A 72,089-nucleotide genomic window follows, 5' to 3' on the forward strand; every position below is an offset into this window, starting at 1 on the left:
CTACCAAAAGTGCCTTATTGCAGTGAAACTTGCCAAGGGACATGTAACCAAATATTAACATTGCTGTATGTATACTTTTGACCCAGCAGATTTGCTCACATTTTCAGTAGACCCATAATAAATTCATAAAAGAACCAAACTTCATGTATGTTTTTTGTGACCAACAAGTATGTGCTCCAATCACTCTATCACAAAAAAATAAGAGTTGTAGAAATGATTGGAAACTCAAGACAGCCATGACATTATGTTCTTTACAAGTGTATGTAAACTTTTGACCACGACTGTATATGATCAATGCGATAGTTTTTTGTGATTAATCACATGCGTTAACTCGTCATTCTTGACAGACCTACTATTTATTGTCATGGAATTACTGTATGTGACATTCAAGTTCAACAGACTCGCAATTTAAACAATTAAATTACAGTAGTACCTAAACTTAATAGCTTCATTGGTTCTGTGACAGAGCTCTTAACTCAAAACACATGTATCTCAAATCAATGCTGCCCATTAAAATGAATAGGAATCAATTTATTGGTGCTCGGCCCTCCCAAATCAGCACAATTTTAACATGTAACATGCCTTTTAAAAATAAAAATAAGCCTTTTAGATACCAAATATTGTATAAATTAATACAATGGAATGTATTACGAAAAACTACAGTAGTTTTATAAAATTATGTAATAAAAATGTACAGCATTTACTTTGGAGAGCGGACTTTTATCTCCTTACAGTTGCTTCTCCGTCAAACATACATACCATCGGCAGCTTTTTTATATCTTCATGGATAAATGTCCGCCGTTTGAATATCATTTTAATGTCCTTGGCTGTCATTGGAGTGCAAACATGTTTTATCAATATTTGAGAGGTGTTTCCATTACCTGTTTATTATTGCGATATTTACCTCATTCTACGTCAGTATGGTGCAAACTTCGCCAAGTTGGTGTCATGTTTTTGATTATTTCTTTTTTTTCTTCCAATTCAATAGATATCATCCATCCAGCACTGTCCTTCAAAACTCCCTTTTTTTTCTTCCCATGGTTGGAAAAACAAAGTTACGTCAATCACCAGCAATAAGCTAATGCTAGCGAGTGAGTCAGATGTTTTGGTCCGATCTTTTGGGGCATTTGCTATGTCAACTAATTTGTAGCTCAAATGCTTGTAACTCAAATTTTTGCTTGCAACTTGAAGCATAACAATTGCTTGGATTTTACCAGCTGCGTTTTCATTGCAGTTTTTCCCAAAATAAAAGCGATATTTCTAAAATTTCGATAAAGTATATTTGCGATTTGTAGGTGTTCCCATTAAAGGTTGTTTTGCGTCACGAGCCGTAATTCTCGTAAAATCTCATCCCGCGAGACTCTACTTTGAGATGGCGAGATGGTCCGGTGCAGTGATGCCACCTCGCTCGACCCGTCTGCTCCGGTTGTCCTGCATGGGCTCCCTGTCATAGTAACCATACTACTAAATACAAATATAAGAAGTGGAATAAAATTAAATAGGGCAGGAGTACAGAGTAACAATACTACTAAATAAAAAGATAAGAAGTAGAATACAATCAAATAGGGCAGGAGTACAGAGTAACAATACTACTAAATAAAAACATAAGAAGCGGAATAAAATGAAATAGGGCTGGAGTACATATTAACATTACTACTAAATAAAAAGATAAGAAGTGGAATAAAATCAAATAGGGCAGGAGTACAGAGTAACAATACTACTAAATAAAAAGATAAGAAGTGGAATAAAATCAAATAGGGCTGGAGTACATATTAACATTACTACTAAAAAAACATAGGATGTGGAATAAAATCAAATAGGGCAGGACTGCATAGTAACAATACTTCTAAATAAAAACATAAGAAGTGGAATAAAAGCAAATAGGGCAGGAGAACATAGTAACAATACTACTAAATAAAAAGATAAGAAGTGGAATAAAATCAAATAGTGCAGGAGTACATACAGTCGCGATCAAAAGTTTACATACACTTGTAAATAGAGATGTCCGATAATGGCTTTTTTGCCGATATCCGATATTCCGATATTGTCCAACTCCTAATTACCGATTCCGAAATCAACCGATACCGATATATACAGTCGTGGAATTAACACATTATTATGCCTAATTTTGTTGTGATGCCCCGCTGGATGCATTAAACAATGTAACAAGGTTTTCCAAAATAAATCAACTCACGTTACGGAAAAAAATGCCAACATGGCACTGCCATATTTATTATTGAAGTCACAAAGTGCATTATTTTTTTTAACATGCCTCAAAACAGCAGCTTGGAATTTGGGACATGCTCTCCCTGAGAGAGCATGAGGAGGTTGAGGTGGGCAGGGTTGGGGGGGACGGGGTTTCCGGCTAGGGGGTAGCGGGGGTGTATATTGTAGCGTCCCGGAAGAGTTGGTGCTGCAAGGGGTTCTGGGTATTTGTTCTGTTGTGTTTATGTTGTGTTACGGTGCGGATGTTCTCCCGAAATGTGTTTGTCATTCTTGTTTGGTGTGGGTTCACAGTGTGGCGCATATTTGTAACAGTGTTAAAGTTGTTTATACGTCCATCCTCAGCGTGACCTGTATGGCTGTTGACCAAGTATGCCTTGCATTTACTTGTGTGTGTGAAAAGCCGTAGATATTATATGACTGGGCCGGCACGCAAAGGAAGTGCCTTTAAGGTTTATTGGCACTCTGTACTTCTCCCTACGTCCGTGTACACAGCGGCGTTTTCAAAAGTCATACATTTTACTTTTTGAAACCAATACTGATAATTTTGAAACCGATAATTTCCGATATTACATTTTAAAGCATTTATCGGCCGATAATATCGGCAGTCCGATATTATCGAACATTACTACTTGTAAAGAACATAATGTCATGGCTGTCTTGAGTTTCCAATACTTTCTACAATTCTTATTTTTTTGTGATAGAGCAATTGGAGCACATACTTGTTGGTCACAAAAAACATTCATGAAGTTTGGTTCTTTTATGAATGTATTATGGGTCTACTGAAAATGTGACCAAATCTGCTGGGTCAAAAGTATACATACAGCAATGTTTATATTTGGTTACATGTCCCTTGGCAAGTTTCACTGCAATAAGGCACTTTTGGTAGCCATCCACAAGCTTCTGGTTGAATTTTTGACCACTCCTCTTGACGAAATTGGTGCAGTTCAGCTCAATTTGTTGGTTCTCTGACATTGACTTGTTTCTTCAGCATTGTCCACACGTTTAAGTCAGGACTTTGGGAAGGCCATTCTAAAACCTTAATTCCAGCCTGATTTAGCCATTCCTTTACCACTTTTGACCTGTGTTTGGGGTCATTGCCTTGTTGGAACACCCAACTGCGCCCCAGACCCAACCTCCGGGCTGACGATGTTAGCTTGTCCTGAAGAATTTGGAGGTAAACCTCCTTTTCATTGTTCCATTTAAAGCACCAGTTCCATTGGCAGCAAAACAGGCCCAGAGCATGATACTACCACCACCATGCTTGACGGTAGGGTTGGTGTTCCTGGGATTAAAGGCCTCACCTTTTCTCCTCCAAACATATTGCTGGGTATTGTGGCCAAACAGCTCAATTTTTGTTTCATCTGACCACAGAACTTTCCTCCAGAAGGGCTTATCCTTATCCATGTGATTGGTACTCCTATCGGTGCTGTACGTAATTTGGTGTAAATAAAGATGTGAAACGATAAAAATTTGTATTACCTCAAAAGGTTGTAATGCCGGTAACATCATGGAACATCTCGCAGCAGGGAAGTCTTATTTCAACACCTGATTTGTTTGGTTTTTTAACCCTCGAGCAAGTCAATTAGGTTTATAGTACAAAGTACAAGACAGTTGTTACGTCATCATCCTGTAATGATCATACATATCCATCACTGAGTATTTTTTAATAGTCATAAGTATACTCAGCTGGGAATACGATTTATGTATGGCATTTATTTGCAGGACATGGACCTTTTCCATAATACATCATATCAAACATATATCATAAATATCATCAGTATTTAAACCAGGGAGTATGTTATGGGACCAATGGACTTGATGCAGGTTGCTGAGTCTGCATTCATTTAGCACTGCAATGAGTTATTTTTTCTGCTCATCACAGGTGCCACTATGGAACTGGGTATCGATGCCTAATCGCAACACTTTGTTTCCCTCACTTATGTACCATGTGGAAAATCAGAATACGAATAGAATACGTTACAGCCCTTATACACTGCAAAAAGTCAGTGTTCAAAAACAATAAAAAAAAAATAGGGGTATTTTATTTGAACTAAGCAAAATTATCAAAATTTGGCTTGTCAAGACTTTCCAAAATAAGTAAAATTAGCTAACCTCAATGGACCAAAAAATACCTTAAAATAAGTATATTCTCACGAATAACAAGTGCACTTTTCTTGGTAGAAAAAAAAGAGACCTTTTTGCTCAATATGTTGAAAAATATTCTTAAATTAAGTAAATGCTCGTGCCATTATCTTGACACAATGATATGCGCTCGGCATTACATTTCTTGAAACCAGCAAACTTATACTAAAAACTAATTTATTGTTCTTAATGGAAAGGCAACAAGGCAACCGCTTGTTACTCTCGGGGTCTCCTGGCCGCTCAGGCAAACCATATGGTCTAAAAAGGCATTTTTCCATCGACAACATGACATCATCGCGCCAACTGCGTGCTCTTCCAGTCAATTAGTGCGTATATATATGCAGCCCGGCCCCCGGCCAAACTTATTTTAATTGTAATTTTGAAGAATTTATCTGAATGTGCATGAACTATTTCTGTTCAAAATTGTTTGAAATGTCACATGTTAAATGTTTAAATATTAACTGTCAGTTTACTGTACTGTGCCAACTGTACTACTATATGAGTGCATATTTTCTCTTGTTTCATTGAAAATAAAACAGCAAAGTCCATTTGGCTGTCATCTGTTTTAATTATGAGACAAATATGTGTCAAAGTCATGATTTTTTTTTTCATGCTTGAAATAAGAAATTATTACTTTAAAAAAGTAGTTTTATACTTGTGAGTGTTGATGACACAGCTTTGCAACAGTTGATATTCTAGTTTCAAGCATGTTTTACTCAATATAGGTCATAAAATCTTAGCAACCTGCTGTAATATCTTACTGAGATCATTTAGGACCAAAACACTTAAAACAAGTAAAACACTCTAACATAAAATCTGCTTAGTGAGAAGAATTATCTTATTAGACAGAAAATAAGCAAACATCACCCTTATTTGAGATATTTCATCTTACTTAGATTTCAGTTTTTGCAGTGTATAATAATAATAATAATAATAATCATAATAATGGATTACATTTATATATCGCTTTAGACACTCAAGTTACATTACAGTTAGAACTGAGAACCCAGCATTCATTCCATTCAGTCCACATTCACACACGGTGGTAAGATACATTTGTAGAAATTCGCTGCCCTTAGGTAGACTGAGTGAAACATGGCTGCCAATTTGCACCACCAAACATTATTTCACATTGGCACTGGGAGCAAGGTGCAAGGTGGATGAAGTGTCTTGCTCCAGGACACAACGGCAGTGACTAGGATGATCAGCTGGATTCGTTAGTTTTTGGACGGCCACTCTACCATCTGAGCCGTGCCACCTTGTTATTGGTTTTACTGTTTATTGGACTTAGCGTTAAATTGTATCCACTGTTGCCATAAATTGTAGGAACAAAACAAAAAGTTTTGTGTAAATCCTCCTGTATATTTACCATCAGAGCGAGGCTGGTCTCTCAGACAAACTCTGTGTTTCCTGTATAGCTGCAGTCTTGCTGCTCCATAACCGAATAGGTACATTCTCACAAAACACACAAGTCAAGTAAGCACTTCTTTTTTTAAATATACAGTACAGGCCAAAAGTTTGGACACACCTTCTCATTTCAATACATTTTCTTTATTTTCATGACTATTTACATAGTAGATTGTCACTGAAGGCTTTAAAACTATGACACCTGTGAAGTGAAAACCATTTCAGGTGACTACCTCTTGAAGCTCGTCGAGAGAATGCCAAGAGTTTGCAAAGCAGTAATCAGAGCAAAGGGTGGCTCTTTTGAAGAAACTAGAATATAAAATATGTTTTCAGTTATTTGACCTTTTTTTGTTAAGTACATAACTCCACATGTGTTCATTCATAGTTTTGATGCCTTCAGTGACAACCTACAATGTAAATAGTCATGAAAACAAAGAAAATGCACTGAATGAGAAGGTGTGTCCAAACTTTTGGCCTGTACTGTATTTTTATAATTTATTTTCTTTTTAGTTATTTTTTATTTTTTTGTAACTTTTTTTTTTTTTAAGCAGACATTTTTACTTCTTTTTTGAAATGACGTTGGAGGTTTATATTTTGGACTGTGCTGCTTAACACTAGAGATCGCAATATCAGATCTGTATGCTTTAATATCGATTTTTCAATCAATATATCGATACTTTTGATACTTTAGTTCAAGAGTGTCCAAACTTTTTCCAACAAGGGCCACATACTGGAAACTCAAAAGTATGCAGGGGCCATTTTGATATTTTTTTATTTGATAAATGCTAAAAACAGATATTGCGTCAGCTTTGTATTATTGGTGACTAAGTATATTATTATTATTAATAGTTACAACATTTTTTTCTCATAACATACCAACTTTTTTGCTCCTTTAATTCCTTGTTTTTTCCCCATGTAAGAATAGAATAAAAACAATACTAATATTATTCCAATTGTGTAACTGCATAACCAAGTTTGTCAAAAATTCTGCCTGTACAAAAATGTTAATGTTCAGTTCCATATTTAACAGAATATATTAATGTTGTTGTAAATTTAAAAATTAATTAATTCATAAGTTAGTATTGTTTTATTTTTTAGTTAAATAACTGAACTTTGTTTATATTTTGAATATATTTTTAGATATATTTTTATTTAAAATACACAACTTTTTAAATTTCAGCAGACACATTGGGTGTATTTGCACAAAGTACCAGAATCAAATCGGTATCGCCGATAAGAGCCTGGATTTTACTCGGTATCGGATCGCAATGGAAATAAGTGGTATCCCACATCACTACTTAACACAGAAAATAACTGAGCATTTTACCATTTACCATCGACATATTTTCATTTGGAAAGTCCCCCGGAAAAACCTCTACTATGTATGAGAATATTCGTTGACATCACATATAGGTAAACGTCACAAGTCGGGGAAATCTCCCAGCGTCTCGTTTGGAACAAGACAAAATTGTATTTTGAATATCTCAACTGTCTTTGAATTCACATTTTTAGGCACTTATGGGGATCGCAAATGCACGTAGGTGTCAAAGTCAAGGCCCGCGGGTCAGATCCCGCCCGCGAATGAACTATCTATGGCCCCCCAGGATGATATTTGATTAGTATTAGAACCGGCCCGCAGGCCACAGCCGCCTGCTGCTGTTTTGCACGCACCGATACTCCATTCCCCACAGTGCAACGGTAGCCCGCGAACTCACTGCAGCGCCGCAAGTGGGTCTCGGCTTCATTATTCATCAGCATTCAGGGCAGATATCAACTTTCAGCAACCTCCTCCCCAATAATAGCTAAACGGAAGATGGACGGTGAGAACAGGGGGTTTAAAGCCAGTTGGGAGGCAGAGTAAATGTTCACAGAGGTAAACAGAAAGACTGTGTGTCTTTTGTGTGGAGAAAGTGTGGCTGTAATGAAAGAATATAACCTAAGAAGGCACTATGAAACATCTAAGAAAGACAAAGACAAGAATATGGACACGGAACAAAGGCTACAGAAGGTGGAAGAATTAAAACGAGGTCTTAAGTCCCGGCAGGCTGTGTTCACAAAAGCCACATCACAAAGCTATGGTGTCGTTTTGATAATTGACACCATGTTTAATTATAATTGTAATATTCGAATGATGATAAATGAATGTGTTGTGGCAGTATGCGGATTTTACCAACGCGACGGCTTGTGGAAACAATCGGTTGCTTTTCCAAACATTTTTTAATAAACTGCCAACGTTGGAATGCTAAACAGGAAGTGCATAACGTTTAAAGGCCTACTGAAATTATTATTTTTTTATTTAAACGGGGATAGCAGATCCATTCTATGTGTCATACTTGATCATTTCGCGATATTGCCATATTTTTGCTGAAAGGATTTAGTAGAGAACATCGACGATAAAGTTTGCAACTTTTGGTCGCTGATAAAAAAAGCTTTGCCTGTACCAGAAGTAGCGTGACGTCGCAGGTTGAAAGGCTCCTCACATTTCCCCATTGTTTACACCAGCAGGGAGAGCGATTCGGACCGAGAAAGCGACGATTACCCCATTCATTTGAGCGAGGATGAAAGATTCGTGGATGAGGCACGTGAGAGTGAAGGACTAGAGTGCAGTGCAGGACGCATCTTTTTTCGCTCTGACCGTAACTTAGGTACAGGCTGGATCATTGGATTTCACACTCTCTCCTTTTTCTATTGTGGATCACGGATTTGTATTTTAAACCACCTCGGATACTATATCCTCTTGAAAATGAGAGTCGAGAACGCGAAATGGACATTCACAGTGACTTTTATCTCCACGACAATACATCGGCGAAGCACTTTAGCTACGGAGCTAACGTGATAGCATCGGGCTTAACTGTAGATAGAAAAAAAATAAATAAACCTTTGACTGGAAGGATAGACAGAAAATCAACAATACTATTAAACCATGGACATGTAACTACACGGTTAATGCTTTCCAGGCTGGCGAAGCTTAACAATGCTGTTGCTAACGACGCCATTGAAGCTAACTTAGCAACGGGACCTCACAGAGCTATGCTAAAAACATTAGCTATCCACCTATGCCAGCCAGCCCTCATCTGCTCATCAACACCCGTGCTCACCTGCGTTCCAGCGATCGACGGAGCGACGAAGGACTTCACCCGATCATCAATCCGGTCGGCGGCTATCCAAGTCAAAGTCCTCCTGGTTGTGTTGCTGCAGCCAGCCGCTAATACACCGATCCCACCTAAAGCTTTCTTCTTTGCGGTCTTCATTGTTCATTAAACAAATTGCAAAAGATTCACCAACACAGATGTCCAGAATACTGTGGAATTTTGCGATAAAAACCGAGCTTTTTGTATTGGATACAATGTGTCAGAATACTTCAGTTTCAACGATTGACGTCACGCGCATACGTCATCATACATAGACGTTTTCAACCGGAAGTTTAGCGGGGAATTTAAAATTGCACTTTATAAGTTAACCCGGCCGTATTGGCATGTGTTGCAATGTTAAGATTTCATCATTGATATATAAACTATCAGACTGCGTCGTCGGTAGTAGTGGGTTTCAGTAGGCCTTTAATGGCTTTGTCAAAAAAACCCGCTGAGACAAAGTCTAATTTCATTGTGTTCTTCATGGTGTTTTTGAAACTGCACCAATTTTTTCCTCAGCGTTTTCAACTTACGTCAAGTGTTTTGCCAAAAAGATTATTTGTAGTATGTACATTTTCAGAATGTACTTGTTCTATTTTTGGCCAAAGTAAGACAAAGAAAAGAATCTGAAGTTGTCTTTAATTTTAAGTTATTATCCCATTATTTTACCAGTCCAGCCCGCGTGGGAATAGATTTTCCTTCATGCGGCCCTTGAGCTAAAATGAGTTTGACACCCCTGCTTTAGCAAGAAAAGTGTGTTTTGCATTATATGACCCTTATAATGTAATATTTACTCAACATCTAACTAAAGATATCATCGTGTCATGAATGGAAGCACGACCCTGACCAGAAATAGAAGAAGAAATTGACAGGAAGGATGTCGGAAATACGCATGAAGTGATCTCTGTAGGCAGATTTGGTTGGCAAAACCAAGCAAAAGCCGTCCGCGACATCTGTGCACAAAGAATGTTCTGTAATCCAGAATCCAGCCGAGGTTGATGTGGTCGGTGTGCTGCACCACGGCGTTGCCAAATGTAGCATGAGGTCCGGAGGAATTCAGCGTCATTACCCACCTATCCCTGCCGTCTGTCTGTAATGAATGGCATGCTTGAAAAGGAAAATGACTGAACGAATATGTAAAGAGAAGAATGTGCAAGGTTTACTGTAAAGACGATTTTACAAACTACGCGTTTCTATTTCCATCCCCTATTTAGACACACGGGATGACATGATTACCACACTTTTAAACAATTGTGAATAGAAACTACAGCCCCCGTTTCTGTTGTGTCCGAGTGAATCTAAGTGGTTTTTGTAGGGAAAAAGCTGTTATGACTTACCTCTGTTTGTTTCTAATAAGTAATGCATTGTCTGCTGAAGATGATAAAAGGTCATAAATGATAATAGTGCAATAATATACAATTGTGTGTGGGCGATACTATACTGAATTAATTCAATGCCAATACTGATAGCGACATTTTTACTTGAAATGTTTCAAGATAATTGAGTGATTTTGCCATACATTTTTCGATCCAATCCAATTCAATCCACTTTATTTATATAGCACATTTCAAAAAACAGAAGGAGTTTCACAAAGTGCTGCACAGAAGTTAAGACATAAATGCTAGAAGAGTCAGTAATATAAAACATTTAACTATAAAAAGAATAAATACATAAAATACATCAGAGAAAATTAAATAGACTAAAATCACACAACTCTCATAGTGGTTTAAAGGCCTACTGAAATGATTTTTTTTTATTTAAACGGGGATAGCAGATCTATTGTATGTGTCATACTTGATCATTTCGCGATATTGCCATATTTTTGCTGAAAGGATTTAGTATAGAATCGCAACTTTTGGTATCTGACAAAAAAACAGCCTTGCCCCTACCGGAAGGAGCGTGACGTAGTCAGCTGAACATTTCCGCAAAGTTCCCTATTGTTTACAGTGGTGGCGGCCAGAAGTGAGAGCGATTCGGACCGAGAAAGCGACGGTTTCTCCATTAATTTGAGCGAGGATGAAAGATTCGTGGATGAGGAACGTTAGAGTGCAGTTCAAGACATATCTTTTTTCGCTCTGACCGTAACTTAGGTACAAGCTGGCTCATTGGATTCCACACTCTCTCCTTTTTCTATTGTGGATCACGGATTTGTATTTTAAACCACCTCGGATACTATATCCTCTTGAAAATGAGAGTCGAGAACGCGAAATGGACATTCACAGTGACTTTTATCTCTATGACAATACATCGTTGACGCACTTTAGCTACGGAGTTAACGTAATAGCATCGGGCTCAAATACAGATAGAAACAAAATAAAAAAAAACCCTGACTGGAAGGATAGACAGAACATCAACAATACTATTAAACCATGAACATGTAAATACACGGTTAATAATTTCCAGCTTGGCGAAGCTTAACAATTGAAGCTAAGCTAACTAACATAGCTACGTAGCTAACGGGATAGTATCAGGCTCAAATGCAGATAGAAACAAAATTAAAAAAAACCCTGACTGGAAGGATAGAGAGAAGATCAACAATACTATTAAAGCATGAACATGTAAATACACGGTTAATAATTTCCAGCTTGGCGAAGCTTAACAATTGAAGCTAAGCTAACTATCTTAGCTACGTAGCTAACGTGATAGTATCAGGCTCAAATGCAGATAGAACCAAAATTTAAAAAAACCCTGACTGGAAGGATAGACAGAAGATCAACAATACTATTAAACCATGAACATGTAAATACACGGTTAATAATTTCCAGCTTGGCGAAGCTTAACAATTGAAGCTAAGCTAACTAACTTAGCTACGTAGCTAACGGGATAGTATCAGGCTCAAATGCAGATAGAAACAAAATTAAAAAAAACCCTGACTGGAAGGATAGAGAGAAGATCAACAATACTATTAAAGCATGAACATGTAAATACACGGTTAATAATTTCCAGCTTGGCGAAGCTTAACAATTGAAGCTAAGCTAACTAACTTAGCTACGTAGCTAACGGGATAGTATCAGGCTCAAATGCAGATAGAAACAAAATTAAAAAAAACCCTGACTGGAAGGATAGACAGAAGATCAACAATACTATTAAACCATGAACATGTAAATACACGGTTAATAATTTCCAGCTTGGCAAAGCTTAACAATTGAAGCTAAGCTAACTAACTTAGCTACGTAGCTAACGGGATAGTATCAGGCTCAAATGCAGATAGAAACAAAATAAAAAAAAACCCTGACTGGAAGGATAGAGAGAAGATCAACAATACTATTAAAGCATGAACATGTAAATACACGGTTAATAATTTCCATCTTAGCGAAGCTTAACAATTGAAGCTAACTAACTTAGCTACGTAGCTAACGTGATAGTATCAGGCTCAAATGCAGATAGAAACAAAATTAAAAAAAACCCTGACTGGAAGGATAGACAGAAGATCAACAATACTATTAAAGCATGAACATGTAAATACACGGTTAATAATTTCCAGCTTGGCAAAGCTAAACAATTGAAGCTAACTACGGAGCGGCGGCGGGCGTTGTAGCTTTCGACGACACCCCGGCCGCCATCAGAGTCGGCAAGAAACATATATTTCCCCAAAGTTACGTACGTGACATGCACATAGCGACACGCACGTACGGGCAAGCGATCAAATGTTTGGAAGCCAAAGCTGTACTCACGGTAGTGCGTCTGCTATCCAGCTCAAACACAACACAATCTCCTGATTGTGTTGCTGTAGTCCGCTGCTAATACACCGATCGCACCTACAACTTTCTTATTTGCAGTCTCCATTGTCCATTAAACAAATTGCAAAAGATTCGCCAACACAGATGTCCAGAATACTGTGGAATTGTTCGATGAAAACAGAGCAGTTTGTACGGTGACACATTGGGTACGAATACTTCCGTTGCCGTCGTGACGTCACGCGCATATATGTCATATCCAAAGGAGTTTTTCAACCGGAAGTTTAGCGGGAAATTAAAAATTGCACTTTATAAGTTAACCCGGCCGTATTGGCATTTGTTGCAATGTTAAGATTTCATCATTGATATATAAACTATCAGACTGCGTGGTCGGTAGTAGTGGGTTTCAGTAGGCCTTTAACATCTAAATGTCTTACAATAAGCACACAATGTTGGTCTTTTCTTGTATTTTAGTCAAGCCATGAACGAAAGGTAAATGGTAAAGGCTACTCGGGGCTCGAAGCTACACAACAGCTAAGCACACAATAGCACACAAGCTAGGGATACATAATAAGTAATGTCCTTCATTGAACAATATTGCAGTCTAAAACAGCACATTTGTTAAGATAAACAAAAGTTAAAATAGTTAGCTTCATATTACTTACACATACAAAGTCTCCAAGGCAAAAACGTATTAGAAAGTATCCAATAACAAATGTGTCCGCATCACTCAACTTATTACGCTTGACTGAATGAATGATTGTGACTACTTGGTGTCACCAAGAACAATCATCGTATTTTCTGGACTATAGAGCGCACTGGGATATAAGCCGCACCCACTAAATTTAAGAAGAAAAAAATATTGTTACATATATTAGCCACACACAAATAAGCCACAGATATATATGTTGTGGAATGAGTTATTTACATATAAATATTTTCTGTTAATGTTATTATACATATATTAATTGTTTCCAAATGTTGTCTGTAACACGGCAGTAAAACGGTGCTCAAACAAAACAGAAGTCATCCTCATGGACCCACTAGCTGCGGAAGCTAGCTCTGCAATCAGCTAAACAGATTCAATAACTCCACGGTGACGTTTTGGTCAATTTACTGAAGGAATTTGTGAAACTGAAACAATACAAAAAGAATCCCATTGTAAGTTAATAATAATAACACAGACATTCTTAAATATGTTAGCATATTAGCTCATGCTAACGTCATTAGCACGTACAAATATGCATGAAAACACTCCTATGGGACGGTTTAGTAAGTATACACCGTTGTAGTTATATTGTAAAACTTACAAAGTTGCTTGGAGTGATAAATGAAGAAACCATATGAGTCGAAACGCTATGCACGAACACGGCCCTACGGCTGAAAAAATAAAAATACAAAATGCACTACGGGTAAATGGAAGGACAATTGCAGTGAGCGAACTTGTCACAATAAAACACTTTCTAGGTGTATTTGTTTTGTTTTTAACACTTTTTATTAAGGCTGTTAGCGTATAAAAATCCATAAATTAGCCGCACCGTTTTATAAGCTGCAGGGTTCAAAGTGTAAGAAATAAGTAGCGGCTTATAGTCCGTAATTTACTGTACCACTTTACTTCAATTTAAAGACAGCATAAGTCCATTCCAGATAGTTAATAATAAATAGGTTAGTGTTTTTCAAACCTAACATTGTTCTTTGTTTTACTAATTTCACTTGATCAAGCCTTTTCTAACATTCTACATTACATTACAATATATACAGTCGTGGTCAAAAGTTTACATACACTTGTAAAGAACATGATGTCATGGCTGTCTTGAGTTTCCAATAATTTCAACAACTCTTAATTTTTTGTGATAGAGCGATTGGAGCACATACTTGTTGGTCACTAAAAACATTCATGAAGTTTGGTTCTTTTATGAATTTATTATGGGTCTACTGAAAATGTGACCAAATCTGCTGGGTCAAAAGTATACATACAGCAATGTGAATATTTGCTGACATGTCCCTTGGCAAGTTTCATTGCAATAAGGCGCTTTTGGTAGCCATCCACAAGCTTCTAGCAAGCTTCTGGTTGAATTTTTGACCACTCCTCTTGACAAAATTGGTGCAGTTCAGCTAAGTGTGTTGGTTTTCTGACATGGACTTGTTTCTTCAGCATTGTCCACATGTTTAAGTCAGGACTTTGGGAAGGCCATTCTAAAACCTTAATTCTAGCCTGATCTAGCCATTCCTTTACCACTTTTGACATGTGTTTGGGGTCAGTGTCCTGTTGGAACACCCAACTGCGCCCAAGACCCAACCTCCGGGCTGATGATTTTAGGTTGTCCTGAAGAATTTAGAGGTAATCCTCCTTTTTCATTGTCCCATTTACTCTCTGTAAAGCACCAGTTCCATTGGCAGTAAAACAGGCCCAGAGCATAATACTACCACCACCATGCTTGACAGTAGGATGGTGTTCCTGGGATTAAAGGCCTGACCTTGTCTCCTCCAAACATATTGCTGGGTATTGTGGCCAAACAGCTCAATTTTTGTTTCATCTGACATCACATGGACAAAGATAAGACCTTCTGGAGGAAAGTTCTGTGGTCAGATGAAACAAACATTGTCAATATCATTACAATGGCAGGTCTATGGAGGCCAATACTAAAATTAAATAATAAATAATAAAATCTACAGTCATGCTCTGGTCAAACAGTAAATATATACAAAATGTAATAAAGTCAAATATAATTGAGGCAACAAGAGAAATATCACACACTTCTCTTTTGTAAAGTAAATCTGTACAGCAGTTTTGGGCATCTACATCAAAAATATGATTTGCCTGAGAAGCTGGACAAGACAGATGAATAAAAAAAAATACAGTAATGTGAACAATAAAGCATTGTGTGCTCCTTGCGCCAGAAGCATTAACATCAACATTCATGTCAAAAGTTGTGTGCAGAAGACTTGGTTTCCACTCTTTTACATGAACATTGGTTATGAAAGGGGAAATACTTTATTGTGTGGTGCCTTGCACAAGTGCACTTTGGCAGCGCTCAACAACTGGAAACTCACCAGCCTCTTCAAACTTCCAAATTGTAGACTATAGTGGTCCTCAGACTTGGGCTGTGTCTCAAAGAGAATACTTCCGTCAGTACACTTCAATTAGTATGCTGTGTAAACTAAGGGTCTGATATACTAACATTCCAAACAATTCGTACTAAATAGTGTGTGCAAACTATAAAATTACTAGGTGTGTACAAGTGTACAAAAATGGAGCAGACTGCCATATTTAAATGAGTACTACTTGCCTGTCACCATGGAAACACTCATTTACTGCACTTTCATGACATGTTGCAACTTGTGTGGTTTTGTTATGTTACACAAATATAAGCTGTACCACTTTTTCTGCACTCTCAGAAAACTCCTCCAACACGATCTACAACAGAACATAATTTTAGCAAATACATCAGCCGTAACTGCGGTGGTGCGCTGCAATCAAGAAAATGCACGTTGCAAGTTTTGTCAAATGGGAGCTATGTTAATAATACAGAATCTCCCCTGTATGACAAAACAAACACCACTACAAAAATCAGTGGACATTAAAAAAGTCACTTGAAATTGTTTTAGTGTATGCTGGCTCCAAATCGGTCTCTTAAAGGGGAACTGCACTCATTTTGGAATTCTGCCTATCGTTGACAATCATTATGAAAGACATGATGACGGATAGATTGTTTTGTAATATGCGTTCTAACTTGTAAATAAAAGTAAGTAAAAGTCCGCTTACAGCGGGGCCAATGAGAGCTCCTCTACTTCGCCCATTAAATCCGATAAATAACCATTCAAAAACCGCCAACAATACATTTGGGGACTTCAATATTAACCAAGTATAAGTGATATTGTTATTTTAAGCGCTAACACAGACAAACTATTTATAGTGGCGCTGTGATGACTACCGGGTGTCCCTATGTTTACATCATCAAGTGATCTGCTGTTTGCTTACTTGCTCCCAGTTTTTTAATTCAGATCATAAATCATGCCTCTCACCTGGACAGAAAAAGTCTGAGTAGGTATTCCGACAAGTTGGTACACTTTTGACAGCCATTTAGGACCCGGACTGGCAAGGACGACACAAAAAGACGCTTGGCATGTCTAATATTTTTGTTTCTGACAGTCTAAATACAAACCCCGTTTCCATATGAGTTGGGAAATTGAATTAGATGTAAATATAAACGGAATACAATGATTTGCAAATCCTTTTCAACCCATATTCAATTGAATGCACTACGAAGACAAGATAGCAAGATACCACAGAACACTTTTCCACTTTGTATCAGTCCATCTTAGATGAGCTCAGGCCCAGCGAAGCCGACGGCGTTTCTGGGTGTTGTTGATAAACTGTTTTCGCCTTGCATAGGAGAGTTTTAACTTGCACTTACAGATGTAGCGACCAACTGTAGTTACTGACAGTGGGTTTCTGAAGTGTTCCTGAGCCTATGTGGTGATATCCTTTACACACTAATGTCACTTGTTGATGCAGTACAGCCTGAGGGACCGAAGGTCATGGGCTTAGCCGCTTACGTGCAGTGATTTCTCCAGATTCCCTGAACCCTTTGATGATGTTACGGACCGTAGATGGTGAAATCCCTAAATTCCTTGCAATAGCTGGTTGAGAAAGGTTTTTCTTAAACTGTTCAACAATTTGCTCACGCATTTGTTAACAAAGTGGTGACCCTCGCCCCATCCTTGTTTGTGAATGACTGAGCATTTCATGGAATCTAATTTTATACCCAATCATGGCACCCACCTGTTCCCAATTTGCTTGTTCACCTGTGGGATGTTCCAAATAAGTGTTTGATGAGCATTCCTCAACTTTATCAGTATTTATTGCCACCCTTCCCAACTTCTTTGTCACGTGTTGCTGGCATCAAATTCTAAAGTTAATGATTATTTGCACAAAAAAAAAGTTTATCAGTTTGAACATCAAATATGTTGTCTTTGTAGCATATTAAACTGAATATGGGTTGAAAATGATTTGCAAATCATTGTATTCCGTTTATATTTACATCTAACACAATTTCCCAACTCATATGGAAACAGGGTTTGTACGTAGACACGTGCACTGACTGATGATTTTCTCTTCATTGTCTGTCATTGCAATGCAATAACCTCCTTTCACACAGCCATTTGTGCGCAACTGTGCCAGTTTGCACATACATTCCAAATGTGCTAAATATAGACACAAAAGAGGAGCCCCGTTAGGTCTGATAAAGCACAATGTGCGCGACAAATGATAATATTTGCATCACCTCCTCCCGGTATTGTGTGTTCTAAGAATCAACATGTATTCTGCATGTCCTGTACATGAAGACAAACAAGCAAAAAATATTGTGTGAATTATTTTGCTCATTTAAAAGACAGTTTTCCATTCTGTCATGGGATGATTTATGTACAAAATGATGCATAATTGTACAATAGCAAATTCCATCATAGGTGCCAAGAGTGAAAAAAGGGTAACAGGTCCTGGGAGGAGACGTTGTGGTGGCGCTGTCCGCTCTTCAGCTGACTGATCCTCCCACGTCTTCAAAACTACTGCCAGCATACTGCAGTCCACTCTGCCATGTTTATGCTGCACTTTTTTCCCTTGCCTGCGTAGTGTGCACGTTGCTGTTTAGTCCAGCCCGACATTGTGGTCTGCGGGGCCATGCTTGGGCAGGACAAGCTCACATCATCTCTCAGAGATGACTCCATCGTATGTTACGAGCTGCAACGTCAACATACAACCTGCTGCTCATTTATTTTTTTTAAATCCCTGAGCATGTTGTATGCATTTTGAATGAGATCATTAGCTCAAAGTATTCACACATATGCAGTCCTCGAATTTTAACTTTTTAAGGTCAAGGCAAGTGCTGCCTTAAAGGAGGGCTCATATTTTAGGGCACCAAGGCAAGTTGGAAGGGCACCAAGGCAAATATTATTTTCTTTCAAGGCAGGGGCTCCAAAGCATGTATATATATATTTGTATGTATATACACCGTATTTTTCGGAGTATAAGTCGCACCGGAGTATAGGTCGCAACTGCCGAAAATGCATAATAAAGAAGGAAAAAAACATATATAAGTCGCACAGGAGGATAAGTCGCATTTTTGGGGGAAATTTATTTGATAAAACCCAACACCAAGAATAGACATTTGAAAGGCAATTTAAAATAAATAAAGAATATTGAACAACAGGCTGAATAAGTGTACGTTATATGACGCATAAATAACCGACTGAGAACGTGCCTGGTATGTTAACGTAACATATTATGGTAAGAGTCATTCAAAAAACTATAACATATAGAACACGCTATACGTTTACCCAACAATCTGTCACTCCTAATCGCTAAATCCCATGAAATCTTATACGTCTAGTCTCTTACGTGAATGAGCTAAATAATATTATTTGATATTTTACGGTAATGTGTTAATAATTTCACACATAAGTCGCTCCTGAGTATAAGTCGCACCCCCGGCCAAACTATGAAAACAACTGCGACTTATAGTCCGAAAAATACGGTATATCATTTTGAAAGATGGCACCTGATGGCCATAAGACGGAACTGCACTTTTTGTCCATATAGATAAAAATAGTGTTCATGTATGAGATCTAGAGCTGCCAAAAATGGCCAAAGTAATTATTAACATTATTGTTATCAATATTGAAATCATGATTGTTAGGTAAAACAGTGTTGGGGTGTAAACGTAATACCATCATATAATTTGTAATGTATAATAAAAATGCTATAGATAAACGTTATCCATATATCTATGGACAAATATTAGTTTTTTAAATTCATTAATAATATTAACTTGTCAGCATTTTGTCATTACATGATGCCTTTATCTCTATTTTTACATTTTGATAGAGGGAGGTATTTCTTTTCTTATTAATTTTTTGAAGTTATGTACATTCATATGTACATGTAGCTGCTGTATCGGGACAGATCCATTAAAATATGTCTTATATAACAATTATATATACACAATAAAACATTAACCAAATGCTGTGTCACATGAATGGTTTTTGAAGCAATACTTTTGTGACATGAAAAAAAAAACACAAGTAATGTAAAAAACATGGTGTTTACTTTTTGATATCGAAATAAAACACAAAGCAGTTTGGCTAATGAAGATAAAGTCTAATAAACAAGCTTTGTTCTTCTCCAATGCCTCCCAGTGGTTCAATACAACAGTTTGGCCACCAAAAATAAAGAGGAGTTATGCATTGAATACACAATCTTCACAGCCTTTGTTCAGTTCGATGAGATGACAAAACATTTTAGCCAGTATTGATGTTATTTGAACGCTGATACAGTTTGCAGTTAAATGCAGGAGGAATGAGCATCCAAGTAAACAAACTAAAGACTTTATAAACAAGTTGTGACAACGTTCACGACATATCCCCTGCTACATGTTTCCTTACGTCATTAACTCTTAGTCACAGCAGCTGATGGATGTTGTATTGAGAAAATGAAAGCAACATCAAATAGTTTTCTCCTTCGCTGTATACTTTTAGTTTGGGGACGTGTGCGTCTGTCTCCAATATTGTCCACACCTGTCTCCATCTAAACACAGCAGTGCGCTCTTAAACGCACCGCGTGAAGCGAGGGGAAATGACGTTAAACCAAGCGCTTGGCTCCGTTTACTCAAAGGGGAAATCTCCGGAGCAAAGTCTGTGTAGCTTGTCCGTCATGATAATCAAGCCAAACGACGCTAGTGCGCATGCGCCTGACTTCGTGTTGCCTAAAATGCATTAATAAATGACAGTTTTCCGGTAATTAAAAAATTTGACGGAATTACTAACCGTTGGGAATTTTATCGCGAATTGTCATTATACCGTTAACCGTTACATCCCTAGTCCATTAACAAGTAAAAAGTCAAGAGCGGTCATGGCATGTTCTTGCCACCGATGCAGGTACATTTTTTAGGGCACTACGGCAAGAGAGAAGGTCGGTCGCGGATTTTGCTGCGATTGCCGTGGTTACATTCGAGCCCTGCATATGCATTTAGCTCAAATTGAAAGGTTATGCTTTCAATTTAGCTTGTTTTGTTGGTATAAACCAAACCAGGCTTATTCAACTGGCGGCCACATCCGGCCCGCCAAAGCTTTTAATTTGGCCCGCCGAACACCCAAATAGGCTTGACAGCCGAGTCATACCAAAGACTATAAAAATGGGACCCGTTTCCCTCCCTGCTTGGCACTCAGCATCAAGGGTTGGAGTTGGGGGTTAAATCACCAAAATGATTCCCGGGCGCGGCGCCGCTGCTGCCCACTGCTCCCCAAGGGGATGGGTCAAATGCAGAGGACAAATTTCACCACATCTAGTGTGTGTGTGACAATCATTGGTACTTTAATCTTAATCTTTAATGAAGCCATTCAAAACAAAAACAGGGTTGCTCATGAATGCAGTAGTCCCGCCACCCCGCAGGGGGCAACAGCGAAGCATATGTGTCACAATGAAGCAGCAGTGGGCGACGAGAAGAAGATGGCACTATCGTTCCTGAAAAAGTTTAAAATAAATTGCGAAAATCGACTTTTAGAAGCGGCTGGACAACAAAAGTATGAATGTATTGAAATTGCTGACTTTGTGATGTATTTTGTATTTGTGGTCGTGTTGTTTTTGGCTATTTAAAGGCCTACTGAAATGAAATGTTCTTATTGAAACGGGGATAGCAGGTCCATTCTATGTGTCATACGTGATCATTTTGCGATATTGCCATATTTTTGCTGAAAGGATTTAGTAGAGAACATCGACGATAAAGTTTGCAACATTTGGTCGCTGATAAAAAAGCCTTGCCTGTACCGGAAGTAGCGTGACGTCACAGGTTGTGGAGCTCCTCACAGCTGCACATTGTTTACAATAATTCCCACCAGCAGCGAGAGCGATTCGGACCGAGAAAGCGACGATGACCCCATTAATTTGAGCGAGGATGAAAGATTCGTGGATGAGGAAAGTGAGAGTCAAGGATTAGAGTGCAGTGCAGGACGCCAGGATGTATCTTTTTTCGCTCTGACCGTAACTTAGGTACAAGGGCTCATTGGATTCCACACTTTCTCCTTTTTCTATTGTGGATCACGGATTTGTATTTTAAACCACCTCGGATACTATATCCTCTTGAAAATGAGAGTCGAGAACGCGAAATGGACATTCACAGTGACTTTTATCTCCACGACAATACATCGGCAAAGCACTTTAGCTTCGGAGCTAACATGATAGCATCGTGCTTAACTGCGGATAGAAACAGAAGAAACATGCCCCTGACTGGAAGGATAGACCGAAGATCAACAATACAACTATTACTTCTACTCTCAGGAGACACTGAACTAAACCCTGGACTTGTAACCACACGGTTAATGCTGTCCCGCCTGGCGAAGCCTAGCAATGCTGTTGCTAACGACGCCATTGAAGCTAACTTAGCTACGGGACCTCGACAGAGCTATGCTAAAAACATTAGCTCTCCACCTACGCCAGCCCTCATCTGCTCATCACCACCCGTGCTCACCTGCGTTCAACGATCGACGCGATCATCGGTGCGGTCAGCGGCCTGGAGACGGAGGAAGTCAACCCAGACACCGGTGAGGACAGCGGCGCGGCGGCGGACGGCGTTGTGTTGCTGTAGCCAGCCGCTAATACACTGATCCCACCTACAGCTTTCTTCTTTGCTGTCTTCATTGTTCATTAAACAAATTGCAAAAGATTCACCAACACAGATGTCCAGAATACTGTGGAATTTTGCGATGAAAACAGACGACTTAAGCTGGCCACCGTGCTGTTCCAAAATGTCTGCTACAATCCGTGACGTCACGCGCAAACGTCATCATACCAAGACGTTTTCAGCCGGATATTTCCCGGGAAATTTAAAATTGCATGTGTTGCAATGTTAAGATTTCATCATTGATATATAAACTATCAGACTGCGTGGTCGGTAGTAGTGGGTTTCAGTAGGCCTTTAACTCTGCCGATCAAAACTTGCCATGTTGCGCTGAATTTGATAAAGCTACACTTAAGTTGAATTGTGTTAAACCACGTGTGCAATGTTTGCTGTGTGTATTAACACTAAACCTTCTGTTTTATTTATGTAACATACACAATGGACATTATTTGTCATAGCGAGGACTGCGTGGGTTGCTTTCCCGTGATGCAAACGAACTGAAGCAAACATGGCGTGGAGGTAAAAACATGATTTTATTCTACACTATCAAAACTCAAAAAAGGTACAAACAAAAGGCGCTCACAGAGGAGGTAACAAACTTGGCTATGACAAAACAAAAAGCGCGCACAAAGGCGGAAGTAAAAAACTAGACTATGAAACAAACAAAAACTTACGTGACAAGGAACTGTGAACATGGCATTATTGTGTGATGTCGCCAGGACGAACAACAGAAACAGAAAAGCCTATATAGTGACATGATAAGTGAAAACAGGTGCGTGACTAACTGTGAACAGGTGCGTGACATGACTGTGAAAACGTGAGACAGGTGTGTGTGAGTCCAAACGTGGAACAGGTGAAACTAATGGTTGCTATGGTGACAAACAAAACCAGGAAGTGAAACAAGGAACTAAGGAAGTGTCCAAAAAACAAAACAGCACATGGCCAAACAAAAACATGAACACAGACATGACAGAACCCCCCCCTTACGGACAGATCCCAGATGTCCAAAAACAAAAAACAGGATCAAGAGTCATGGGAGGGGGGGAGGGGGACATGGCGGTGGGTCGCCAGACCAGGTGTCCCCGAATCCACCGGGGAAGAGTCAGGTGGCGGCGGCGGGTAGACCGCCGCTGAACCTGACGAGGTGGGCGACCTGGGAATGGCCACATTCGTGGCAGACGAGGAGGTCGGCGCACCTGGCGTGGCGGACGCCCATGGAATGGGCACATCCTTGGCCGACGAGGAGGTGGGCGCGTTGTCGTGGCAGGCGGCGAAGCTTGGCGTGGTGCGTCAGGCGGCGAAGCTTGGCGTGGTGCGTCAGGCGGCGAAGCTTGGCGTGGTGCGTCAGGCGGCGAAGCTTGGCGTGGGGGGTCTTTGTCTTGGCCTTGGCGGTCTTGGTCTTGGCAGCGTGGGTCATGGTCTTGGTCCCTTGGCAGGTCTTGGTCTTGGTCACTTGGCGGGTCTTGGTCACTTGGCGGTTCTTGGTCACTTGGCGGTTCTTGGTCACTTGGCGGTTCTTGGTCACTTGGCGGTTCTTGGTCTTGGTCACTTGGCGGGTCTTGGTCTTGGTCACTTGGCGGGTCTTGGTCTTGGTCACTTGGCGGGTCTTGGTCACTTGGCGGTTCTTGGTCTTGGTCACTTGGCGGGTCTTGGTCACTTGGCGGTTCTTGGTCACTTGGCGGTTCTTGGTCACTTGGCGGTTCTTGGTCACTTGGCGGTTCTTGGTCACTTGGCGGTTCTTGGTCACTTGGCGGTTCTTGGTCTTGGTCACTTGGCGGGTCTTGGTCTTGGTCACTTGGCGGGTCTTGGTCACTTGGCGGTTCTTGGTCTTGGTCACTTGGCGGGTCTTGGTCTTGGCTTTGGTCTTGGCGTGGGGCAGCCACAGGCGGCACTTGGCGGCGTGGGGCAGCCACGGGCGGCACTTGGCGGCGTGGGGCAGCCACGGGCGGCACTTGGCGGCGTGGGGCAGCCACGGGCGGCACTTGGCGGCGTGGGGCTGCGACGGGCGGCACTTGGCGGCGTGGGGCTGCGACGGGCGGCACTTGGCGGCGTGGGGCTGCGACGGGCGGCACTTGGCGGCGTGGGGCAGCCACGGGCGGCACTTGGCGGCGTGGGGCAGCCACGGGCGGCACTTGGCGGCGTGGGGCAGCCACGGGCGGCACTTGGCGGCGTGGGGCAGCCACGGGCGGCACTTGGCGGCGTGGGGCAGCCACGGGCGGCACTTGGCGGCGTGGAGCAGGTACTGGCGGCGCTTGCCGTGGAGCAGGTACTGGCGGCGCTTGGCGTGGAGCAGGTACTGGCGGCGCTTGGCGTGGAGCAGGTACTGGTGGCGCTTGGCGTGGAGCAGGTACTGGTGGCGCTTGGCGTGGAGCAGGTACTGGTGGCGCTTGGCGTGGAGCAGGTGGATCTTGGCATGGTCGAAAAACTGGTGGTGGTGGTCGTGCTGGTGGCTGTGGCTTGGCAGGTCGAAAGACAGGTGGTGGGGGTCGTGCTGGTGGCTGTGGCTTGGCAGGTCGAAAGACAGGTGGTGGGGGTCGTGCTGGTGGCTGTGGCTTGGCAGGTCGAAAGACAGGTGGTGGGGGTCGTGCTGGAGGCTGTGGCTTGGCGTGACGAAAGACAGGTGGTGGTGGTGGCCGAGCTGGAGGCTGTGGCTTGGCATGGCGATGCTGACCCACCCCACCTGAACAATTCCCAGCCCTAGCCCCCCCCTCAAGGAGCGGATCCCAGACGCGCTCCCCGCGGTCTGGAACCGTCTTTTGGGGTGGGCGGAGGGGGTTCAGGAGGAGGGCAGAATCCTCCCCTCTAAATTGTCCAAAATGTCTTTCTTCTTGTACCTGGGATCTTGTGGGTGAAAAAAAAAAGTGTGACTTGGGCGTGGCTTGAGTCCTGGGGGGCGGGGCATGGAATTTGGGTGACTGTGAGGGACTTGCTCTAATGTCCAAAATCATGTTCTGATAATGTTTGATCATAGAAACAGAGTCCTTTGTTGAGGGCAGGTGATCGAAAGTAAAAGAGTTCAAAGAAAAAAAATCTTTAGCTGTGATGTCATCCTCTGGTGATGGCGTGACGTCATCCTGGAGCAGCGGGGCTGGCAGCAGCCTGCTTCCGCCCGGAGTGGAAGGAGCTTGCGGGAGTGACGCGTCCTGCCGGCTCGGAGAAGCTCTTCCTGATGGCTTCCGCTTTTGCCGGCGCTTCCGGGAATGGAGCGACGCGCCAACGTCGTCGGGCCACACGGAGCTTATCGGAATAAGTTTTCCGCTTGGACCCCACATGAGGTCTTGATCCGCCATGGCTCCTAGTGCCTCCCACTTTCCTTCCTCCATCGATTGCCAATCGTTTGCGGGATAGCTTTTTGCTGGCGACATACTGTCATAGCGAGGACTGCGTGGGTTGCTTTCCCGTGATGCAAACGAACTGAAGCAAACATGGCGTGGAGGTAAAAACATGATTTTATTCTACACTATCAAAACTCAAAAAAGGTACAAACAAAAGGCGCTCACAGAGGAGGTAACAAACTTGGCTATGACAAAACAAAAAGCGCGCACAAAGGCGGAAGTAAAAAACTAGACTATGAAACAAACAAAAACTTACGTGACAAGGAACTGTGAACATGGCATTATTGTGTGATGTCGCCAGGACGAACAACAGAAACAGAAAAGCCTATATAGTGACATGATAAGTGAAAACAGGTGCGTGACTAACTGTGAACAGGTGCGTGACATGACTGTGAAAACGTGAGACAGGTGTGTGTGAGTCCAAACGTGGAACAGGTGAAACTAATGGTTGCTATGGTGACAAACAAAACCAGGAAGTGAAACAAGGAACTAAGGAAGTGTCCAAAAAACAAAACAGCACATGGCCAAACAAAAACATGAACACAGACATGACATTATTTAAGTAAAATACACAATGGACGTTATACTTTTGTATTGTTTAGATTTTCAATCTTACAAACCTAAATAAAGGAAGATGTGTAAAGAAATAAAATGGAGGAAGAAAAACAATTCAAAAGAAGGAACATCAATCATCAATCAAAACTTAGTTTCTGTTTCTTCATGCTGTTAACTGTCTGTCGAGCTGCACACGCAGGAAACGAGTAGCGAGGGCAGAATAATGAAGTTATTGACAGTGTGGTGTGAAAACTGATGTGTTTACTTTGTAAATAAGTAAACGCAATCTCAAAGGAATATAAGCTACGGAGACATTTTCTAAAAAAAAGTCTACGTTTTGATGTCTGGCACCTGAGACCTTAGGCTATTGAAACTGCAGCCCTCTTCATTATACAGTTGAATAGCCCTGGTATAAACCAACATTTTTGATTTAATGATTGTCCGCTATTTTGCTGCTAATTATTTTCATGTTAGCATGCTTAGGTTTTATGCTACAATTTTAACGAATATTAATTATTGTTTTTAAACTGTACATGCCAACATAAATATGTGAGCATCAATCAATCAATCAATCAATCAATCAATCAATGTTTACTTATATAGCCCTAAATCACAAGTGTCTCAAAGGGCTGCACAAGCCACAACGACATCCTCGGCTCAGATCCCACATCAGGCCAAGAAAAAACTCAACCCAATGGGATAACAATGAGAAACCTTGGAGGGGACCGCAGATGTGGGCACCCCCCCCCCCCCCCACCCCCCACCGGTTCAATGGACGTCGAGTGGATCTAGCATAATATTGTGAGAGTCTAGTCCATAGTGGGGCCAGCAGGAGACCATCCCGAGCGGAGACAGGTCAGCAGCGCAGAGACGTCCCCAGCCGATGCACAGACGTGGTCCACCCTTGGTCCCGACCCTGGACAGTCAGAACATGTGCCCCCCCCTCCACGAAGGAGAGGGGGCAGAGCAGAAAAGAAACGGCAGATCAACTGGTCTAAAAGGGGGGTCTATTTAAAGGCTAGAGTATACAAATGAGTTTTAAGATGGGACTTAAATGCTTCTACTGAGGTAGCATCTCTAACTGTTATCGGGAGGGCATTCCAGAGTACTGGAGCCCGAATAGAAAACGCTCTATAGCCCGCAGACTTTTTTTTGGCTCTGGGAATCACTAACAAAGCGGAGTTCTTTGAACGCAGATTTCTTGCTGGTACATATGGTACAATACAATCAGCAAGATAGGCTGGAGCTAGACCGTGTAGTATTTTATATGTAAGTAGTAAAACCTTAAAGCATGCACTATATATATTCACTGTGATAACTTTTTTCTATCTGTATTATATGCATTAGTTGCATTACTTATTCTAGTTTTATTTTGATGCAATTAATTGTTGGCATCTTATACCTTGCCCATGGACTACCGTTGAACATTACCACCATGGCTAACACCGACAAAAATGTTCATTAGTGTGATGTCTCTATATTCAATAAATAGGTGGAAATTGAATTTTCGTACGTATAAACCAGGGGTCGGCAACCCAAAACGTTGAAAGAGCCATATTGGACCAAAAATACAAAAAAACAAATCTGTCTGGAGCCGCAGAAAATTAAAAGCTGTATATAAGTCTTATAACGAAGGCAACACATTACGTAAGTGTCTATATTAGCTATAGTAGCCTACTATCAAAATGACTATGTGTCGCAGGCTGAAGCAAATCTTCGTTGACAGAAATTTTGAAATGTTATATTTATTCTACACATTTTTACAACATTAGAAACCATTAATAAATCAGAGGCTATACAGAAGGTGAGATCATTCCTGGAAATTAGTGGCTTTTAATGGCCAAAGGTATAGATGTGTGTGTCCAAGTCTTCTTTTAATAGATTTATTACAATCTTTGGCAAGCTAGGTAATGTTTGCTTTGGTCTTGAACAACACGGCACACAAATCTGAAATGCTTGCAGTCATGCTCTGACCAAATATGCCTGATTAGCACTCCAACAAGTCAATAACATTAACAAAGTTCACCTTTGTGCATTAACGCACAGCATAAAACTGTTGGTGGACAAAATGAGACAAAGAAGCAGTGGAGGATTTTACATGGAAACAAACTGTTGCGTTTGTTTGTATTTTCCCCCCATATTTTTCCTCTCGAGAGCCGCGGGTTGCTGACCCCCGGTCTAAACCTAAAAATGGATTTCGGTAATTGCCGCTATCTTCGAAGTGAGCTCACAGTTCCCATATAACATGCTAATGGTGTATGCTAACATTTCAGCTAATTTCAGCTATCTTGCAGGTATGCTAACTGCTCCCACGTTAGCCTGCTCACTTTTTCGATAGCATTACAGAAAATTTAGTATGTTTAAATATACAAACATAGGTATATTTTCTTTCATATTTAGCGTTCTACATTCAGTTGACTTACCAGCATTCAGTACAGCTTCAGCTCTTCAACATTGAAACCATTCCTACATTCATTGTACGTTTCACCTGCATTTCTGTTCAGCTTTTAAGCATTTACACGCAATTTCCGTCCCTGGTTAGAAAATGCATTTTTGAATGACAACATGGACAATTTTTTATGGTACAAACCAGCAGATTGGGGTATTTTAAATATGTTCAGTGAGGAGAGGGGCCGCTTCATGCAGGACAAGCGGTACTGTATAGAAAATTGATGAATAGACAATAATTACCGACTCGGCTGTGATTTTGGAACCATCCACTAACACCAAGCATGTGTTACTATTATGAATATATGTTTATTTCACTCTCATGTTGTTTTTATGGAAGGTTGGACTGGAGTAAGGAAACCAACATACTGACAGCCATGTTGCTGTGGCCTGTGTGGAGTTTGATTTTGTTGCTGATTCCGGTGGACGCTGCAGATAAGGGCGATGACGTGCGAGCAGGTAAAGATGACGCAACTCTCAACGATATATAAACTGTAATTGTGTGTGAATGCTGAAATGCATTTTAACTAATGACCCACCATTTTTTTTTTTTTTTTAATAAAAATTCCACATTTCCATGAATTCCACATTTTTGGGGGATAATTTTTCCCATTCAAAATGAATGGACACATTTTTTTCAAATGTCCACATTTCTTAAACGATTCAAACAATACATTCATAAACACATTCAACTCATTCTGGACATTTAAATGAACAATTTTGGCAGTTCCAAAAATTCCTGGTTTTCCTGGAATTCCCACTTTTTCATAGTATTAATTCTATCAAAACATTGAACTTATTCCATACATTAATTAATAAATCAATCAATCAAAGTTTACTTTGTATAGCCCTTAATCGCAGCTGGCTCAAAGTGCTTCACAAACTCACAATGAAGTCCCATGATCTAAATCCACATCCAGGCAAGAAAAAAAATTCCAAAAACCCAAAGTAGGAAAAAGAAGAAAATAGGTCCCGATACCAATATTTTGGTACTTTGATACTTTTCAAAATAAAGGGGATCACAAAAAAAGTTCCTGTTTGGCTTTATCTTAATAAAAAAATCTTACAATACATTAAACATATGGTCCTCAAAATAAAAGGCATTAAACACATTTGGCTTTTCTTGTTGCACTCAAACAATTTACAATTTTATATATTACATATAGTCTGCCATAATCTAGGACAGGGGTCTGCAACCCAACATGTTGAAAGGATCAAAAATACAAAAAACTAATTTGTCTGGAGCCGCAAAGAGTTAAAAGCCTTATGTGTTATAATGAAGGCAACACATTAAAGGCCTACTGAAATGATTTTTGTTTATTTAAACGGGGATAGCAGATCCATTCTATGTATCATACTTGATCATTTCGCGATATTGCCATATTTTTGCTGAAAGGATTTAGTAGAGAACATCGACGATAAAGTTCGCAACTTTTGGTCGCTGATAAAAAAAGCCTTGCCTGTACCGGAAGTAGCGTGACGTCACAGGTTGAAAGGCTCCTCACATTTCCCCATTGTTTACACCAGCAGCGAGAGCGATTCGGACCGAGAAAGCGACGATTACCCCATTAATTTGAGCCAGGATGAACGATTCGTGGATGAGGAATGTGAGAGTGAAGGACTAGAGTGCAGTGCAGGATGTATCTTTTTTCGCTCTGACCGTAACTTAGGTACAAGCTGGCTCATTGGATTCCACACTCTCTCCTTTTTCTATTGTGGATCACGGATTTGTATTTGAAACCACCTCGGATACTATATCCTCTTGAAAATGAGAGTCCAGAACGCGAAATGGACATTCACAGTGACTTTTATCTCCACGACAATACATCGGCGAAGCACTTTAGCTACGGAGCTAACGTGATAGCATCGTGTTTAACTGCAACTACGCCAGCTCTCATCTGCTCATCAACACCCGTGCTCACCTGCGTTCCAGCGATCGACGGCGCGACGAAGGATTTCACCCAAACATCAATGCGGTCGCCGGCCCGGAGACGGAGGAAGTCAAGGTGAGGACAGCGGCGCACGTTGTAGCTTTCGACGACACCCCGGCCGCCGTCAGAGTCGGCAAGAAACATATATTTCCCCAAAGTTACGTACGTGACATGCACATAGCGACACGCACGTACGGGCAAGCGATCAAATGTTTGGAAGCCAAAGCTGTAGTCACGGTAGCGCGTCTGCTATCCAAGTCAAAGTCCTCCTGGTTGTGTTGCTGCAGCCAGCTGCAAATACACCGATCCCACCTACAGCTTTCTTCTTTGCAGTCTCCATTGTTAATTGAACAAATTGCAAAAGATTCACCAACACAGATGTCCAGAATACTGTGGAATTTTGCGATGAAAACAGAGCTATTTGTATTGGATACAATGGTGTCCGAATACTTCCTTTTCAACCATTGACGTCACGCGCATACGTCATCATACATAGACGTTTTCAACCGGAAGTTTCCCGGGAAATTTAAAATTGCACTTTATAAGTTAACCCGGCCGTATTGGCATGTGTTGCAATGTTAAGATTTCATCATTGATATATAAACTATCAGACTGCGTGGTCGGTAGTAGTGGGTTTCAGTAGGCCTTTAAGTAAGTGTCTCAGAGGGTGAGATAACTTAAAACTGCCAAAGGTATAGATGTGTGTGTCCAAGTTAAAGGAAAGGACAGGCTGTCTTCTTCTAATGGATTTATTACAATCTTTGCAAGCTGGGTAACATTTGCTGTGGTCTGGAACAACATGGCACACAATCAGAAATGCAGCCAATATTACATACAGATCATGTGTCATGAGACATGCAAATATAAATTAAATACACAGAGGACATACAGTAAGTAAAGGAAATTAAATTAAATATACCTACAAACGAGGCATAATGATGCAATATGTACATACAGCTAGCCTAAATAGCATGTTAGCATGGATTATTAGCACTCCACGCAAGTCAATAACATCAACAAAACTCACCTTTGTGCATTCCCGCACAGCATAAAATGTTTGGTGGACAAAATGAGACACAGAAAGAGTGGCATGAAACACTGTGGCAGCGACGGGGAAAGTTGTACACGTAAACCAACTACGGTGAGTTCAAGGACCGCCATAATTAGTAGGACAAAACGACGCTGGCCAAATATTGTTATCAGTGAAGCATAAGCACAATCATATTAAACAGTGGGCTTTTCTAACATTTAGGAAGGTTTGTGTTATTTTTGTCCTCCTACAGAAACATTATTAAAACAACAAATATATTTCCCCCCATCTTTTTCCATTTTTTAAAAAAGCTCCAGGGAGCCACTAGGGCGGTGCTAAAGAGCGGCTGGCGGCTCGAGAGCCGCGGGTTGCTGACCCCCGATCAAGGATTAGGTTGGAGTAGAATAAAAAGCTTTACTGACATTATATTAAATGCTTCATGATTTATGGTTGCCACTCTTGGTCTGTGATTTAAGACAAAAACAAAACTATAGCTAAAAGTACACAGATAAGACATGTAGCAGGTACAACACACAACGTTAAAGATACAACACAAATTCTAGCAATTTGCTACAAAATTCAGTCATTTCACTTGCATTAGTTTACACTACGTGGGCGTTTTGGGTTACGCTAATATATGGCATCCAGCAGCTGTGTGCGCGTCTACGTGTCTATATGTGCACAGCAGGAGAGCTAGTTAACTAAATAACCTTTAAAGCTATTGTGCGTGCAGGTCTGGATTATTGTTATTTAAATGTTTACCTAAGTTTGAAGCACAGGTGGTCAACGCACAAGTGTTTCCGTGTTTAAAGCGTCACCTTGATTGATAGTTTTTGAAGCCCAAATACTTCCATATTATTTATTAACCAGTAGAATTGCCTTTATTTGCCAGCTTTCCTCTCCTCACCGTTTCTGCTTTTGCACTTTGTGAGTGTGTGCGTGCTGACACACTCAACCAAACACAAAAATGCACTTCTGCCTTGGAAACTTTGTATGTGTGAGTAATATGTAAGTGTAAGTAAGTAACACTATAATTATTTGCTTGAAATGACAAGTGTGATGCGACTTGTCCAGGGTGTACCCCGCCTTCCACCCGTGTGCAGCTGGGATAGGCTCCAGCACCCCCCGCAACCACGTAAGGGACAAGCGGTATAAAATGGATGGATGGATGGACAAATGCGGTGTTTTAGACTGAAATATTGTTCAATAAATAACTCTTATTACACAAGTCCAGCTTGTGTGCTATTGTGTGCTTAGCTGTTGAGTAGCCACTTGTAGCCAAAAACTTACCATGTTTACCTTTTGTAAACAATTTGACTAAAATACTAGAAAATACTGACCTTGTTTATTGGAAGACATTTAGATGTGCACTCTGCTTGCATCAGAGATTTTAAAAGGAAATCGATACAATCTGAGACTTTGTTTTTTAAAATCGGACCAACATCTGATATAAATTGTGGATTGGGACAACCCTATTTTTCAGTATTCTAATTGTTCTTAGTTGTTGTGTCATTTCCCCCACACATTTACCAACCCATTCAAATCATTCCAGCATCAAAACATTCAGGCTAACAAGCTTCCACATCCCAAAAAGTGCCGCTTTTCCTGTAATTTCACGTTTTCCGTACAGTTTTTACAAACTTCCAAAACCAGTGAAGTTGGCACGTTGTATAAATCGTAAATAAAAACAGAATACAATGATTTGCAAATCCTTTTCAACCTATAATCAATTGAATAGACTGCGAAGACTTCACGTTTGAACTGGAAATTTTATTTTTTGCAAATATTCGCTTATTTGGAATTTGATGCCTGCAACAGGTTTTAAAAAAAGCTGGCGCATGTGGCAAAAAAGACTGTGAAAGTTGAGGAATGCTCATCAAACACTTATTTGGAACATCCCACAGGTGAACAGGCTAATTGGGAGCAGGTGGGTCCCATGATTGGGTATAAAAGCAGCTTCCATGAAATGCTCAGTCATTCACAAACAAGGATGGGGCGAGGGTCACCACTTTGTCAACAAATGCGTGAGCAAATTGTCGAACAGTTTAAGAACAACATTTCTCAACCAGCTATTGCAAGGAATTTGAGGGATTTCACCATCTATGGCACGGGTCTCAAACACGCGGCCCGCAGCCCGCGGGCCAATTGCGGCCCGTGAGACGTTATTTTGCGGCCCGCACCTTACAGTAATATGAAAATTTAATGTTAGTGCGTCCCGCAAGTTTTATATGAATGCCGCTTGACAGCGTCATACTTGCCAACCCTCCCGATGTTTCCAGGAGACTCCCGAATTTCAGGGCAACCATTCCCTCGAATGTCTTCACCCAAACAACAATATTAAGGGCGTGCCGTGATGTCACTGACTTCAGCGCCCTCTACAACCTGTACAAACAGCGTGCCAGCCCAGTCACATGTTGTATTTGGCTTCTGTACACACACGTAAGTGACTTTGATCAAAAGCCACACAGGTCACACTGAGGGTGGCGGTATAAACAAGTTTAACACTGTTACAAATGTGCGCCACACTGTGAACCCACACCAAACAAGATATACAAACACATTTCGGGAGAACATCCGCACCGTAACACAACATAAACACAACAGAACAAATACCCAGAATCCCATGCAGCCCTAACTCTTCCGGGCTACAATATACACCCCCACTACCACCAAACCCCGCCCCCCAACCCTGCGCTCCCACATATCAACCCCGCCGACCCCCTCACCCCCCCTCTCCCCCGTGCGTCGGTTGAGGTGGGGGCGGGGCGGGGTTTGGTGGTAGCGGGGGTGTATATTGCAGCCCGGAAGAGTTAGGGCTGCAAGCTGTTCTGGGTATTTGTTCTGTTGTGTTTATGTTGTCTTACGGTGCGGATATTCTCCCGAAATGTGTTTGTCATTCTTGTTTGGTGTGAGTTCACAGTGTGGCGCATATTTGTAACAGTGATAAAGTTGTTTACACGGGCACCCTCAGTGTGACCTGTATGGCTGTTGATCAAGTATGTCTTGCAGTCACTTACGTGTGTAAGCAGAGGCCGCATACAACATGTGACTGGCACGCTCTTTTGTATGGTGAAAAAGCGGACGCGACGACAGGTTGTAGAGGACGTTAAAGGCAGTGCTATCACGGCACGCCCTTAATATTATTGTCTGAGTGAAAATCAGGACAAATTCGGGGGAATGGTTGCCGCGGGAGATTGTCGGGAGGGGCACTGAAATTCGGGAGTCTCCCGGAAAAATCGGGAGGGTTGGCAAGTATGTTGCTAGGGTGGGATAGCCATTCAAAGAAGATGAATTCACTAAAAAGTGCATGTTAGATTTTTTTAAGAAATATTTTCTTGCGGCCCAGCCTCACCCAGTTTCTGCATCCAGTGGCCCCCAGGTAAATTGAGTTTGAGACCCCTGATCTATGGTTTGTAATATCATCAAAAGGTTCAGAGAATCTGGAGAAATCCCTGCATGTAAACGATGATATTACAGATCTTCGATCCCTCAGGCGGTACTGCATCAAAAAGCGACATCAGTGTGTAAAGGATATCACCACATGGGCTCAGGAACACTTCAGAAAACCACTGTCAGTAACTACAGTTCGTCGCTACATCTGTAAGTGCAAGTTAAAACTCTATAATGCAAAGCGAAAGCCATTTATCAACAACACCCAGAAACGCTGCCGGCTTCACTGGGCCCCGAGCTCGTCTAAGATGGACTGATGCCACATTTCAAATTGTATTTGGAAACTGTGGATGTCGTGTCCTCCGGACCAAAGAGGAAAAGAACCATCCGGATTGTTACAGGCACAAAGTTGAAAAGCCAGCATGTGTGATGGTATGGGGGTGTATTAGTGCCCAAGACATGGGTAACTTACACATCTGTGAAGGCAGTCACACGCAATGATGACACAATTGGCCTACTGCAGTTTACATGGAATTTAAGTAATACAACACGTGTCTTGACACACTACCTTTTGAAAATTGAACAAGTACATTTGACGTATAAAACACATTTTCTGATTCCTGTGCATGCGCGTGTGTGTTTGTCAGGTTGCAGCACGGCCGTGAATGACTTGGTTTATATCGTTGATGGCTCGTGGAGCGTCGGCTTCGCTGATTTCGAAACAGCCAAGCAATGGCTTATCAACATCACCAGCCAGTTTGACATCAGCTCCCACTACACTCAGGTATGAGAAGAAAGCTGTGCAGTGGGGTGACGCTATTCGTTTGTGTGTGGCGACAACAGAGCACCATTTGTGTCTTTATGTGTGTGCTCCAGGTGGCAGTGATCCAGTACAGTGACAACCCTCGACTGGAGATCCCCCTGGGAAAACAACAAAGTGCTGCAGACCTCATCCGGGCCATAAAAGGCATCACTTACATGGGAGGAAACACACAGGTAGGTACTACAAATATCCATTGTATCGATACCAGGAGCGGTATCGGTATTGGACTTATACTAGTGCAATGAGCTTTATATTTATCTGTTCTGTTGTTCATGTTGTTATATTGTTAAAATTGTATTACCTTAGTAATTGATATAATAAACGGGAGTAAGGGATGAATTGATAGGCACGTCCCAATACAATCTTTTCACTTCCGATACCAAACCGACATTGCAGCCTTTACTATTGGCCGATACTGATATCAATCCAATATGATGTCCTTAGTGTGTGAATGTTGTCTGTCTATCTGTGTTGGCCCTGCCATGAGGTGGCGACTTGTCCAGGGTGTACACTGCCTTCCGCTCGAATGCAGCTGAGATAGGCTCCAGCACTCCCCGCGACCCCGGAAGGGTTAAGCGGTAGAAAATGGATGGATGGATGGATGACATCAGCCTGAATAATACATACTTATTACTTATTTTGTTGTGCAAATTTTTGAAAACTTTAATCAAGTGAAATATTGTTGTGATTAAGTGGGCTCTGCATGGTGGATAAGGTTAGTCTGTATACTATTTAGTTGTTATATTTTGTTTTCTTACACTATCGTCTGCAAGCACGCATTCATTTCAATTTGTACGACGCGTTTGGCGGTTTTCAGGAAGTAGTCTTTGCCTTTAAGTTGGATGTGCTGGTCTTGTGTTTTGCTGAGTCCTACAAAGTGAAAATACTTATTACACACAAGTTGTTTGATTGTAATGTGCATCTTAGTTGTACTGTAGTTTTCATTATCAAATTTGGAGGTGTTGAAATTGTAAAATTGCTAATGCTATTGCAAATATATATGGCAATTTATATGGCCAATATAAATTAGTATTGCGCTCGCACATTTGTTTTTATGCATTTCTTTTTTGTTTGGAATGTCACAGAGAAGTTTGTAATGTATTTGATGTAAGTTATATTGAGATATGTTATTCTGTACGTTCACTTTTACAGTGATAAGCTAGCAGAAAGAGACGTTAGCAGAAGGAGAACAGACTGCTTGTATCGGAGTTGTTGTGTATGTATGTTGTAATTATTATTGCGATTATTATTATTATTACTTGTAGGTAGACTAATTATTGATTATTTTTATAAAGTGCAGAGGTGGAACTGGATAAGTTTTGACATCTTTTCAACATGCAAATGGAAAACTAATTTGGCTCCTTGGTGGTTGTTTGCTTTTGTTGATATTCAATTTGATTTTTGTTTATTATTGTCCAATTAGCCATCAATTTTGTATGCCGCTTATTCTCATTAGGGTCACGGCTGGATAGGCTGGAACCTATTTCAGCGGGGGTACATCTTAGACTGGTCGCCAGCCAATGGCAGGGCACATGTAGACAACCAACCATTTACCCTCACATTCTTACCTATGGACAATTTAACCTGACGTGTATGTTTTTTTGGAATGTGGGAGTCAGTCGCAGTATTTGGAGAAAATCTGATCAAATTAATTATAATTTTTTCTTCATTTACAAAAAAAGAAATGTATGTATATATGTATATATATATATATATATATATATATATATATATATATATATATATATATATATATATATATATATATATATATATATATATATATATATATATATATACATATATTCTACATTATTTTTTCATTGTCTTTATTATAATTTATAATCATGATTAACAAATTAAAGTCAATCAAGGATATTGAAAAATATGAAGTAAAACGTATCAAAACTACAATACTGGTTTTGAAAACATTATACAGAATACAAATTGATACCAACATTTGCAGTATTACCTCCTTAGGCTTTCATAGTCAAGATCAGGCCTCATGTTTTATAAATACAATTTGACAGTGAAATAAAAAAAACCATTATTCTTATTTTGAGTCATTTACTGGAAGATAATGCCAAATGATATACAACATCCAGTTTTCATAAATATTATTGCTGTGCCAGCCTTAACCTAATTTACTTTTTGTGCTACTACATGAGTACTTACCAGCGTTCTTACAGTATATACAATATTTAGACAATCTGGAAGGTTTCTGCTCTGGGAGTGTTTTTTGCCACTGTAATTGCTTACTTCTGTGACTGTGAAGTCTTAAAGCTGCTCTAAAACGTTGTTCTGCAGACGGGGAGAGCCATCAGGTTTGCTGTGGACCACGTTTTCTCCACCTCCCAACGAGCCAGCCCAGTCAAGAACCGCATTGCCGTGGTGGTCACAGATGGCAAATCCCAGGATGACATAGTAAAAACTTACACAATTTACAAAATGTTGGGGATATTTGTTTTTTGGGTGACATTTCAGAAATAAAATCAAAATGTATTATAAACTTGTAGGGCGAGGGCCGCCAACAAATATCTGTTTCTCAGCTGTGGTCCGTAGGGGTCGCAGCGTTACTCAGTTGTAATACACTTTCCCACCACTTGTGGCAGTAATGACAATATCAAACTAACAGAAGAAGTCTGGAGCTAAAGTAACACAGAAGTTTCTTAAGCACGCAAATTATGACTAAAGTGGTGAACCTGTATTATCATTTGCCCTTAAATTTTAGTTTACTTTATTATACATATTTATTATTATTATTAGTTATTAAGTTGAAATGCAATTATTTTAGCACTGCGTAATTTTATGTAGATTTTTTCATCAGTTTTTAATTATTCCATTCTTATGCAGTTTATTTGATTGGTATTTATTTTTGCAATCAGCCTGACCTAAGCCTTGATAATAAACTTTGTGATTACCGTAACACATGGTTTATTATCATTTGTTCAACTGCAAGTAGGTTAGATATAATTATTTAATATGATTAAAAGCAAGAGTAAGATTGCTAATTCGGTGTTAATATTTGAATGGGCACGGGCCCCTCAGTAGTGGAAAAGTTGGGCCCTGAGGTCAAAAAGGTTAGAACCCCTGTTTTAGAGGAATTTAATTCAGACTCCTCTAAACTTTTAAATATACATGTCCAATTGCAAAACAGAAAATAATCTAACTAAGTTTAGTGGCCACTTACTGCTGATCAAATGTGTGGTTTTGCTGTCGTGTGTAATGGTACAGTGGAGAAGGAGACGGCACTGAGACAGGGGCGTCGCTTAGCCTTAGGCGTGTTTATTAGTACAAGAATATGACGTGTGAAACTAACCAAAATGTTTGGTGTGTGACAATGTGCTGTAATTAACTGGAAAGTGTTATCGGCAAGTGTTGAAAGTGCGTGTTGCGAAAGAAGTGGAAGTTCAGAGAGGGCAAGGTAGGCTCGGAAGTCCGTGGGCAGGCGAGAGGTCGAGATCCGGGTAGGCAGCAAGACATCCAGGGGGAACCCGGGGAGACGAGACGCTCAGCTTGAATCCAGGGAATAGAGAGAAGCTGCGGAACATTTTCGCACATCTCTGAAATAGGTCCAGGGAGCCACTAGGGCGGCGCTAAAGAGCCGCATGCGGCTCGAGAGCTGTGGGTTGCTGACCTTCGGGTTAGACCAAGCAGTGTTGTGGGTTCAGTGACACTCTGGAAACAGGAATTAAAGCTTTTACTTGATTGGATTATTACTGTATGCTAAAACCTACTTTAGCTCTATGGGGGCTTCTTTGCAGCCGTACTCAATAAAAAACAGACTGACTCAAGAGTAATCGTTCTAAATCCAAGACAGTCTGTGAAAACCAAGACATATTTTTGGTGGAAAATGTCGCCTTAAAACGAATAAGAATAAAACCAGGGTTTATGAAAACCAAACTATGATTGTATGATGAAATGTTTGTTAATTCCAATGAAAAATACACGTCTTATTTCCTGAGGTGGATTCCAGTATGGAGGCGCGGGCTCAGAGCATTACCGTGTTTGCAGTCGGAGTCGGAGATGAGATCGCCAACTCTGAGCTTGTTTCCATTGCCAACAAACCATCTACCGCATATGTTCTGTATGCTGAAGACTACACCACCATTGACCGCATCCGAGACTCCATGGAACAGAAACTCTGTGAAGGTCAGAATATTTACACATTTTTCTTCATTTATAATTTGTCCTATTGTAAAACCCCTGTTAGCAACACTTTTAATGGCCGAGAAAATAAAATGTTGTGCTTGACTTTAAGGGTGCGTTCAGAAACATCATGTTTGGTCAATGAAACAAACTCTATAGTCCCTTTGCTTCGCTACTACGGTTCGTTTAATCAAGTGTGGATGTCACTTGCATATGACCTAAAACAGGTGATGGTTAGCAAAACAGAACGAAAAGTGAAAATCATCCAAAAACAACAGTTGTATGAATGGAGATTGTTATTTTGAAAAAAGGGGTCGTGTTGCTCATTACAGTTCAGTGAAGTCGTTGGAAACGGCATCTGTGTAGGAGTAACCTCTGTAACATTTTTGCAGTCATTATAAAATGTATATCCTTTTTGTTACGTTCAAGCTGGTAAAATCTCAACTGGTGAAAATTCTATACAAACCATACAAACAAAACAATTATTCAAGCGTATACTGTATGTTATGGACGGGACAAGATTTAATAAATAAATGCATCTTTAAATGATTCCTTAAATGTGTAATTAAAGGCCTACTGAAACCCACTACTACCGACCAAGCAGTCTGATAGTTTATATATCAATGATGAAATCTTAACATTGCAACACATGCCAATACGGCCGGGTTAACCTATAAAGTGCAATTTTAAATTTCCCGCGAAACTTCCGGTTGAAAACGTTTATGTATGATGACGTATGCGCGTGACGTCAATCGTTGAAACGGAAGTATTCAGACACATTGTATCCAATACAAAAAGCTCGGTTTTCATTGCAAAATTCCACAGTATTCTGGACATCTGTGTTGGTGAATCTTTTGCAATTTGAACAATGAAGACTGCAAAGAAGAAAGCTGTAGGTGGGATCGGTGTATTAGCGACTGGCTGTAGCAACACAACCAGGAGGACTTTGACTTGGATACCAGACGCGCTATCCGACGCTAGCCGCCGACCGCATTGATGATCGGGTGAAGTCCTTCGTCGATCGCTGGAACGCAGGTGAGCACGGGTGTTGATGAGCAGATGACGGCTTGCTGGCGTAGGTGGATAGCTAATGTTTTTAGCACAGCTCTGTGAGGTCCCTTTGCTAAGCTAGCTTCAATGGCGTCGTTAGCAACAGCATTGTTAAGCTTCGCCAGGCTGGAAAGCATTAACCGTGTAGTTACATGTCCATGGTTTAATAGTATTGTTGATTTTCTGTCTATCCTTCCAGACAAAGGTTTATTTATTTTGTTTCTATCTACAGTTAAGCCCGATGCTATCACGTTAGCTCCGTAGCTAAAGTGCTTCGCCGATGTATTGTCGTGGAGATAAAAGTCACTGTGAATGTCCATTTCGCGTTCTCGACTCTCATTTTCAAGAGGATATAGTATCCGAGGTGGTTTAAAATACAAATCCGTGATCCACAATAGAAAAAGGAGAGAGTGTGGAATCCAATGAGCCAGCTTGTACTTAAGTTACGGTCAGAGCGAAAAAAGATGCGTCCTGCACTGCACTCTAGTCCTTCATTTTAACGTTCCTCATCCACGAATCTTTCATCCTGGCTCAAATTAATGGGGTAATCGTCGCTTTCTCGGTCCGAATTGCTCTCGCTGCTGGTGTAAACAATGGGGAAATGTGAGGAGCCTTTCAACCTGTGACGTCACGCTACTTCCGGTACAGGCAAGGCTTTTTTTATCAGCGACCAAAAGTTGCGAACTTTATCGTCGATGTTCTCTACTAAATCCTTTCAGCAAAAATATGGCAACATCGCGAAATGATCAAGTATGACACATAGAATGGATCTGCTATCCCCGTTTAAATGAAAACATTTCATTTCAGTAGGCCTTTAAGTACACAGTAATTCAGGACTATTCAACTACATAATGAAGAGGGCCGCAGGTTCAAAAGCTCAAGGGGTCAGGAGCCGTACATCGAAATGTGGATGTTTCGTCAGAACGTGCCTCCGCAGGTTATATTTCTTTGAGACTGCGTTTATTTAATTGCAAAGTAAACACCGCACTGTCAATAAATTCATTATTCTGCCCTCGCTGCTTGTTTACAGCGTGTGCAGCTAGTTAACAGTATGAAGCTCCAGTTTTTGTTGACGAATTTTGAAATTAATTTCCTTTCTTAGTTTTATTTCTTTACACTTCTTCCTTCGTTTAGGCTTGTAAGACTGAAAATATAAACATGAAATAAACATAACAAAATGTATAACGTCCGTTGTGTATTTTACAAAAATAATTACCATTGTGTATTTTACATGTATAAAATAGAATGTTTAGTGTTAATGTATTTACACAATAAACAACGAATGTTTATTACACATAGAGAAATTACACAACTTTCACACGCCAAACATTGTATGTGACTTATCACTGTTAACGTTGTCGCCTCTACTGGACAAATTTAGCACTACATGTATTAAACAAGGTTTGATTGTAAAAACAACACAACCACAAACACAAAAGACATCACAAAGTCAGCAAATTCAATACAGAACAAACCAAATATATTTATGCACAAATTATATCTACTTACAAATGTTTGACCAAGTTTTGTGATGAAGCTTACACGCTGGGACTTGTACCATTGTTGCTGCTTGTCTGGATCAATGTGTCCGTCGCTTAAAAGGTCCACCAGAAAACAATGACTCGAGCATTTGCTCGGGGCAGAACATTCATACTTTGCAAAAATCTGACTTTTAATGCTGCTTCATTGTGACATATATGCCTCACTGTTGCCCCCTGCAGGGTAGCAGGAGTAATGCATACATGATCAACCCTAGTTTTAATGGTTTCATCGAGCCTATTTGGGTGTTGTTTGGTGGGCCAAATGAAAAGTTTAGGTGGGCCGGATGTGGCGCGTGGGCCGGCAGTTGAATAGTCCGGCAGTAATTGGAATTCAATACATTACAGTAACAAGTTATTAAATGTGTCATAAATTTGTTTAACCGAATAGTACAATTTAATTATATAATAACTTAATTTTTTCAATATCTAAATGACTTAATCATTCATTATTGATGTCACTATTTCATGATTCAATTAATTATTTCACGATGTATTCATGTATTTAGTGAAACCGTGTAACAGCACTTCATGTATTTATTTTGTCTGCCAAACTCACCCATCAAAGTCAGTGTTAGAAAACCCGTTGGAGTGGTTGTCATTTGACAGTCAGGTGACGATACCAGAAATTACTTCCCTCAAAATGGCCTAGTGATGTCTAGCTTGTTTGCTATTGTGTGCTCGGCTGTTGTGTAGCTGATAGCTCCTAGTAGCCTATAGCCTACCATGTTTACTTTTTCTAAGTGACTTGTATAAAATACAAGAAAAGACCGACCTTCTGTGCTTATGGAGGGCATTTTACATTCAAACACATATCCCTTTTTTTTTTTTTTTTGCTGATATTGGTCTAATACCCTATATCTATTGGATCAAGACATCTCTTAATGAGGGTCAGTGTTTTTTTTATAGTTCCAATGAAGATTTGATAGACTTATTTACCATAATTTATATTTGTGTTGATGTTGTTGAAGAACAGTAATTCTGACCTCAACCATATTTCTCTTGGTGGACATGTTCCATGATATTTTTGTATCCATATAGGGAAAATAATTTATGGCCTCAGTACTCCGTGTAATTATTTTTGACTATCTAACTCAGGGATGTCCAAAGTGCGGCCCGGGGGCCAATTGCGGCCCGCAGGTAATTTTTTAACGGCCCCACGGCACATTCTAAAAATACGATAAAAAAAAAAAAAAAAACATACAAAGTAGTATAAAAGATTAACAGGTGACAATAAAATGTTGCTATGTTGACTCTAATAACACTAAGCTGTCATTGCAGGCTGTTTCTTTCTTTAAAACATAATAATGAATCAAAAACAATGTTATTATGAATTATTGACCTATTCAAGGCTCCAATTAGGTCACATTAAATATTCCACTTTGAGATATTTTTTGGGGAAAATGTTGCATATTTTGTGTTTGCCATATAAAAAACTATGTTTTTTTTTTTAAAGGACGGCCTAAAATGAACAAACAAGGAACATAATAAACAACAATACAAGTTATAATTGACGGATAGAAGTTGATCTTGAGACTATTGTGTTAACAGTTTTAAAAACAATTACGATTTATTTTTTAACACTTTACTGAGCAGGACCCTTTTGGATCCCCAATTATTTTAGTGGGACTTTTTTTTTTTTTAAGTGTCATTGCTCAAAAAATAATAATACATTAAAATCATTGTTGTTATGAGTTATGTTATGAGCTCCAATTATTATATAATCTGAAAAGTTCCACTTTAAAATTTTATTGGGGAAAAATATTTCATATTTTGTGTTTTTTCCATAAAAAACTGCGTTTTCTTTGACAAAAAGGGCATACAACTTAAATCTAAAAAAAAAAAATGTTATATTGACAGATATACCTAATGTTGATCTAGACATTTAAACTTTGAATATTTTTATTTTTTTGAACCTAAACCCTTTGGAGTCCCCCGGTATCAAGCCTGATGGAGGCCTAAATGTATATTTTTTATACATATATTGTATTGGTTTTTAAAATAAAAAATATCAAAATGGCCCCCGCTTGCTTTGATTTTTCAGTGTGCGGCCCTCAGTGGAAAAAGTTTGGACACCCCTGATCTAACTTCATTAAAAATGTCTTCCCAGAGTCTGTGTGTCCCACAAGAATACCTGTGGCATCTCGAGATGAGAAAGGCTTCGAGCTAATGGTGGGCATGAACATTGAGACAAAAGCAAAGAAAATTCCTGGTTCCCTGGTGTCCCAGACCGCCTTCGCTCTCAACACATCCACTGACATTACTGAGAAAACCAGGTAAGGTGTGAACGTGTGTGCTAATCTCACTTAAGGCTCACGAACACTAGGGGGGAATGTTACGCCGTAATGACGGCTCAGCACATACAGTACCTCAGTTTTAAGGTCACGGTTCTATAACAGTTTGAAAAATGTGAGTTATTTTATTAGTAGTAAAGTTTATTATTGGTTAAAGTACAGTATTAAAAATTCCAGTTTGTTGCCCCTATTAAACAATTTCAACTACTTGTCTACGTTTTTCACCGGGAAGGCAAAGTCTTCCCAAACAGGAAGATTAAGAGGGTTTTCAAGCTCTGGCTATCGCAAATCATGACGTCCGCTAGCCAAAGTCTGTATTGTATTTGTTTGCGAAGTAGACCCGTAACGCAAAGCAAATTAAGGGCCGAGGGCCACATGCTGCCCGTTAAGCTTTTTAATCAGGCCTGCCGGACATTCCCAAATATTTTTTTTAGATCTTTAAGATGGAAACTGTAGCTGCCCTTATGATGTGCAGTGATGTTTTCAAATTACCGTAAGTCTTGTACTATACAAAGTATTTCAATGGTTGGAATATGCCCTTTTGCATGACATACTAGTTACTATAGTAATCTAATTAGTTACTATGGTGATCTAAGTCACGGCAACTCAGACAACGCACCAAGTAGCGTGATGTTCATATGTTGTCAATATTCAGTGTTTTATCGTTCATAGTTAATATTGGTAACCCCACATTCTTTATTCGCATGTACATTCTGGGTGTCTCATTCAGTGAAAAAATACAAAATCCATTCTTTTTTTTAAGGCGGTCTGTCATAACGTTTTTAGCTTTCAATCAGACATTGCTGTGAGGTTTTTGTATTAGTGTTTCTAAAAATCAGATATACCGACCACCAGACACATTTTTTTCTCAAAATTTGGCCCCCAGAGTCAAAATAATTGCCCAGGCCCTACCTAGACACAAGACAATAATGACTGTGCATGTGAGCTGTGTGCTTGGTATTTTGATGTATTTTTATCTATTTATCTATGTTCTTATGTGTTATTATGAATTTGTACTAAAGTAGTTTTGCTTACAATTTTGTTGTACAATGACAATAAAGATACAGTATATTCTATTCTAATGCTTACTGTGTGTAAAATTGATACACTTTTGCGCCGTACAAAATCCATGTCCCATTACAACCCTGATGAACCCAACAAATGTTTTGGTTTACTAGGACTGCAACGATTAGTCGACATAACTGACAATGTTGATTATACAAAATTACTGACAAAGATTTGTTTTTATTGGCAAATCGCTTAATACAATTTTAATTGATAGACCTTCATGATGGTTCATGTTTACACTTCTATTCCTTTTGTTAAATAGTCACAGCTAAATAACCCTGACAGTATCGGATAAAAGCATTCTTTACACTGAATGTCATGTTTACATGCACTTTGTTGTTGATTTATTTTTTCCCAGTGTTTATATACTTTGTGGAATAAAGTAAAAACATTTGTTCCTCAGTAATTTGTTTATTTTGTTACAATTGAATTTACTATAGAGTTAAAATTAAGTCACAGACTCACCATCAAACTCAAATGTGTACAGCAGATCATAGCAATAATTGCTTGAGTCGTTGAGTAATCGAGAAAAATTATCCGACTACCGCAGTCGACTATCAAAATAATCGTGAGTTGCAGCTCTAATATTTACCCACTTGACAGTGTTCTAATACAGTGTACCTTTTTTCACTAGTGAGATTTTCCCTGAGGGCCTTCCTCCATCCTATGTGTTTGTGGCCACCATCCGTTTAAAGGGGATCGCTCCAACATTGAACTTTGACCTGTGGAGGGTGCTATCCAAGAAGAAAGAGATCCAGGCTGCGGTGACTTTGAACGGGAAAGACAAAAGTGTCACATTCACCACGACGAGCGTCAGCAAAAGGGAGCAGAGAATTGTCTTTCAGGGATTTCAGGTAAGGTCAAGTTTGAATAAGAACACGATTGCAGTGAAAAGGTCATTGATAATGTAGTGAGTCACTTGGCTGCACACCCACTCAGTGATGGTGAACCTGCTTCCCGTATAGAAGATGAGGATCAAAAAGGAGTTTTTGTTCACAAAAATTCAACTAAACCTGTGAATTACAAAACCCAAAAACCAGTGAAGTTGGCACGTTGTGTATTTCGGAAATAAAAACCGAATACAATGATTTGCAAATCCTTTTCAACTTATATTCAATTGAATAGACTGCAAAGACAAGATATTCAATGTTCGAACTGAGAAATTTAATTTATTTTTGCAAATAATCATTAACTGAGAATTTAATGGCAGCGACACATTGCAAAAAAGTTGTCACAGAGGCATTTTTACCACTGTGTTACATGGCCTTTCCTTTTAACAACACTCAGTAAACGTTTGGGAACTGGAGACCAATTTTTGAAGCTTTTCAGGTGGAATTCTTTCCCATTCTTGCTTGATGTACAGCTTAAGTTGTTCAACAGTCCGGGGGTCTCCGTTGTGGTATTTTAGGCTTCATAATGCGCCACACATTTTCAATGGGAGACAGGTCTGGACTACAGGCAGGCCAGTCTAGTACCCGCACTATTTTACTATGAAGCCACGTTGTTGTAACACGTGGCTTGGCATTGTCTTGCTGAAATAAGCAGGGGCGTCCATGGTAACGTTGCTTGGATGGCAACATATGTTGCTCCAAAACCTGTATGTACCTTTCAGCATTAATGGCGCCTTCACAGATGTGTAAGTTACCCATTCTTTGGGCACTAATACACCCCCATACCATCACAGGTGCTGGCTTTTGAACTTTGCCCCTATAACAATCCGGATGGTTCTTTTCCTCTTTGTTCCGGAGGACACGACCTCCACAGTTTCGAAAAACAATTTGAAATTTAAACTCGTCAGACCACAGAACACTTTTCCACTTTGTATCAGTCCATCTTAGATGAGCTCAGGCCCAGCGAAACCGACGGCGTTTCTGGGTGTTGTTGATAAACGGTTTTCGCCTTGCATAGGAGAGTTTTAACTTGCACTTACAGATGTAGCGACCAAATGTAGTTACTGATAGTGGGTTTCTGAAGTGTTCCTGAGCCGATGTGGTAATATCCTTTACACACTGATGTCGCTTGTTGATGCAGTACAGCCTGAGGGATCGAAAGTCACGGGCTTAGCTGCTTACGTGCAGTGATTTCTCCAGATTCTCTGAACCCTTTGATGATATTACGGACCGTAGATGGTGAAATCCCTAAATTCCTTGCAATAGCTGGTTGAGAAAGGTTTTTCTTAAACTGTTCAACAATTTGCTCACGCATTTGTTGACAAAGTGGTGACCCTCGCCCCATCCTTGTTTGTGAATGACTGAGCATTTCATGGAATCTACTTTTATACCCAATCATGGCACCCACCTGTTCCCAATTTGCCTGTTCACTTGTGGGATGTTCCAAATAAGTGTTTGATGAGCATTCCTCAACTTTCTCAGTATTTATTGCCACCTTTCCCAACTTCTTTGTCACGTGTTGCTGGCATCAAATTCTAAAGTTAATGATTATTTGCAAAAAAAAAATAAATATCAGTTTGAACATCAAATATGTTGTCTTTGTAGCATATTCAACTGAATATGGGTTGAAAATGATTTGCAAATCATTGTATTCCGTTTATATTTACATCTAACACAATTTCCCAACTCATATGGAAACGGGGTTTGTATAAAACTACTTTTTTAAAGTAATACTTTCTTATTTCTAGCACGAAAAAAAAATCATGACTTTGACACAATTGTGTCTCATAATTAAAACAGATGACAGCCAAATGGACTTTGCTGTTTTATTTTCAATGAAACAATAGAACATACATACCGGTACTCATATAGTAGTACAGTTGTTATTAGTGAGAATATACTTATTTTAAGGTATTTTTGGGTTCATTGATGTTAGCTAATTTTACTTGTTTTGGAAATTCTTGACAAGCCACATTTTCTTGTTCTATTGTCAGATAATTTTGCTTAGTTCAAATAAAATACCCCTAATTTTTTTTTTTTTTTAAATTGTTTTTGAACACTGACTTTTTGCAGTGTGGTGACTGCATTTTTCTCGGCGCACACGAGTGACGTCGCTCACTCAAAGCTGACTAAAAAGTCACATGCAATGCGATTTAAGTCACATTTGAAAAGATCAGACACCAATGGATTCAGGACTATCTCCTGATGTGGCCTGAATCTGATGTCAAAAGATTTGATTTGAAGCACTGTTGAGCGTTTAGATTGGCAAAAAAAAAAAAATATTTATGTCACTTGAGGGCAAAACGTGGTCTTCCGGGAAAGACAGGGAGACTGAGCACAAAATCACAACAAGGGCTAAGCTGGAGAAAACGGGATGACACAAACAGGAGCTTGGAGTAGGTGATGCACTGGTGAAGACACAATATGGTGGACGTACCGTGGAAAGATCTCGCACCAGCAGGTGCGAGTGATCAGACAAAATAGGGTGTGTTGATTACAAACAGCTGTGCTCAGTTGCTCCCGCCCTCCCCTGGGAACCATGGCGACTGACAAATAGAACAGGGGAGCAACATTTCCAGTAGGAGGCACACAAACAACCGACATTTAGGAACATATTTTCATCTGCAATGCTGACCTAGCCAAGAGGCAGCATTTACATGTTAGAGATGTTGAAGTGTGATGATAATCCCTCTTCGCCTGTCATTTACCAATAAAAATGAGTGCGACAGATCGCTCTCAACAGCTCACAAATGCTCCTCACATGCAGGGGTACTGTATTTTTCGGAGTATAAGTCGCTCCGGAGTATAAATCGCAACGGCCGAAAATGCATAACAAAGAAGGAAAAAAACATATATAAGCCGACTGGAGTATAAGTCGCATTTTTTGGGGAAATTTATTTGATAAAACCCAACACCAAGAATAGACATTTGAAAGGCAATTTAAAATAAATAAAGAATAGTGAACAACAGGCTGAATAAGTGTATGTTATATGACGCATAAATAACCAACTGAGAACGTGCCTGGTATGTTAACGTAACATATTATGGTAAGAGTCATTCAAATAACTATAACATATAGAACATGCTATACGTTTACCAAACAATCTGTCACTCCTAATCGCTAAATCCCATGAAATCTTATATGTCTATGTTATGTTCAAATAACAGACACAACAGCCTCTCTTTTATTTCAGTCACTTCCTTAAAAGGCCCAGCCCAACTACGGTGGCTTCAAGGTATCAAAAGGCACAACGTAAATAGCCTGAGTAAGACAGTAGAACACATTACCAATAGGCATTCAAGTATAAGAACAGTATTTAAGATTAACTTGAATGAACACAACATTTCCCCTCCTCTCTTAAAACTTCAAGTATGGAAGGTGGCCACAAAGTCCTGAAAACGCTCAGGGCGTGCACGGGCCCTAACAGGCCGAGGCTCAGGAGCAAGGGGGACCGGCAGTGGGGCCGGTGCTGGAGCAGGGCACTGCGCGACCGGCACAGCCTGGGCGAGGGGTGCTGCCACTGGATCGGGCACCGGAGGGCGTGGCCCCAATGCGGGAATGTTCGGTGCCACCCCTGTGACGTGAGGCTGGTGAGGAGGGGCAGGTACCTTGCGCAGGCAGCTAGCGTGCCAACGGGATCCATCGGTTAACTGAAATGAAGCTGGGCCCAGCTGGCGGCTGACCTGGTATGGAGCAGACCAGAATGTTGACAGTTTGTTGGCGCGGTGGGGCCGGCGCGCTCTGACCCAGTCCGACACTCTGACAGCTGGCCATTTAGCCCTGTGCTTCTGATCGAACCTTTGCTTCATGGAAGTTTGTTGTCCCTTGACGCGAGACTTGACTGCTGCTGAGCATGGTCGCGGGCTCGCGGCCATCGGTGGGCGGAGTCTCGACAGGGGAAGCACAAACTCTCGACCCACCATGAGGCTGGCAGGAGAGACCCCTGTTGTAGAGTGGACAGTCGCCCTGTAGTGGAGGAGGGTCTGATTCAGTGCAGCCTCCAGCGAGTATCCCTCGGACATGTGAGCACGCAGTCCATTCTTCAGTGATTGGTTGTACCTTTCCACCCCCCCGTTTGCCTGGGGGTGGTAGACGGAGGTTCTGATGTGAGTAACACCCTTGCTGGCAAGGTAGGCGGTGAACTCCGAGGACAGGAACTGAGGACCGTTGTCCGTGGTGATGGCTCGGGGTAAACCCCAACGGGAAAACAGGCGGTCCAGGAAGGCGACGACGGCAGCAGAGGTGACCGTTCCCATGGGAGCCACCTCAGGCCACTTGGAATGCAGGTCGTAGACCACCACAAGAAACCTCTGGTGGTGTGGCACATTATGCAGCTCACCACAGATATCAAGCTGGAGATGGTCCCACGGTTTAGTTGGCCAGTCCAGGGGCTGGAGTGGAGGCGAAGCGGGTGGCCCAGTCTTCCCACTGGTGAGGCACGCTGCACAGGAGCGGATGAGTCCCTCCAGGTCTCGATCGATGGCGGGCCACCACACTGTGTCACGGCACCTTTGCTTGGCTTTGACTATGCCAAGGTGACCCTGGTGTGCCATCTGTAAGACACACCCTCTGAGGGCTACTGGGATAACAGCGCAGTGTCCCCGGGCGATGCAGGCCTCACCCCAGCATGACAGTTCGTTCTTCACACGGGAATACGGCTCTAGCTCAGGTGGGACACGGGAAGGCCAACCGTGTCTGATGTAGTCACGCAGCATGGTGAAGACAGGCTCGGCTGCTGAGGCCGTCTCCAAATCACGAAGGGAGACAGTGTCCTTCAATGGTGAGTGGACCAGGTGGACCACGTCTTCTTCGTCCTCCGGGAAGACAGCGGGGCCCTGGGTGGTGGCAGGACGGGACAGGTAGTCTGCCACCACGTTATTCCTGCCAGGGGTGAATTGTAGCTGAAAGTCATACTGCTGCAGACGGTCTGACCATCTGTGAAGACGGAGGGGCCTGTGCCCCACACCAGAGGTAGACATCAGGGTCGTCAGGGCCTGGTGGTCCGTCCGTAAAGTAAAGGACCTTCCGTATAAGTAGAGATGCCAACGCTCACATGCCCATATACAGGCGAGTGCCTCCCGTTCGCCCACTGAATATTTCTGCTCAGTGGGGCTGAGCGCCCGAGAGGCAAACGCCACCGGTCTCTCTACGCCATCATGGATCTGTGACAGAACGGCACCTAGAGCCACTGCGGAAGCATCACAGGTCACGAATGTGGGGCTGTCCAGTTGGAAGTGCGCCAGGATCGGAGACGTGGTGAGGAGCCGCTTCAACTCGTCGAAACCAACCTGGCACTTGGGAGTCCAAGACCATGGTGTCTCCTGCCTGAGCAGCATCCTGAGCGGGGCCGTAATGGAGGAGTACTGAGGCAGGAACCGCATGTAGTAGGCTGTCATCCCCAAAAATGATGCCACCTGGGAGGCCGTCGCAGGAGTGGGGACGTCGATGATGGCATCCACGTTCGACTGGAGAGGCGAGATGCCGTCGGCGGAGACACGGAACCCAACAAAGTCTATGGCGGGTGCAGCGAAAACACACTTCTCTGTGTTCAGCGTGGCATGGTGGCGCTTGAGTGCGGTGAAAACCTGTTCCAGGCGGGCATCGTGTGTGGCAGCATCTGGCCCATGCACCACAATATCATCCAGATACACCACAGTCCCAGTGCAGCTAGCGAGGATTGTGGACATGATTTTCTGGAAACAACTCGGCGCTGAATTGAGCCCAAAAGGCATCCTCGTGTAGCGGTACAGGCCAGTGTGGGTGATAAACGCTGTCAAGTCCCTACTCTCCTTATGTAAAGGGACTTGTAAATAGCCCTGGCGCAAGTCCAATTTACTGAAAACTCGGGAGCCGTGGAAGTGTGTAGTGAGTTCCTCCGTCGTAGGAAGAGGATATTTGTCAGGCACCACTGCCTTGTTCACTTGGCGGAGGTCGACGCAGACTCTCAGTCCGCCCGACTTCTTCTTGGCGATGACAATGTTGGACACCCATGGGGAAGCGTCGATGGGCTCTATGATTCCACCAGCCTGGAGGCGTTGAAGCTCCTGCGTAACGCCGTCCCGCAAAGCCAGGGGAACACGGCGAAGGGGCTGGACCACGGGAGGCACGCTGTGGTCCAGGAGTGGCTTGTGTGTAAATGAGCTGAGGCAGCCCAGGCCGTTAAACAGCTCCGGCTGGTCGTGTTGCCTCGGAGACGCTACGTGTAGAATCCGCATACCGCTGTTGTCCTGCAGGGTAAAACCCAGGCTAGTGAAGAGGTCGAGGCCCATGATGTTCTCGCCGCGGCGCGTGATGTGGAACGGGAAACGGTCCACAGCTGTAGAGGTGTAGCGAACCGGGAGGTAGAGAAGGCCGACGACATCGATTTTGCTGCGGCCGTAGCCACAGAGGGCAGTGGACGGGGGCTGTAGCTGTCTGTTCGGGAAGAGCAGGTTGCAGGTGTCGACATTCAGTAGTGACACTTTGGCCCCAGTGTCGAGGAGGAGAGGGACACAGCAGTCATCCAGGTAAACAGGGCACCTCGAGAAAGTCGCTGAGTGGGGGCCTACAGTGCGCACAGGCACCGCCGGGTCATGTGACTGTGCATCAGGGTAATCGGCCGGAGCGGACCGGCACCACCTGGCAAAGTGGTTAGGCTTCTGACAACGGCGACAAGTTTGGCCCCTAGCAGGGCAGTCCTGGGCCCTTGTTGCATGGCGGTTGGAGCCACAATTCCCACACCGTCTCTGTTGACGTGTTGGCTGGGGACGCGCTACCTGTATAGCAGCATCAGGGTCTGAGGTTGATAGCTGTTGCACTGACTGTTCAATAACAGGGGTAGGCCTATGAGGCTTATTTTCCGCAATTTTGGCCGCACATTCAGTAGCCGATTCCACTTGTATTGCGATTATTAGTGCGTCATCAAGTGTCAAAGTTGCATCCTTGAGTAACAACTCCTCCTGCACTCTGGGATTAGACGTTTTCTCAATGAGCTGGTCTCGAATGAGTTCATCAGTGAGGTTGCCGAAATTACAGTTCTGTGATAGGGCTCTTAAATCTGCTACATACTGCCTGGCAGACTCACCCGGGCGCTGACATCTTCGTCTGAACTCCAACCGGCGGAGTAGGATATTCTGTGATTTTACAAAATGTCCGCTCAAAGCTGTTATGACTGCATCATAAGTGTCCAGCGTACCGCTGAGAGAATTGAAAATTCTGTTCCCCTCCGCTCCAAGCAGGTGTAGGAGAATGGCGCGCTTCCTCGCGCTAGTGGCATTGTCCAAACCTGTGGCCAAAAGATACGTCTCAAAAGACGATTTCCACTGATTCCAGGGAATGACAGGATCGCCCGGGAGGGGTAGAAACGGGTCCGGAGGTGGCAGGGAGAATATAGGTGTGTCAGCCATCCTCGTTCGCCAAATGTTATGTTCAAATAACAGACACAACAGCCTCTCTTTTATTTCAGTCACTTCCTTAAAAGGCCCAGCCCAACTACGGTGGCTTCAAGGTATCAAAAGGCACAACGTAAATAGCCTGAGTAAGACAGTAGAACACATTACCAATAGGCATTCAAGTATAAGAACAGTATTTAAGATTAACTTGAATGAACACAACAGTCTAGTCTCTTACGTGAATGAGCTAAATAATATTATTTGATATTTTACGGTAATGTGTTAATAATTTCACACATAAGTCGCTCCTGAGTATAAGTCGCAAAAAAAACTGCGACTTATAGTCCGAAAAATACGGTAAATGTGTTGGAACATAAATAAATATTTAGGATGGACGAAGACTTTTCAAGCGTAAAACATACACGGAGACAGAACAGGTAGTGGACAATATAGAAGCCTTTGGTTTTGTTGTTTGTAATTATACTTAATTATTACTGTTATGATTTATGATACTTAAAACAGTACAGTCATTTGACAATGAGCTTTGAGTATGTGCGTGACCAACTTCTACCAACCTAGTCACGTCCGTTGTGTCCTGGAGCAAGACACTTCACCCTTGCTCCTGATGGGTCGTGGTTAGCGCTTTGCATGGCAGCTCCCGCCATCAGTGGCGAGTGTGAATGGGGGAATGTGGAAATAGTGTCAAAGCGCTTTGAGTGTATTCAAGGTAGAAAAGCGCTATACAAGTATAACCATTTACCATTTACCTGCCATGTAAGTCTGTGTCGTATAAAAGGAGTAAAACATCAATACAGTTTTCCAATTGTTGTTGAAATCCTGTGATTTTGTTTTTAGAACTTTTACGGGGAATTTTGCCTATCGTTCACATTCATTATGAGGGACAAGATGACAAAAGTCGTATTTTAATTTTTTTTCGCTTTCTAACATATACAAATCCTCTATTTCTTGGTAGCTAGCAACGCAGCTAAAGGGAGCAATCAATTCTACCACAAAATCATTTTAAACAAGCATTCAAGAACTGTCAACAATACTTCATTTACCTGTAAAATAACCGACATTGTTATTGTAAGAGCGAACACTGAGGAAGGGAGTGTAGTAACACATCAGCGTGAAGTGAATTATATTTATATAGCGCTTTTTCTCTAGTGACTCAAAGTGCTTTACATAGTGAAACCCAATATCTAAGTTACATTTAAACCAGTGTGGGTGGCACTGGGAGCAGGTGGGTAAAGTGTCTTGCCCAAGGGCACAATGTCAGTGACTAGGATGGCGGAAGCGGGGATCGAACCTGGAACCCTCAAGTTGCTGGCACGGCCACTCTACCAACAAAGCTACAGTGTTCTACGGTGTTAGCCGTAAAAGCTCTCCGCGAAAAGGTATACGACAACACGAAACACATTTGAGTTTGAGTTCAATCATATTACAGTATCTGTAAAGTTTTAGCCCACAATCCATGTTTTGTTTGTACACAGCGAGCTCGACAGTGTATGTACTGTGGTTGTAATAACAAGCCTGGTGCGCTGCTTGTATCAAAATTAACAGTTAAAGTTTGACTCACTCGATGGACAGTTTTGCGTTTGGTCCAGCTGGCCGGGGACATTTTGTCTTGTTTATTTGGGTAAGCACTCCATTTATGTCGAAATAGAATGGCTTCAAATTCCACATTTACCAAGTCGTCACTTTTACCTCACTCTGTCGGCTTCCGTCTGCTCCAACGTTTCACCCTTCCTTTGTGCTCGCTTCTAGAAGCAGTAGTTCATCCTCAGTATGTTCAGCTTCAAAAATATAAGGTTGTGAATCCTCATTTGTCCAAAAATAGTCGTTTTCATTGTCTGTTATTGATTGTGCCATTATTAGAAAACACACACGTCTTTGTTTCCAGAAGTAGGAACACATTTGTTGCCAGAAGTCGGAAGTGCGCTGCTATGGAAACGGAAATCAATGCGCTGAAGACATCGGCATTGGTTAAAATGATCAAAATACGGTAAATATTGAACATAATACATATTGGTAAGAACCTGCCTAATGAAAACACCACTATATAAAACGTTGATGTCATGTTTACATTAGCTGCATCTTTCAAGGTTTTTTTTTAATCATCTTTATAATTCTAATTATTGTTCTTGTCTCTCATAATGATTTTGAACGATAGGCAAAATGGCCAATAAAAAGTACAGTTCCCCTGTTTAAAACATTAATACCAATTCATAAAATCTCAAGATGAATGATCACAACTTTTGTTGCAAACATTTGGAAAAAACTGACGCATATTAAGGCATTTGGGGCCGCCACAATCACAAAAAAAGCCAGCGAAATCTTGCAGTTACTGAAAATAAGTCACCTTAATGCTATGAATGAGTTTCTTGTTTTAAGCATTGCAGTGTTTTTAATCAGTTGGCAAATGTTGAAGACCTCTTAAGCTCAAAGAAAATACGACGTAAAAGGTAGTATGAATGGAACACTGGGAATTTTGGGGGTGTGGAAAATTGTTAGTCCAAAATTCCCTAACAAGCGTCAACAAACAGGGTGGAATAAAAAAGCCAATAAAGAATAAAATATAGCATTCACACAAGGAGTGATTGAGGATGAAAGGTGACAGATGCCAGAGGAAGGCTCAAAGAAAATGTTTCTAAACCACGACAGTTTATTCCGCTGTTGGAAACTTCCTGACCGATGGAACACACGCTTCTATTTCCACGGCAGTTGGAGGTAATAACATATCCTGTTAGATGGCAGGCAGGTTTTTTTTTTTCCGAACGTACACACCTCCACGTGAGCGTGCAGCATTGAGCATGCAGACTGCAATTATGTTTGTTTGATTTGATTCATTTTGATGTGGTGCACGGTGCTACTCTGTGATTTGTCATTTGCAGACGATGGACACAATACCTGCTCTGTTTTCTTGTCCTTTTCTTGGTTTAAGACTTGTAGAAAGTAAAAGAGACAAGACTGTTTTGAAAAAATACCAACATCAGAGTTAAGAATACGTGTCTGGCCTATAATCAATACATTAGATATAAAAATGCAGGTAAGAGAAGTGCTTTTCAATTCTACCGACATTATCACAGTTTTCATAGAGCGCGGGTCTCCGGTGCATTTTATGTTCAGTAATAAACAGTGTTAGTGGGGAAAAAATACAAAACATTAAAAATATACCAAAGTCACTTGCTATCTTCCAAAAGTAAATAATTATTTTGAAGAATCCTGAAGCCAGACGACGTTCAAAATCAGCCCAAAAATGTAATCACTTTTTCCATATCTTATTTCGGACATTTCCTGTAGGTTTCATCAAAATCCACACACAATAATTTAAACTACAGTATATACATATATATATATATACATATATATATATATATATGTATATATATATATATATATATACATATATATATATATATACATACATATATATACATATATATATATATATATATATACATATATATATATATATATATATATATATATATATATATATATATATATATATATATATATATATATATATATATATATATACATATATATATATATGTATATATACATATACATATATATATACATATATATATATATATACATATACATATATATATATGTATATATACATACATATATATATACATACATATACATATATATATATATATATATATATACATATATATATATATACATATATATATATATATACATATATATATATATATATATATATATATATACACATATATATATATATATATATATATAAATAAAAGCAATGTTTATCATAAGATATAATGTAAATCCAATCAATCAGTTCTAGACAGCCTCAAATATAAAGACAAAACACATTTTATACACATAAATAATTTCCATTGCTTTGCTACCAGTTCTTTCTTGAATTTAATTGTGTTTCTCATCTTTTTTGTTCATCAAAGTGCTGGCACTCGCAACTTTCTTTGGTCCCAAGATGGATTATTCTGCAGTCACACTCAATAAAAAAAAGTACAGACACTTGAATCGACAATGCGTTGATTCTCGGTTCTGCTGAATAATTTGCAGGAAAATGGATTAATTAGTTATTCGTACGACAATTAAGACGGTAAATGAAAAGCAAGGGAAAAAATTGTTGCAAAAATCTTGATTAAAACCGAATCATATCAAAAGTGAGGTAACACTGTGTTGGTCTTGTTTGCCTAAAATATTGTTTTTCTTTTGGTAATAATAATTTTAACAAATTAAAGGGGGAAAAAAATTACAAAAACAAAGTCAGTGTCTGTATCGGCACTACTGGCCGGGTGTTTATTTGGTATCAGATCGATACCAACATGTACTGTATCCATGCCTGCTGCCAAATGATCAGGCAAAGATTGTTTGACTTTGGTGAAAAAAAAAAAAAATGTATTGCTTATTGTGTACGCACCCTCAGGCGCTGTATGATGGAATGTGGCATCAGCTGAAACTCCTGGTGAGGCCCAGTCAGGTCACCAGCTTCCTGGATGACCAACAGATCCAGGAAGTATTGCTGGAGCCAGCTGAGCCCATTTATATCAACGGGAAGACACAGGTGGCCAAAAGGCGTGGAACAGACGTTACTGTGCCTGTGAGTACAAATAATAACATATGTTGGGTATGTTAAGTGTTGATCAAAGCAAAAAAAAATAAAAACAATAATATTATAATCATCAAGTCATCATCCTCCATGTTCAGATGGAGATTCAGAAACTGCGACTATACTGTGATCCTCATCAGAGTGAGAAAGAGACCGCCTGTGAGATCTTCTCTGTGGTAAAAACCTTCAACCTATGAACGTATGCAAAAGTTCTATGAATGTATACAACCTGAAAATAACCTTCTCCTCCTTTCGTATTCTTTTTTGCTTCGGGTTGACAGGATGATGAACGGGTGAGTGAAATATTTCAATATCTCTATTAGTTTATTGACAAGTGCTTCCAAATTCAGTCAGATGTTCTAAAAAGGTTGGAAATGCCTGTTTAAAAAAAAATAAAAAAAAAACAATAAAAAAAAAAAATCTACAGAGTAGATATCAATGCATTTACTAGGTGTCTTGTTACGATATATGCAGGAATGATACATACTTTTATTTTGTAGTGTGGAATGTTAGGAAAGGTTTGATCAAGTGAAATTAGTCAAACAGAGCACAATGATAGCTATGAAAAAAATTATATATTTATAATTAACCATCTAAAATGGACTTTAAGTTAAAGTGGAGTGGTAATTTTTTATTTATTTTTTGCCAACATCCAGTGGTCACATCGTTTAAATTCAATTAACCCCTCCACGCCACGCCCCCTCAAGATGATCCGAAACTGTCAGCCATTTTTGTAGATTGTGAGACAGTGGCGGACCAAGAAATATCATACATTAGAATTATATTCTACTATTGGAAATGGTAACGACTAGGGGAGTAACGGTACGTGTATTTGTATTGAACGGTTTCGGTACGGGGGTTCCGGTTCGGTTCGGAGGTGTACCGAACGAGTTTCCACACGGACATATTAAGTAGCGTAACGCACGTTGTGTAAACAATGCACACCGAGGCACAACAAACGGCATGCTAGCAGCTAACGGGCTACGATAGACTGATCATACGTCCTCTTTTGCGGAGCTGTCAGGGCGGAGTTTCTTAAATGCCTCAAATGTCCGGCATTTTGAGTTAGGGTTGCGTGTATTTTCAATGTACGTTCAGGGTTAAGAAGGGGTGGAAAACAAAACAAATTGTGCGCGCAGCAGCATTCGTGAGGGAGGGGCAGAGACAGAGAGAGCGAGAGAGTTATGATAAACGCGCATGCGTCGCCAGGCTCTGCTTTTTATCCATAGATTTATCAGATTTCATTTTTTATTATCTATAGCGGGGGTGTCAAAAGTGTGCCCCGGAGGCCATTTGCGGCCCACAGCTAATGTTCTAAAGGCCCACGGCACATTCTAAAAATACTATTAAAATAAACAAAAACTTAACAAAAGTGAAATAAAAAATATTAAAGGTTAAATGTAATTTAGAAAAAGTTGCAATGTTGACTAATAAAACAAAGCTGTTTTTTTTTCTTTCAAACTGTCATTGCTCAAAACATAATATTGAATCAAAATCAATGTTATTATGAATTATTGACCTATCCAAGGTTCCGATTACTTCACATCAAATATTCCACTAAGAAAAATATTTTTGGTGGAAGATTTTGCAAATTTGGTAAATAAATAACCCAAAAATTTATATTTTGTTGTTTTCTTACTGTACCGAAAATGAACCGAACCGTGACCTCTAAACCGAGGTACGTACCGAACCGAAATTTTTGTGTACCGTTACACCCCTAGTAACGACGGATTTCAGCATTGTAGGTGTAGGTACATGTAGGTGCCCGAATCTGAGAAAAGCAAAGAAGAAGAAACTTTAAAAAAATTAAGCATCCCAAAGTTTTATTAGCTTGGTATTTCAACGACTACCGGTGTTATTATAATGTCCGTCTCCTCATTTGAAACGACATACAGTATGTCCCTGCATTTTACATGACCTGTTTATCTTTGTATCAAATAGTAGTTAGCGACAATGCTACATAGCTAACGTATGATATTTATCATTGCAAGTCAATCAAAGCTTCTGTTATTAGATTGAATCTACCAATGCCATTAATTGTGAAGAATCACACATTTTTTTTGTGAATAGTAACTTTCTCACAGTTGTGAACATTTTCGCGCAGGCGTCTCCCGGAAAACCTTTACCATGTAAGGAGATACAGTATCCGCTGACGTAACAAATCAACTACGTCACAAATCATGACTACCATCAAATGGCGCGTTTGGAACAAGGCTTACTTGTTTTATAAATATCTCTACAATGTCCCCATGGTTTGAATTCACAATTCGGCACTTATGGAGATCCCAAAGACATAAAAACTGGTAAGAAAGGTGGGTTTTGCATAATGACCACTTTAAGCATGCCGTGAAAACTGTACATACAAAATAACACAATATAATTCTCACAGAGAACTTTAAAACATGTATTCACGACTCAAATATAACGTGCACACGAGTAGATAATTTAAAACAACTGTATAGCACACATCAATATAGGCCTTGTAGTACGCTAGCAGGCTAACAATTAGCATGCTCGCAGGCTAAGGATTAGCATGTTAATATGCCTTTGTATGTGGCCCAGTGCACAAGCATGCACATGCAAAGACTGTTTCTCCCATATAAACAACCTACATACATGTAAGCAAAGTCTTGTATCAACTTGACAAAATATACAGTACAGGCCAAAAGTTTGGACACACCTTCTCATTTCAATGGGTTTCATTTATTTTCAAAACTATTTACATTGTAGATTGTCACTGAAGGCATCCAAACTATGACACCTGTGAAGTGAAAACCATTTCAGGTGACTACCTCTTGAAGCTCATCGAGAGAATGCCAAGAGTGTGCAAAGTAATCAGAGCAAAGGGTGGCTATTTTGAAGAAAATAGAATACAAATTCAGTTATTTCACCTTTTTTTGTTAAGTACACAACTCCACATGTGTTCATTCATAGTGTTGATGCCTTCAGTGACAATCTACAATGTAAATAGTCATGAAAATAAAGACAACACATTGAATGAGAAGGTGTGTGCAAACTTTGGCCTGTACTGTATAATCAATTGAAATATATCGAATACTTATCTGTACTGTAAAGTTCAAATTTGAATGACAATAAAAGGAAGTCTAAGTCTAACTTCAAAACTGTCTCTGATTACAGCTACACTGTGGCATAATGCAGCCTTTTAATTTGACTTAAATTATAAACCCTAATCTTTAACATAACATAATACTGTCCTTTCCAAATTAATATTTTCTATGTACTTGTTTTGAGTTTGTACAAATGAGCCTATGCTTGTCTCCTCAGTGTTCTCTGAATCGAAAAGCAACAATGACAGAAGAAGAAGACTGCAATTGTGTCCTTGGACCTCCTGGCCAGCGTGGCCCAGCAGGACTCGCGGTAAAAAAATGTCCATGTCCTTGTTTCTTTACACACCGGCAGAACATCAACAAATTTCAGAATAAGTGCAGTTAGAGCAGTGGTTCTTAACCTTGTTGGAGGTACTGAACCCCACCAGTTTCAAACGCGCATTCACCGAACTCTTTAGTGAAAAATAAAATGTTTGTTTTTTTTCAAATTCAAGATAAAGTTATATGTTTTTGTTAACACTTTAGTATGGGGGACATATTCTAAGTAACAAAGACTTAATTTAGAATGTTTTGGTTAGGGTTAAGTTTAGAGGGTTAGGGTCAGGGTTAGAGGGTTAGGGTTATAATAAGGCCATGCAGAATAAGGCATTAATAAGTACTTAATAATGACTAGTGAAGAGCCAATATGTTACTAATTTGCATGTTAATAAGCAACTAATTAATGGTGAATATGTTACCCATACTAAAATGTTACAATGTTTTTTTACTGATGCAGAAAATGAACCGTGCATGAACATCACCTTGTTCAAAGAACAAAACCAACACAGTGCATAAACTCACAACAAATTACACACCTGCAAATCAGTCTGACTTCTGCTGTTGCCGTATCCGTAATACGCCGATAGGGAGAAGTTTTTATTTACACAATGAGTCGGGTGTGGTTTGACTCACCGAACCCCTAGGGTTCGATCGAACCCAGGTTAAGAACCACTGAGTTAGAGCATGCTAGCACCTAGCTTATCGAGCACAAGGTACCAAAAGTACAAATGGCGTTATTTATTGTTTTTACACTCTGTCCTAATTTAAGTGTCCTCCAAGGAGATTTTATTGCTGTTATTTAGAGCTACATTTATTATTGTTCATTTTGTATTTATTTGTAAGTGGGGAATCACAAGTATGTAGATACCGACACGCAAAAATACATCGATATCTGCTCTTTTTAGTATCGTCAGTACAGAATAATGTACAACAATTTTTTCCTCGAAGAAGAACGCCTGCTGTCTTAAAAGAAAATGTTTCCATATTTACATTGCATATTTTTTGTGAAACTCTGTCACAAATGCAAATTTGCCGCTTCCGGTTGGCCATCGATCATAAATGCAAATAATGGAAGTGTGTCAGTGTTGCATAATTGTAGGTGTGGCGTAACTCCGCTTCACAACACACCTCATACGCACCTGCTTTGCCAGAGAATAAGACTTAGCAGAAATGGTCTGTGATGCACTTTACCCATTTCGAGGCTTAGCTCGTAGAAAAGTGAAAGAGACATGTACCGTATTTTTCGGAGTATAAGTCGCACCGGAGTATAAGTCGCACCCGCCGAAAATGCATAATAAAAAAGGAAAAAAACATACACTACCGTTCAAAAGTTTGGGGTCACCCAAACAATTTTGTGGAATAGCCTTCATTTCTAAGAACAAGAATAGACTGTCGAGTTTCAGATGAAAGTTCTCTTTTTCTGGCCATTTTGAGCGTTTAATTGACCCCACAAATGTCATGCTCCAGAAACTCAATCTGCTCAAAGGAAGGTCAGTTTTGTAGCTTCTGTAACGAGCTAAACTGTTTTCAGATGTGTGAACATGATTGCACAAGGGTTTTCTAATCATCAATTAGCCTTCTGAGCCAATGAGCAAACACATTGTACCATTAGAACACTGGAGTGATAGTTCCTGGAAATGGGCCTCTATACACCTATGTAGATATTGCACCAAAAACCAGACATTTGCAGCTAGAATAGTCATTTACCACATTAGCAATGTATAGAGTGTATTTCTTTAAAGTTAAGACTAGTTTAAAGTTATCTTCATTGAAAAGTGCAGTGCTTTTCCTTCAAAAATAAGGACATTTCAATGTGACCCCAAACTTTTGAACGGTAGTGTATATAAGTCGCACTACCATAGGCCAAAACTATGAAAAAAACTGCGACTTATAGTCCGAAAAATACGGTATATTGCCTCATGTATTTATTCGCTAACCAAAACAAGCCGTCAAGATCCGCCACCACAAGCCCAATGAGTGTGCATTACCACAGCATGCAGAAAACCCTCATAAGCGTGCAAGCCAACCTTTTTCACTTCCATAAGTGTTAAGGAAACGCAGCTTTGAGACACTCGTCTAATGTTTGATACTAATAATGAAATATTTGTATTTATATACAGTACAGGACAAAAGTTTGGACACCTTCTCATTCACAACACAACTGATGGTCCCAACCCCATTGATAAAGCAATAAATTCCACTAATCAACCCTGATAAGGCACACCTGTGAAGTGAAAACCATTTCAGGTGACTACCTCTTGAAGCTCATCAAGAGAATGCCAGGAGTGTGCAAAGCAGTAATCATGGTGGCTATTTTGAAGAAACTAGAATATAAAATAAGTTTTCATTTTTTTCACCTTTTTTTGTTGAGTACATAACTCCACATGTGTTCATTCATAGTTTTGATGCCTTCAGTGACAATCTACAATGTAAATAGTCATAAAAATAAAGAAAATGCATTGAATGATCAGGTGTGTCCAAACTTTTGGCCTGTACTGTACATGTTTTAGCCTTTTTATTAGCCTATTTCATTTTTACGTCACACTACCACCATATAGAAAGAATATCAAGCACGATAATGTTTCTTTTATATACTTTAAGGCTCCACGCCACTGCTGTTCTTTTTAGAATGTGCAATAGTTGACTATTGTTATTTATGATCAGATTTTTAAGCACAGCATTGTTTGTTTTGATATACTGGGAGGTTATAGAACATTGCTGGTCATTTCTGAATATACACTTTGTGTACATTTGTACATTAGTAATCCTCACTCTTAAGAGCAGTACTGGTTACTGGGCTGAATGTTCAGGGTTTTAGCTCGGTAGCTAGGTTATCTCTCATGCTGGACGACCCAGGTTTGAGTCCCGGGCGGTAAAGAAGCAGGGACCGAAAGAGGCGGGTTACATCTAGTTACTTCTTGGAAGCTGATACTGCAATTTAAAATGTATGTAAAAATATGTTGAAGCACAGCGATCTTTAATATCTGACAGTTTGAAACACTTTTAAATAAAGTAATGAATTTCAAAGTACATGGGTTAATCTATGTTTGTATTGACTACTGAACTTTTGGTATCCTGACAACTATATTTGTAAGAAAAAATATATTTGTTTTATTTTGCAGGGAGAAAAAGGAAATGCAGGATCACCAGGAGCTGTTGGCAAGCCTGTGAGTACTTGGAGTTTATTCATACTTCTCTGTCGTCGTCTCAGTTGTGCTGTTATACGTTTTGGACATGAGTGACGTGAAATAAACTTAGACTTAGACTTACACAAACGTTATTGATCCACAAGGGAAATTGTTCCACACAGTAGCTCAGTTTCAAAGGATGGAAAGGGTAAGGATGGAAAGGAAAATGCAGGTTTTAAGTAGACTAAAAATGTCCCTTAGTAGCAATATAAAATATAACATAATTTCGCCACACCTAGTGTGTGTGTGACAATCATGGGTACTTTAACTTTAATATATGTAATATTTAAATATTATATATACAGTATATAATATATACTGATATAATATATTATTACATTATATTATTAAAGGTCTACTGAAATGAAATTTTCTATTTAAACGGGGATAGCAGGTCCATTCTATGTGTCATACTTGATCATTTCGCGATATTGCCATATTTTTGCTGAAAGGATTTAGTAGAGAACATCGACGATAAAGTTCGCAACTTTTGGTCGCTGATAAAAAAGCCTTGCCCTTACCGGAAGTAGCGTGACGTCACAGGTTGTGGAGCTCCTCACATCTGCACATTGTTTACAATCATGGCCACCAGCAGCGAGAGCGATTCGGGCCGAGAAAGCGACGATTACCCCATTAATTTGAGCGAGGATGAAAGATTCGTGGATGAGGAAAGTGAGAGTGAAGGATTAGAGGGCAGTGGAAGCGATTCAGATAGGGAAGATGCTGTGAGAGGCGGGTGGGACCTGATATTCAGCTGGGAATGACTAAAACAGTAAATAAACACAAGACATATATATACTCTATTAGCCACAACACAACCAGGCTTATATTTAATATGCCACAAATTAATCCGCATAACAAACACCTCCCCCCTCCCGTCCATATAACCCACCAATGCAACTCAAACACCCGTACAACACACTCAATCCCACAGCCCAAAGTACCGTTCACCTCCGTAAAGTTCATACAGCACATATATTTCCCCAAAGTTACGTACGTGACATGCACATAACGGCACGCACGTACGGGCAAGCGATCAAATGTTTGGAAGCCGCAGCTGCGTACTCACGGTACCGCGTATCCAACTCAAAGTCCTCCTGGTAAGAGTCTCTGTTCTCCCAGGCCAATGGTAAAGCTTGACTGTCATTGTTCGGGAATGTAAACAATGAAACACCGGCTACGTGTTTGTGTGGCAGCAGCCGGCCGCTAATACACCGCTTCCCACCTACAGCTTTCTTCTTTGCTATCTCCATTGTTCATTAAACAAATTGCAAAGGATTCACCGACACAGATGTCCAGAATACTGTGGAATTTTGCGATGAAAACAGACGACTTAATAGCTGGCCACAATGCTGTCCCAAAATGTCCGCTACAATCCTTGACGTCACGCGCAAACGTCGTCATACCGAGACGTTTTCAGCAGGATATTTCGCGGGAAATTTAAAATTGCACTTTACTAATCTAACCCGGCCGTATTGGCATGTGTTGCAATGTTAAGATTTCATCATTGATATATTAACTATCAGACTGCGTGGTCGGTAGTTGTGGGTTTCAGTAGGCCTTTAATATAATATATAAAACATTTAACAAATCCCAATTACCATGTACAATATTACAGTATATGTAACAGCTGCAGCAAAAAAAAATCCAAAAAACAAACAAACAAAAAAACAAGGCAGCATAAAATACAGAGTAGATCCAGCAGAAAGTATACATTATAAACAAAGAGAGGTAGCTAACATAGAAGGTGTCAGGTAATAGACACATATCATCTATTGTTGTATGGCGAGTGATTATACAGCTGGATGGAGTGCGGAATGAAGGAGTTCTTGAATCGAACACTGTGGAAACAAATTTGAAGGAGCCTGTTGGAGTATGAGTTCTGCTGTCCCTCAATTGTCTGGTGGAGTGGGTGGGCAGGATTGTCCATGATGGCGAGCAGTTTGTCCAGTGTCCTCCTGTCCCTCACTGACACAAACACCTCCAACTGTGTGCCAATTGTTTGGCCGGCTTTCCGGATCAGTTTGTCAATCCGGTTTAAGTGCCTTTTGCTGGTGCTGCTCCCCCAACAAACCACTGCAAAGTACAGGGCACTGGCCACAACAGACTGAAAAAAGATCTCCAACAGCTTGCTGCACACATTAAGGGAACATTTATTTGAAAGGTACAAAGTACAAAGTTCTACGCCAAGATAATGAAGGCTGAAACACAAAACAACAGACAGAGAGTTGGAGAACAAATCTAGAAATGAAATAATAATAGATAACTTAGAGTCCAAAAGAGATGATTTTTTAAAATGTTTTATTTGTAACGGAAAAACAAGGCACAAAAAAAAAAAAAAAAGTAGTAACCAAAACCTACCTGTAACAAAGGGCAAAAAGCACTAAACATACAAAAAAAAACAAGAGTTAAAGGAAAACTGCACTTTTTAAAAATGTTTTTCTAATTGTCTACAATCCTTTTTGAGACAGTAACACAAATATATTTCCCTTTCTGTGCATTATAAATAACTGTTAGCATGAGGCGGCTAACAATGCTAGCCTTTGTCAAGCGGCGCGTCGTGGAAGATGACGGAGGTTGTAGTGATTCTTAAAAATGCAGACGACCGACGTGGCAGCGTGCAATAAAACAGGGATTTATTGATTAAACAAACAAAACAAAAAAAAGTGCTGGAACTGAGCAAAAACACTTGCTCGGAAGGTGGAGCAGACGGCGTCCACAAAGTGCGTGCGTACTAGAGCTCAGCATCGAAAGGACCGTCTATAGTCTCCACTGAATAGTGAATAAGGGTGTCGCAAGCTCAACTTAAATAGTGCTAATTAAAAACAGAAAACAGATGAGGGGAAAAGTGCTCAAAGGCAGGCACAAAGCTCCTGCAGGAAAGGGAACAACAGGAAAGGAAAAACCACAAAATAAGAGCGCAAAACAGGAACTAAAACTACACCTAGAAAATTAGCAAGAAACTCAAAATAAGGCACGGTGTGGTGCGACAAGCTGTGACACCCTTATTTGTATTCGACTTTATTAAATGTTTGGATGTATTTAGTTTTTGGTGCAGCCGGACCAGCTTTTTAGGACACTTAAAAACATATAGCTTGCGAGAAATTTGTATACATGTTCATCGTGACAGGACGCACCTAAACAATTGAAAACCATATTCAGTATAGTAAAACGCCCGGGTCGTCGGCCATTTTGGTTTTCAGATTCCAATTTTTTTGTGTAATGTTCTAAACCGCATTGTGTCTGAACGCCAATAAAAAACGATCTGCGGGCAGCTCTTTGGATGTACTGTGAAAGCAGATCTACGCTAGGAGTAGATGAGCTTCCATTCAACGTAGTACCTTTCATATGTGACAATTTGGTCTAACCTCGGACAAAAAGTAGCCTTTATTTACTTGGTCACGTAGATGAGGCATGGAGAGAAAAAAACACAAAGTACAACACAAAAGTAGCATTTACAAAACGACGAACAAAAAGCCAGCGAAGGCCATTGGAAAATAGAACAAATAGAACAAAACTAAGGTTTGGCTGAGGCGAAGCAACAAGGCGAGCAGCAAGACAAAGTAGAAAAATGTACAAGAAGTAAACATTGAGGCAAAGAAGACAAATCCTGGAGGCGGATTTGAACGCAGCTCTTACAGTACTAGAGAGTCAGTAGTGAAGCACAATTATGCAGACCCAGGCCAGTTAATGCATTTATAGTACCAGGTAAGAATGATACTAATTAGGTAGGCCGGATGCAGATTGGACTTTTTCTATTTGACTTTTTTAAAATTTTATTTCCATATGTTTTCTCTGTCATCAGGGTACAACAGGGGATCCTGGTGTTCCTGGATTACAGGGGGAGAAAGTAAGAAATATTTGTTTCTGATGATGATGAACAACAATGACAGCAAAATAGTCTGTTGATTTTATTCATATGGGATGTTCAAGGCAATGCTCCCAAAACTTTTTGACTCAGGGACCACAATGGATTAAAATAATCTTATATATACTGTGTATATATATATATATATATATATATATATATATATATATATATATATATATATATATATATATATATATATATATATATATATATATATATGTATGTATGTATGTATGTATATATATATATATATATATATATGTATGTATGTATGTATATATATATATATATATATATATATATATATATATATATATATATATATATATATATATATATATATATATATATATATATATATATGAGTTAACTGTGTACAAAATTATATATATATATGAGTTAACTGTGTACAAAATTATATATATATATACATATGTGTATATATATATATATATATATATATATATATATATATATATATATATATATATATATATATATATATATATATATATATATATATATATATATATATATATATGAGTTAACTGTGTACAAAATTAGATTATCCATCCATCCATTTTCTACCGCTTGTCCCGTTCGGGGTCGTGGGGGGTGCTAGAGCCTATCTCAGCTGCATTCGGGCGGTAGGCGGGGTACACCCTGGTCAAGTTGCCACCTCATCGCAGGGCCAACACAGATAGACAGACAACATTCACACTCACATTCACACACTAGGGCCAATTTAATCACAATTAAATAATTAAACGTATGACAGCCCATAAAATATATGTATATATACAGTATATATATATATTAGGGCTGTGGGAAAAAATCGATTTGAATTCGAATCGCGATTCTCACGTTATGCGATTCAGAATCGATTCTCATTTTTAAAAAATCGATATTTTTTAATTTTGGATTATTTTATTTTATTTATTTTTTTGTTAATTAATCAATCCAACAAAACAATACACAGCAATACCATAAGAATGCAATCCAATTCCAAAACCAAACCCGACCCAGCAACACTCAGAACAGCAATAAACAGAGAAACTGAGAGGAGACACAAACACGACACAGAACAAACCAAATGTAGTGAAACAAAAATGAATTTTATCAACAACAGTATCAATATTAGTTACAATTTCAAGTGGCTTACACTTGCATCGCATCTCATAAGCTTGACAACACACTGTGTCCAATATTTTCACAAATATAATATAAGTCATATTTTTGGTTCATTTAATAGTTAAAACAAATTTAAATTATTGCAATCAGTTGATAAAACATTGTCCTTTACAATTATAAAAGCTTTTTACAGAAATCTACTACTCTGCTTGCATGTCAGCAGACCCTGCTGAAATCCTATGTATTGAATGAATAGAGAATCGTGTTGAATTGAAAAAAAATCGTTTTTGAATGGAGAATCGTGTTGAATTGAAACAAAAAAATAGATTTTGAATCGAATCGTGACCCCAAGAATCGATATTGAATCGAATCGGGGGACACCCAAATATTCACAGCCCTAATATACTGTATATATATATATATATATATATATATATATATACAAACATACATACATGCAGCCTAGGATTAATTTCTGTAAAACATTGCTCAACACGTGAGTGTAGCGCAGACCTGGGCATTCTGCGGCCAATCATAAATTACAAAATACATTTTAAAAAGTATCTATCTCGAGTGTGCAATACAACGGTGCTGCTTTTGTTTTGAAAAGCATTATTTGTATTACTTCCGTGTGGATGTATGCTCGTGCGCGCAGCGGCAATCACAAATTACAAAATAAATGTAAAAAAACATCTATGTCGTGCGTGCAATACAACTGTGCTGCTTTTATTTTGAAAAGTGTTATTTATGGGCGTATGTCCGTGTGTAACCTGTGAGTGAAGGTGCACAGCGACAAGTGATGCCCGGTTATCCCCGAGACGCTAAAAAGAGAAAAGTTGATGATGAATGGCGTGTTTTAAAAAAGACATGGACTGCCAAGTATTTCTTTACAGAAATTAAAGGTAAAGCCGTGTGCTTAATTTGTGGTACACATGTTGCTGTGTTTAAAGAATATAGTGTAACGACCTGCTGAAGTTGATGTTGTGTTCTTGAGTTGCGGAAGGAGTGAGGATAGACGTGCGTGTGGAAGGAACGAGATAAGTTGAGCTGTGTTAGTATAGGTTGCTCAATAAAAGTTTAAAAAGAGCGTCAGACTTGGTGTGCACTTCTTCTGGACGCTACAATTGGTGTCAGAAGTAAAACTTTGCGCATACTGCCGCTGCTTGTGTGAGCATACTGCGCTGCTTGTGTGCTCAGCCTGCTACATCATCGGGAGGTACGTGCCACCATGTTTCCTGGCGACTTTGTCAAGATGGAACGGGAGGGAAAGGACATTGAGTGGGGACTTAAGGTGCCGGCAGCGACTGCAGATGTCTGTGTGAATCCAGGACGTGAGGAGCTCGCCGCAAAGAGAGAGAGAGAGAGAGGGAGGAAGGACAGACAGAGGCAGCGTCTACAGGTGCAGCGCACACTGCTTGGCATGGAAGAATTCCGCCCTCAATGAAGACTCCCAGGTTTGATGGCAAGGCGAACTGGGAGGCATTTCATCCCACTTCTGACACCAATTGTAGCGTCCAGAAGAAATGCACACCAAGTCTGATGCTCTTTTTAAACTTTTATTGAGCAACCTATACTAACACAGCTCAACTTATCTCGTTCTTTCCACACGCACAGCTATCCTCACTCCTCATTTCCGCAACAGCAACGCTTCCTCCTTCTTCGCCAATCACCTTACAGGCGTGCTACGTTCACAACAAAGAGGATGCATGATAAAGTGACAGAAATTGACATTTTTGCATTGTAATATACATCAGGAAGTGTTG

At 40.2% G+C, this 72,089-nt stretch overlaps 2 protein-coding genes across 4 annotated transcripts in view; both read left to right on the forward strand.

Moving 5' to 3' along the window:
- Positions 1-25,388: 25,388 nt before the first annotated feature.
- On the forward strand, positions 25,389-58,947 carry LOC133630321 (collagen alpha-1(XXI) chain-like). The gene is made up of 10 exons (XM_062021883.1): positions 25,389-25,693; positions 28,936-29,054; positions 35,594-35,730; positions 35,823-35,942; positions 38,077-38,193; positions 39,735-39,921; positions 44,617-44,782; positions 46,503-46,722; positions 58,568-58,741; positions 58,849-58,947. The coding sequence occupies exons 1-10, from the start codon at positions 25,683-25,685 to the stop codon at positions 58,945-58,947; spliced, it is 1,350 nt and encodes a 449-aa protein (XP_061877867.1). The 5' UTR covers positions 25,389-25,682.
- A 3,093-nt stretch (positions 58,948-62,040) lies between these two features.
- Positions 62,041-72,089, forward strand: part of LOC133630163 (collagen alpha-1(X) chain-like) — a 182,596-nt gene continuing 172,547 nt past the window's right edge. For 2 of the 3 annotated variants that reach the window (XM_062021560.1, XM_062021562.1), the window contains exons 1-3: positions 62,041-62,128; positions 65,259-65,303; positions 69,130-69,174. In XM_062021560.1, the coding sequence (XP_061877544.1) occupies positions 62,060-62,128; positions 65,259-65,303; positions 69,130-69,174 (159 nt within the window). In that variant the 5' untranslated portion in view covers positions 62,041-62,059. Of the gene's footprint in view, positions 62,129-64,252; positions 64,384-65,258; positions 65,304-69,129; positions 69,175-72,089 lie in introns of those variants that run through there. The other variant, XM_062021561.1, reaches the window with a different exon arrangement.

This window comes from Entelurus aequoreus, linkage group LG15 (genome assembly GCF_033978785.1).
Source record: "Entelurus aequoreus isolate RoL-2023_Sb linkage group LG15, RoL_Eaeq_v1.1, whole genome shotgun sequence".
Taxonomy (NCBI): Eukaryota; Metazoa; Chordata; class Actinopteri; order Syngnathiformes; family Syngnathidae; genus Entelurus; species Entelurus aequoreus.

Bases quoted from the DNA above. Each gene is read 5' to 3' on its own strand.
- LOC133630321 (XM_062021883.1), top strand. The intron at 35,943-38,076 runs GTAGGTACTACA...GTTGTTCTGCAG, and splicing joins ACATGGGAGGAAACACACAG to ACGGGGAGAGCCATCAGGTT. The intron at 58,742-58,848 runs GTGAGTACAAAT...CTCCATGTTCAG, and splicing joins GAACAGACGTTACTGTGCCT to ATGGAGATTCAGAAACTGCG.